We start from the raw sequence: 72,089 nt of genomic DNA, 5'->3' as shown, positions 1-72,089 counted from the left end.
TTGCGTGATTGTTAGTAGCAATGGAAAACGCGCGTTACGTAGACTCTTTGTGTGATGTATTGGATAGGATAACAGTTGCATTATGCAAGAGGTTGTGGGTTCGTATCTCATCAGGTGTAGTAAAATTTCTTTATTTTTAATTCCTTATCGAAATGACTTTGATCATTATTTTTCCAATTAACTGGTTTAAATGTAATTTTTTATTTCTATTTCTTTGCCACATTATTTTAATCATTGTATGAACCTTTTCATTTGTTTCATTTATTCTTTATATCATTCTTTTCCCAATCCGAATTTTTGTGAATATGAATTTAATTATATTTATATATTATAATATTCATTTATTCGAAAATTCAGATCCATCACTTAAAAACAAGAGACCAAATAATCTAGTCATATTTCCTGTCCAGTAGCGTGAAAAACATTTTTTCGTTGCCAGATGTGCATTTTTTTTTCTTGTTAATGAAATCAAGGATCCTTACAATGAGCAGAATAAAGGGTTGTAGTTAACTGTAACATTTGGGTTGCATTCAAAAAGAAATGATATAATCAATCAACCTTAAATAGAATAAGAAGCGAAATATTGCTTAATCGTCATACAAACATTTAAACCATAACCTAAATACCTATTGCACTAGGGACAATATAACGCAGATGAAGATTTAAATGGGCCGGCCAGTGTGGCCACGCGGTTAAAGGCGCTTCAGTCTGGAACCGCGCGACCGCTACGGTCGCAGGTTCGAATCCTGCCTCGGGCATGGATGTGTGTGATGTCCTTAGGTTAGTTAGGTTTAAGTAGTTCTAAGTTCTAGGGGACTGATGACCTCAGATGTTAAGTCCCATAGTGCTCAGAGCCATTTTTTGAAGATTTAAATGAAAGAAGGGTTTAGAAGCATAATGGAATTCAAACAAATGAGAAATATATATAGCGAATGTAATAATGTGGTCAAAAAAAATAGGATGATAAAACAAAAGAAATTAAATCGAAATTAATATATCAAGTTAACTGAAAACGTATGAGTAAAGATTTCATGTTAAAAAATGATGGTAGGAAGAAAAGATGAGAGGAAATGAAGAAGCTGATATCATTATTAAGATGATGTGACAATGGAACGAAAATGAAAAATTACATTTAAATAAATTAATTGAATAAAATAATGATCAAAGTCATTTCGAGAAATGTTTAAAAATAAAAAAGTGAGAGTGAGTGTCACATAAAATTCTGAAATATTTTTCGTCAGTTATTCGCAAATGAGGATCCACCAGATTGAATGGCTGCAGTGTGTGATACCTGGGATCTTAACCTACATAACTGTATACACTCCTGGAAATGGAAAAAAGAACACATTGACACCGGTGTGTCAGACCCACCATACTTGCTCCGGACACTGCGAGAGGGCTGTACAAGCAATGATCACACGCACGGCACAGCGGACACACCAGGAACCGCGGTGTTGGCCGTCGAATGGCGCTAGCTGCGCAGCATTTGTGCACCGCCGCCGTCAGTGTCAGCCAGTTTGCCGTGGCATACGGAGCTCCATCGCAGTCTTTAACACTGGTAGCATACCGCGACAGCGTGGATGTGAACCGTATGTGCAGTTGACGGACTTTGAGCGAGGGCGTATAGTGGGCATGCGGGAGGCCGGGTGGACGTACCGCCGAATTGCTCAACACGTGGGGCGTGAGGTCTCCACAGTACATCGATGTTGTCGCCAGTGGTCGGCGGAAGGTGCACGTGCCCGTCGACCTGGGACCGGACCGCAGCGACGCACGGATGCACGCCAAGACCGTAGGATCCTACGCAGTGCCGTAGGGGACCGCACCGCCACTTCCCAGCAAATTAGGGACACTGTTGCTCCTGGGGTATCGGCGAGGACCATTCGCAACCGTCTCCATGAAGCTGGGCTACGGTCCCGCACACCGTTAGGCCGTCTTCCGCTCACGCCCCAACATCGTGCAGCCCGCCTCCAGTGGTGTCACGACAGGCGTGAATGGAGGGACGAATGGAGACGTGTCGTCTTCAGCGATGAGAGTCGCTTCTGCCTTGGTGCCAATGATGGTCGTATGCGTGTTTGGCGCCGTGCAGGTGGGCGCCACAATCAGGACTGCATACGACCGAGGCACACAGGGCCAACACCCGGCATCATGGTGTGGGGAGCGATCTCCTACACTGGCCGTACACCACTGGTGATCGTCGAGGGGACACTGAATAGTGCACGGTACATCCAAACCGTCATCGAACCCACCGTTCTACCATTCCTAGACCGGCAAGGGAACTTGCTGTTCCAACAGGACAATGCACGTCCGCATGTATCCCGTGCCACCCAACGTGCTCTAGAAGGTGTAAGTCAACTACCCTGGCCAGCAAGATCTCCGGATCTGTCCCCCATTGAGCATGTTTGGGACTGGATGAAGCGTCGTCTCACGCGGTCTGCACGTCCAGCACGAACGCTGGTCCAACTGAGGCGCCAGGTGGAAATGGCATGGCAAGCCGTTCCACAGGACTACATCCAGCATCTCTACGATCGTCTCCATGGGAGAATAGCAGCCTGCATTGCTGCGAAAGGTGGATATACACTGTACTAGTGCCGACATTGTGCATGCTCTGTTGCCTGTGTCTATGTGCCTGTGGTTCTGTCAGTGTGATCATGTGATGTATCTGACCCCAGGAATGTGTCAATAAAGTTTCCCCTTCCTGGGACAATGAATTCACGGTGTTCTTATTTCAATTGCCAGGAGTGTATATGATTTCAAAAAGTCGATCCCAGTGCTGGGGACCTCTCCTAGTAAGTCACCTTGTATCCTCCCACCGCCACTCGACGACGACACCTTCTCTTACACCACAGCATCATCAGCAAAGAGCCACCAACTGCCGTTCACCCTGCCCACCAGATCGCTTATGTACATACAGGTTTAGAGCGCTCCCCTGACACTTCCATGGGCCTTTCCTGGCGATACCCTTGTCTCTGATGAACACTCGCCGTCGAGGACAAAGTCTATTACTTAATAATCTCCGAGTCACTCACGTATCTGGGAACCTATTCCTCATGCTTGCAGATTCGTTAATAGGTTGGAGTGGGGCGCCGTGTCAAACACTTTCCGGAAGTCTAGGAATACAGAATCTGCCTGTTGCCCTTCATCCACGGGTCGCAGGATGCCATGTGAGAAAAAGGCGCGAGTGATACTTGCTAAACTGATGCTAATTTGTGTACAGAAGCTCTTCCATCTCAAGGAAATTTATTACATACGAAATGAGAATGTACACTACTGGCCATTAAAACTGCTACATCACGATGATGACGGGCTACAGACGCGAAATTTAACCTACAGGAAGAAGATGCTGTGATATCCAAATGATTAGCTTTTCAGATCATTCACACAAGGTTGGCGCCGGTGGTGACACAACCTGCTGACATGAGAAAAGTTTCCAACCGATTTCTCATACACAAACAGCAGTTGACCGGCGTTGCGTGGTGAAACGTTGTTGTGATGCCTCGTTTAAAGAGGAGAAATGCATACCATCACGTTTCCGACTTCGATCCCAACGGCCTCGTATCACTAGCGGTCGAGATGACGGGCATCTTATCCGCATGGCTGTAACGGATCGTGCAGCCACGTCTCGATCCCTGAGTCAACAGATGGGGACGTCGCAAGACAACAACCATCTGCACGAACAGTTCGACGACGTTTGGAGCAGCATGGACTATCAGCTAGGAGACCACGGCTGCGGTTACCCTTGACGCTGCATCACAGACAGGAGCGCCGCGGTGGTGTACTCAACGAAGAACCTGGGTGCACGAATGGCAAAACGTCATTTTTTCGGAAGAATCCAGGTTCTGTTACAGCATCATGATGGTCGCATCCGTGTTTGGCGACATAGCGGTGAACGCACATTGGAAGCGTGTATTCGTCATCGCCGTACTGGCGTATCACCCGGCGTGATGGTAGGGGGTGCCATTGGTTAGACGTCTCGGTCACATCTTGTTCGCACTGACGGCACTTTGAACAGTGGACGTTACATTTCAGATGTGTTACGACCCGCGGCTCTACCCTTCATTCGATCCCTGTGAAGCCGCGCGAGATTAGCCGAGCGGTCTGACGCGCTGCAGTCATGGACTGTGCGGCTGGTCCCGGCGGAGATTCGAGTACTCCCTCGGGCAGGGGTGTGTGTGTTTGTCCTTAGGATAATTTAGGTTAAGTAGTGTGTAAGCTTAGGGACTGATGACCTTAGCAGTTATGTCCCATAAGATTTCACACGCATTTGAAAGCCGGCCAGGGTGGCCGTGCGGTTCTAGGCGCTACAATCTGGATCCGAGCGACCACTGCGGTCGCAGGTTCGAATCCTGCCTCGGGCATGGATGTGTGTGATGTCCTTAGGTTAGTTAGGTTTAATTAGTTCTAAGTTCTAGGCGTCGGATGACCTCAGAAGTTAAGTCGCATAGTGCTCAGAACCATTTGATCCCTGTGAAACCCTTCATTTCAGCAGGGTAATGCACGACCGCATGTTGCAGGTCCTGCACGGGCCTTTCTGGATACAGAAAATGTTCGACTGCTGCCCTGACCAGTACATTCTCCAGATCTCTCACCAATTGAAAACGTCTGGTCAATGGGGGCTGAGCAACTGGCTCGTCACAATACGCCAGTCACTACTCTTGATGAACTGTGGTATCGTGTTGAAGTTGCATGGACAGCTGTACCTGCAGACGCCACCCAAGCTCTGTTTGACTCAATGCCGAGGTGTATCAAGCTCGTTATTACGGCCAGAGGTGGTTGTTCTGGGTACTGATTTCTCAGGATCTATGCACCCAAATTGCATGAAAATGTAATCACATGTCAGTTCTAGTATAATATATTTGACCAATTAATACCCGTTTATCATTTGCGTTTCTTCTTGGTGTAGCAATTTTAATGGCCAGTAGTGTACATCCAAAATGAAAATGTATTAAAGAATTCTGCAGCAAACCGATGTTAAGCATATGCGTCTGTAAATCTGTGGGTTCTATAAAGGTCAATGTAGTAGAATCCTCTCTGTAAAACTGAACTGGGATTCAATCAGGAGCTTTGACGTTTTCACGAGGAGAACATGGCAAGTGGCGTTACTCGATTTCCCAGAAACATCGCATGGTGAAAGAAGGGTCAAAATAAGCGAAAAAGTGTGTCGGCTTAAACGTAGACTTAAAGTGCCTCTTAGAGGAAGAATATTTCAGCTGAGGTGTTGACACAGTGCGTAGCATCACGGCTTCGCACTTTGGTGCCCCGTGTTCGAAAACCATTTTTTTTATTTTTCACATTTATACCCATGTCCGTAGAAGATTACGACACTGATGTTTTTCAGTTTGTATTGAAATAACATTGTTCTTATTAGTCTGCTAATTGTATGCCTGGTGAATGAATTATACAAAAGAATGAGAAAATTAATTGAAATTATTTTCTAGAAAGCCCAGTAGTGTATCGTGATTCATAATCAGCGGCAAGCACCAGTTTTCGGTAAAGTTATCCGTTATTCATGATTTGCCGGGAAATTACTGCCATCGTGTGAAATCTTCAGCAATATTAACGACGTTTCTTTCCCGAATGAGATTCATACGAAAAACGTCACAGTGGCAAACCAGACTTCGAGTGACGCTCGCAGTGTTCCTGAACAAGAAACATAAGAATGAAAGATGAGCATTTATATAAGAATTAAATATAAGAAGAAGAGAATTTTAAAAAAATTGTTAACCTTGAAAGTACCATACACATATACAGGGTGATTATGATTAGAGTTAAACTTTCAACCCGCTGTAGAAATAACACCACTGGTCAGAATGACGTCAAATTGCAACGGAATACTATCGGAGAAGGGGAAAAACATATGGCAGAAGAAAAATAGTTACAAAATGCAGCAATATATGGCGCTGTAAGCATCATAATTTAATAGTGGTCGACTACAAATGACAACTGCATCATACAGCACTGCCTAAGGTGTAAGTTTGACGTTAAACAAACTGTACTACTCAGTGAGCAAAGCCGGCCGAAGTGGCCGTGCGGTTAAAGGCGCTGCAGTCTGGAACCGTAAGACCGCTACGGTCGCAGGTTCGAATCCTGCCTCGGGCATGGATGTTTGTGATGTCCTTAGGTTAGTTGGGTTTAACTAGTTCTAAGTTCTAGGGGACTAATGACCTCAGCAGTTGAGTCCCATAGTGCTCAGAGCCATTTGAACCATTTTTGAACTCAGTGAGCAAGGGTGTACAGGTGCAAAACTGTTAGTTATATAAGCCCATAAGGTCATATCACATCGCATAGGAAAAATCGGTTTTTAATTGTACTGAGGCCAGAAACCTCATAAAAGGCAGCCATCACATCGGTTTTTAAATGTCCTGAGGCCAAAAACCTCACAAAAAGCATCAATAACATAGGTTTTTAATTGTACTGAGGCCAAAAACCGCATAAAAAGCGTCAATCACAATCGTATCGGATTATTAAGTTCCGTGTGACTGGTGCGAAACATGTTCAACATGCTGTCCACCCTTTTCTGCAACAAGTTGAAATCGAGAAACGGCATGTTCCACACTAATCGAAGTGTTTCCGGGGTCATGTTCAGATCTTCCAGATAGCCCCACAGCCAGAAGTCACACGGATTAAGGTCAGGTGGTCGAGACCACCAGGCTGTAGGGAAATCGCGGATGATAATTCTAGCATTTCCGAAATGGCGCTTCAGCAGCTGCTTAACTGGATTTGCAATTTGCGGAGGTGCGCTATCTTGCATAAAAATAATGCCATCCACATATCCACGCTGCTGGAGAGGTGGAACGACGTGGTTGAGCAAAAGACACTCATAGCGCTTACCAGTGACGGTACAGGTAACAGGACCGGAAGCACCTGTCTTCGAAAAAATATGGTCCTATGTTAAATGATGCGGTAAACCCGCACCACGCAGTGACCCTTTCAGGATGAAGTGGTACTGGTTGATTTGCGTGCGGATTTGCTGTTGCCCATAGTCGACGTTCTGTGTATTGACATCTCCTGTCAAATGGAAGTGGGCTTCGTCTGTCCACAAAAACTTCCACGTCCAGTCATTGTCCACTTCCATGCGAGCAAGAAATTCTAAAGCAAAAGTCTCTCTTGCTGGCAGGTCAACAGGAAGCAACTCGTGCACATGGGTAATTTTGAATGGATAGCAAAGAAGGATGTTTCGTAGGATTTTACGCACCGTGCTCACGGGTGTGTCCAATGTTCGGGCAATTCTTCGTACACTATACGTTTGCTCACCACCACTCGTCTCCTCCTGCATTGCTGTGGCCACTGCTTCCACTGACGTCGAATCAGTTCGTTTCTTCCCTCTACCAGGTTGCACACCAAAAGAACCCATCTTTTCGAATTTCCGAATCATTTTCTCCAGACCCACGGCAGTCATCGGACCAACGCCTTTTTTCAAACCCTCCAATGTCCGAAACTTCTGCAGAGCGACGTGTGCACAGTCATCATTCTTGTAATACAGCTTTAAAGCAGAGCGCGATCCCGCGAATCTGACACATACAGTGCCATCTATTGATCAATTTTCACACAATTTTAATTTCTTCTGCCATACGTTTTCCCCTTCTCCGATACTATTCTGTTGCAATTTGACCTCATTCTGACCATTGGTGTTATTTTTAGACCGTTTTGAAAGTTTAACTTTAATCACCCTGTATATTATATAATAAAAGTCGAAAGTTATTGTGAAACTCAATTATAATTTTACAATTAATGTAATCCCCCTGTATTCCGCAACTGATAAGAAACATTCGTGATGGATAACTTGCTACGGGCATGAGTAAACAGATGGAAAAGAAACAACAAAATAAAATATCAGTAATCTGGTTTCGAACACGGGGCACAAAGTTAAGAGGCCATGACGTTAACCAATGTGCCACCATTTCAGCTGATGTTATCATGCGACCGGCCGCTGTAAGCGAGCGGTTCTAGGCGCTTCAGTTCGGAACCGCGCGATCACTACGCTCGCAGGTTCGAATCCTGCCTTGGGCATGAATGTGTGTGATGTCCTTAGGTTAGTTAGGTTTAAGTAATTCTAAGTTCCAGGGGACTGATGACCTCAGATGTTAAGTCCCATAGTGCTCAGAGCCATTTGAAACATTTTTGATGTTATCACGCGCCGAAAGCCACATAAAGTACGTCGAGAACGCTGACGGTCGTTTCCTCAGAAAGGGTCGGGTGTCAACAGATAAGCTGGGACACGTGTGCATTTATTTTTATTTCTCTTCCGTTCGGAAACAATCGGGTTGTGGCACTTGCCGTGTTGTCCTCGTCAGTTAGCTCCGCCATTGCCTACTCTACAGTCTTTCACCAGCAGACAGGGCTAACTATTCAAGCGAAAGACTCTAAACGACTAAACAATGATGAGAGATGATTCGAGGTATATGACGTGGCTGAGTTCCACACAGCAGAGCGAAGAATACATCTGTCCTCTCAACTTCTAGTCGCGTGGGGGCGATGAGATTCTGCTTCGCACTGAGTGTGGTCCTCCTGAACTCATCGATTCTGCATTCGCATGACGGTAGAGGAATCCCAGCCAACGATAGCAGCAACGCTGCAGAACGATAAACTGCATTATACATTTATGCTCATAAATTAAGGATAATTGCAGGATGTGGTGCCACACAACGTGGCACTACACAAAACTGGCGCTAATAGCATAGGCACATAGGGGACACACACGACACAGATATGTAAGTCTACAGTATTGGTGATAAGTTGAGAAACCCGTCCCGAAACATGTGTGCTACAAAACGCCACTGTTTCCTGCACATGTACCCCAACATTAATATGGGATATGATCATCATGCATACGTACACACGCCGCACAATGGGTTGGCATACTCTGGATCAGGTGGTCGAGCTGCTGCTGGGGTATAGCCTCCCATTCTTGCATCAGTGCCTGTCGGAGCTCCTGAAGTGCCGTAGGGGTTTGAAGACGTGCAGCGATACGTCGACAGAGATCATCCCAGACGTGCACGATGGGGTTTAGGTCTGGAGAACAGGCTGCCCACTTCATTCGCCTGATATTTTCTGTTTCAAGGTACTCCTCCACGATGGCAGCTCGGTGGGGCCGTGCGTAATCAACCATCAGGAGGAAGGTGGGACCACTGCACCCCTGAAAAGGCGGACACACTGGTGCAAAATGACGTCCCCATACACCTGACCTGTCAAAGACATGCAGGGGTGTACGTGCACCAATCATAATCCCACCCCCCACCATCAAACCACGACCTCCATACAGGTCCCTTTCAAGGACATTAAGGGGTTAGTATCTGGTTCCTGGTTCACGCCAAATGAAAACCCGGCGAGAATCATTGTTCAGACTATACCTGGACTCGTCCGTGAGCATAACCTGGGACCACTGTTCCAATGACCATGTACAGTGTTCTCGACACCAGGCTTTACGGGCTCTCCTGTGACCAGGGGTCAGTGGAATCCACCTTGCAGGTCTCCGGGCGAATAAACCATGTCTGTTCAGTCGTCTGTAGACTGTGTGTGTGGAGACAACTGTTCCTGTGGCTTCGTTAAGGTCCCGAGCAAGGCTACCTGCAGTACTCCGTGGTAGTCTGCGGGCACTGATGGTGATATATCGGTCTTCCTGTGGTGTTGTACACTGTGGACGTCCCGTACTGTATCGCCTGGACACGTTTCCTGTCTGCTGGAATCGTTGCCATAATCTTGAGATCAAACTTAGTGGCACACAGAGGGCCCGTGCTTCGACCTGCTGTGTTTGACCAGCCTCCAGTCGCCCTAGTATTCTACCCCTCATAACGTCATCAATATGTGTTCTTTGAGCCATTTTCAACACTAAGTCACCATTAGGACGTCTTAAAACGTTTGCACACTTACTCGCTGCACCGTAATCTGACAAGCACCAACACACCTCTGCGTATGTGGACTGCTGCCAGCGCCACCGTGCGACGACCGCAGGTCAACTGCACTGCATGGTCATACCCCGAGGTGATTTAAACCCGCAAACCGCCCGCCAGAGCGTTATTCTACCATCTATCAGAATTATCCTTAATTTATGAGTATGCGTGTAGATAGACCGTAATCCTACTGCTGGCGAATTCCGACACGTTTCTCCTCTCATATCAGACGTAACACGATCTTCGCACTAGCAAACAATATCCAAATGCTAGTTATCAAAGAGAAACCAGCTGTATAATCTTCCTTTACGTGCAGAATGTAGACGGCGGCTTTACTCCTGCCTGCTTTCTGCAACTGTGCTGAACTGCTAATCACCTGCATGTCAAGGCATGCAGTAGATTTTATGCCCAGTAGATACTTGAAGGACGAGGCCTTCATGGTATTGCAGTTTTAATGAACAGTAGTGTAATTTACTGAAGCAGTGTTCAGTTTTGTTACTGCTTGCATTATCGGCACAGGGCTTCGTCGGTTCGTGCAGTGGCCGGACATTTACGTGAGCCGACATTTGGAGGGAGGCCCCACCCTGACTATATAGGTCAGCCGGCACCGACACGCCCTGCGGAAGGGCAGCCTGCCCTAACCCAGATGTCGGAAAGGTCCGACATAAATAACGCGAAAAAAAAAGAAAAAAAAAAACATTCGGCGCTGAGCCAGCATCGGAAAGCTGCTTATTCTAACAGAAAGCTCACAAATCGGACGGTACGTCGGTATTTGTGTTAAGCTACGAGGGGAACGGGAGGTGAAGAGTCCCACCTCTCTTTAAAATCGCGCAACGCGACCCAACAGGCCGGGACGATTAGTTCAGTGGGTTTAAATCGAAACGAATGCAGCTTTGAGTAGCAGCACAGTTACGAAAATGTATTCGTCTTTAACGCTTACAGGTTTGTGACTAAGATGAAAAAAGAGGCTGGTTAATCACTGATAATATTTCTTGACGTAGCACAGTTAATAAAATATCTTCATTATTACCTCGATCGTGATTATACCATAATAGTAAAAAAAGAAAACATAGCATCAAACATAATCCACATAGTGCTTCTACTTAGGAAGTATACACATATTTAAGTGATTGAGCATCGCTTTTAATACTAGAGCACTTTTTTGCGTTGACAAAAACAATGCTACCGATGTTGGAAGAGACCTTTGTGTTAATGAATGTGTTGATAAAGGGTTTTTGTGTGTCTTGTGTTGGGTACACGAGAATAGTAAATGATACATGTTCCTTCTTCATCGCTTAAATCACATAATGGAGATTCCTCTAATTCTGTTTGGTGCAGGTGGGTCGGGAATTTGCCAAGACTTAAAGTAATGAGTGTTATCGTTGTTATGAATCGTCTGCTCCTATTCCAATCAGTAAACCAAGGAGATAATACAATTTTAGATAACAGTTGGCCGTGATGTACTCCTTTTGAAGTCTTGTCGAATCTCATTGTGTCTGCCCATCGTTTCTCAGTTTTGCTTTGATTAAGCTCAGCATTTTTTTTTTTTTTTTTAAGAAAGTCTATCATTTAGGATCCATTCGCTGAACTGTCTGCTTTTTCACTATGAAGAATGCTACTGGCCCTGGAATCCACAAGAAACTTATTATTACTGACGCTTGCTTATTTGAAACGACTTCTTTAATAATCATTGGCGACAAAGTTTTGCTTCAGTTTGGTTTTTTACGTCTCTTTAGCACACTTAGGGAATCGGTTAATATCACCGTACTGCTTCGTGTGCAAGATCTGCCGTCCTTTACTGCTTCCCTAACAGTGATAGTTTCCGCGTAATAGATTGTTTCCTCCTTAGGTAGAGAATACAGGGGTTGATAATTATACGAAAATTTGCCTGTTGCACATCCTACTTTGTCGCCAACAATGGTCTCCGATCCATCCGTACAAATCCTCGACTAATTCAGAAAAAAATGCATTCGGCAAAGTGTTCATTTCAGTCTCCAAGTTTGGAGAATCGTTATATTGTACGATATAACGTATCGTAATCCAAGACTGGTCTCACAAGAGTCCTATACAAGTTGAGCAGAACTTCCGGGTGAGCTCTCCACTATGCGCTGGCCACATATCTCGTTGCATTCACCTTAGCTTCTATCTTAGAAGTATGAGGGGCGTGCTGAAAAGTAATGCCTCCAATTTTTTCTGTGAAAACTACTAAAGCTTTTAAAATAAAACAAACGTTATTAACATTCTACATCTTTATTCTTCATGTCTACATATTTATTACGCAACGTAATCACCCTGGCACCGAGTACGTTTCTGCCAACGAGAGACCAGTTTGTTTATATATTATACGGCAGAATATTTTACTTTGTTGACGAAACCACAACCTCACTTTTGCTTGAACCGCTTCATCACTGTTCTTTAAGTTTTGGAAATAGGTGAAAATCGGATATGGCCAATCGGGACAGTATGGAAGATGATCGATGTCAGTGAACCCAAGGCGTTAGATTGTTGCAAAAGTCACAGCGCTCGTGTCTGGTCTGGTATTGTCATGCTGAAGGAGAAGGTGTGTACGACGGTTCGAATTCGAAACTCGATTACAGCACGCTCTTGCTCTCATAACGACGTAGTTACGTTAAACACAGCCATGTTACACGCTACAATTCGGAGTGCTTTAGTGGCAGACGACTGCAAATGTCGTATGTAAATATGAAGAATAAAGGTGTAGAATGTTAATAACGCTTGTTTTATTTAAGAAGCTTTAAAAGTTTTCACAAAAAAATTCAGAGGTATTAATTTTGTGTACGCCCTGCTAAAATCATAATGACCTCCTTCTAGATAGGACATTTAACACTGGTCTTCCTTCCTTCTTTGTGAAAAAAAAAAATACTGGTGATGCTTTCTCTAAACAAAATGAAAACGGGGCGTTACGAAGTGTGTAGTCTCTACCAGACTCATAACTGCGAACACTTTAGAACATCATGTTTAAAATAACCGCACAACGGCATAATATTTTACACTTTGAAACTACTTATTCTTCCTAGAAAACATCAGTGAAATCTAATAATGTTTTTATTACGTGCTATCGCTAAATATTGATATCATATGCAAGTTTAGTTTCTTATTTGCGACATAGTTGTCACAAGTAATTGTCTGTAATATCAGTCACGTACATTACTATCGAAGTCTTCTCGTCGATTTCCGCAATTCATTCATCGGTGGCAGAATTCGCAAATAATAGGCAGTTTCACTCAGGATTTTTCTGTTATTTCATTTTAATTAGCCACCGCACGTTCTTCCTTTCACGATAATCGTCAGTTAAACCTGCAGGAAGAGATCCGTGTGCGCGTTCTGTGGATAGTGTACAGATTTTGTGTGTATGTGCCCTCTTGTCTGTATTGCTTATCGTGCACGTTTCACTTCCACATAACACTACATTTCAGACAAATGCTTCTAGAAAAGTCATTTTACTTTTAAAGTTATATTTGATGTTAATAAATTTCTCTTAATATGACTTTTATTTCAGTATATAGTCTATAGTCGCTTAGTCACATTAGTGAATTATTCAGTCTCGGTACAGCACATACTGTAAAAATGACTGGTTGCTGCATAACTACAATGTATCTGAAGACGTTCTAAAATGAAATGAAACCGTTAATCATTATAAATACAAAGGCTACTACAGACTGAAATTAAAAAAGCATCATAAAAATAGTTGTCGCTGATAAATATCTCGAACTAGATGTCATGTCAAGTTTTCACAAGAAAATTTTTCTTTATCAGAAACGCTTTTCATACTGTTGCCAGTTTGAATTTTGTATCCTCTTTACCTTGACCATCGTCAGTTATTTTTCTGTCTAAGTACCAAACCTCGTTTACTGCTTTTGGTGTCCTGTTTCCTAATCTAATTTCCTCACATCGCCTCGTTTATTTTGATTACACTCAGTCACCCTTGTTTTACTTGTATTGATGTTCATCCTGTAATCTCGTTTCAAATTTGTGCATTCAGGAGATTTTGCAAGCCCTTTGACATTTCTGAAGAAATTACGCTGTCGACAAAACCTTGACAGTTTTATTTCTTTTCCTTTAACTTTATTTTGTCTGCATCTCGTGGTCTAGTAATTAGCGCCGCTGTCTCCTAGATAGCGGGACCCCGCATTCGATTTTCGACGGGATTGCAGATTTGCTTCCCTCAGAGACTGGGTGTTTGTATTGTCCTAATCATTTCGCCTCATTTTCTTCGAAGCGCAAGTCACGGAAATCGATAGAAAGACGACCGAACAATCCTATACATGGTCTTCCGGCCAAAAATGCCGTATGATCATTTCCTCTCTCAGCTTTAATTCCTTTGCAAAGTTTTCCTTCACTACTTACTCTACTAGAGACAATAACATTGGAATTGCAACAATGTCTCACTCCCTTCTCAATTACCGCTCCCTTTCCGTATCCTTCAATTCTTGTTAAGGGAGTATGCAGAAGTCGTTAGATAACTTATAGCTCCCTACGTTTTACCCCTGACAGCTTCAGAATCTGAAAGGGTTTATTCCGGTCAACATTAAAAACTTTTTTCTAAATATGTAAATGCCATGACAGAGTTTTGCCTTTCTTCAACCCATCTTCTGAGATAAGTCATAGATGCATGAAATGTATTCACAGTTGCGAATACGAACAAACATCAGCTGTACCAGGGAATAACGACAGTGAAATTTTTTGTGCCAGACCGGGTGGTCGCCTTAACCGCTTCGGCTAGCCGTGCACGAACTCACGACCAGACAAACTTCCATATTCCGTCGTTCCTGTGTCACAACTTGTACTCGAAGACACATTATGTAATTTCCGTGCGAGGGAGGACATTTTAATTCAAAGTCGCTGCCTGCTATCGTGGTATAAATAACGATATTACAGTGCCTGTATTGTTAACACATGTATAAGGGATAATGAACATTCGAGTTCCTGTCCGGCAGAGATTTCCATTCCCTAATACAGCTGATGGTTGTTCGTATTTGTGACTGCGAATACATTTCATGTGTTTCACAGCGGCTGTAGTCGCCGCAGTGCCTGCCTGCTTTGCATTATTCTTTTTACTGAAACAGGCCATGCAATATCGTGTAGGTCAACGGGTTAGTAGTATTTCGCATATTTCTATTTTTCTCCGGAACCCGCACTGATCTTTCCCCAGGCCAGCATCTATCAGCCTTTCCATTCTTCCGTAGATAATTCGTGTTAATATTTTGCTACCATTACGTACACTGCTCGGCCAAGATATCATGACCACTGCCATCCACGATGTTGAATACCGTCTGGTGGTCTTGCGGGCACGTGACGGGGTAAAAAGAGTATGTAAGCGGAACAGGCGGACACGTTTACTAAAGAACCAACCTTAAAAGAAGAAAAATTTGTACAGAGTCATTACGGAATGAATACACAAAATTGTACTCGAGAAGCACTAAGTGCACGAATTATAAATCAAAAAGAGGAAAACGAACAGAACGTCATGGTTTCACAAAGAGCTTACAGGAATCTGTAAAAAAAGAGGCGTGCCTATTTGACATAACACTCAAAACACAAGAGTCTTAAGAGGTTTACACAAGAACTCGTAATGACACAAAACCACTAGTGAATCGTTTTAAACGGGAACACTGCGAAATCTTTTCTAAAAACTTATTCTGACTGCTGTGAGTTGTAGAAACAAATTTGGAGACAGAGGAAAGAATGAAACGAAATTTTGAACGTGAGCGACACAAATGAGGAATCATGGGTTAAATATTTGAGAGAATTGTATAAAGGCAAAAAAAAAATATTGCCAGGAAAAGAAGAGAGATCAGAGATGAGTACACAAGTAAATGAAGATGTAACAGTTTCACATGCAGAAGTAGAAGAAGCTGTTAGTCCGTTAAAAAATAGGAAGTCTCCAGAGAAAGACGGGATTCTCAATGAATTTCTGAAGTATGGAGGATATCCACTAATTGAACAAGTAACGAAGTTGATCCATAAAATTTCGGGCGTGCAGCCACATAAATTTGACTTCTTGTTCTAATATTTAGGAGAAGAAGTCAAATTTATGCGGCTGCATCTCCGAAATTTTATGGATCAGTGTTTGCGCCGCGAAAATATGAAGATGCACATCAAGTAACGAAGTTGATTAACAATGTTATAGCTGGTAATAAAATTCCAAACGAATGGAGAAATGGTATTAAAATTCTCGTGTATAAAAAAGGAGATAAGAAAGATCCATTCAGCTACAGAGGGATAAATCTAATTAGTTCAGTTCTTAAACTCATAATAAAACAATAAGAAATAAATAGAAAAAACCCTTGCGGAGGAGCAGTATGGTATGCACACATGTAGTATTCATTCTTGCACAAGTTGTAGAGAAGTCCATTGAATGCAACAGGCTAGCTTTGATAGGATTCAGTTAGAGGTTGTATTTAACCTGCTCTTCAGTAGGGGAATGCCTTCCAACTTAATAAAAACAACTGATGACATATGTTCCAAAAACTACATTCAGATGAAAATTGGTTCCAGGTTAACTAGCTGCGTAGCAGTTAATGGCAGTATTAGACAAGGTGACTCTTTGAGCCTGCTACTTTTTACTATAGAAATGGACGAGATGATAAATAAAGTATTGGCTGGTAGTGGTTATAGAATGCGTGACGAAGAAATAAAAATTATTCGTTATGCTTACGATACGGTTCTGCTGACAAACAGTGAATATACCCTGCAGAAACTTTTACATTTCATTAACGAGGCAGACAAGAACCTAAATATGGTCACACCCACTCAAAAAACTAAATATGTGACCACATCTTTGGAACTAATTAGATGCAAACTGAAAGTGGGTGGAAAAATTATTCAACATTTAAAGACATTTAAATATCTTCGTACTGAACTGTCCAGTAGTGGAAATGTCGAAAAGGAAGTTAGAGGACAAGTAGCAAAAGCAAACAAAGAGGCAGGGTGCTTAAATGATACTACTCGGAAAAGCAAGCACTTAGGAAAAGCTGCGAACGCAAGAATATACGAAACAATAGTGAGACCAATAATGACATCCACAGCTAAGACAAGACCGGAAACATCAAAAACAAAAAGACTTTTTGGAAACCACAGAAATGAAAATTGTGTGAAAGATTACAGGGAAGACACTGACAGAGCAAAAGAAGTGAAAGCATTAGAAACAGATGTAATGTTAAATCCGTTAATGAGTGGGTACATATGAGAAAGCACATAGTCAGGATGGATGAACGGAAGATTGTGAAAATCGTAAGAAACAAATCATTAGCTGGTAAAAGAAATATTGGTCGTCAAAAGAAAAGATGGAGCGACATCCTCAGGGTACACTGATGGATACCGAAGGAAATAGGCTCTAACCTAGGAAGAAGAAGACGGTTTCTTTCTTTTATGTAGTTCTTCTTTATATTCCTTCCACCTTTGAAACTTCCCTTCTTCCCTTAATAGTTGCTTGCCATCGGGAGTCTTGATGGAGCTCGTTTCTCCAAAGGTTTCTTTTATTCTGCACCTGCACGTTATTACAACCAATAAGTGTGACCGATTGTGGTATCTTAGTACCTCAACGCTTGTACAGCTTACTGAGATTGGGTTTATTTTTATTTTGTTTTGTTTTGTTTTTTGTAGCTTACAAGAATATGTATTACTCTCTACAACAAAGGGCTCTGTTGTTTATCATGAACTACGTATTGGATCCGCAGTTTTTTCCTTACGAAGAAAACCCTCATTTGCACACCACACTTATTCTGCTAAGCAGCTGTTTCCGTAACCCAGTGCACGCCTGAAAAATTCTTTAACCGACAGTGGACATCAGTAATCTGCACTCAAGATGGTCACAGAAGTGACGGATCTCCTTAGTTTAAGCTTTCCACTAGATTCCGAACGAGCAAGTGAACAAGACCAGACTTTGCAGGCAAACTGCCCCCAATGACGCGCCTGTTTAGCTCTCTTGTCAGCACCAGACAGCAGATCATGAGAGGCTCGTTCAATAAACAATGTTCCAAATTATTTTTACAGTCACCGTCACGTATAGTAAAACGTCCCCTTAGGTGCTTCCAATGTTTCTTCTGCACGTGTGCAAAGTTTCGAACAATTCCGACAGACATCAAAGTCGTAATCAACCATTAAATTGGCGTCCAAGCTAGACACTCGTTACAATCAATGCGCTGTAATTGAATTCCTGATCGCAGAAAAAGAAATCGTGGTGAACTTTCATAAACTTTGATGAGCAGTGTATTGTAATAACGATGTTGATAGTGCTGTTGGATGGGAGGTAAGCGTCAGGAAACGCAGACACCTGAAGTCCATGATCGGCCGCGTTCGGAACGTCCTGTCGCAGCCACTGTTCCCGACGTGATAACTTGACAGTTGCCTCTACAGCTATCGGTCGGTGAACATTGAAAGTGAATGTGCAATGAGTGAGACTTTCGGATATTCAAAGGTGTGGTCAAGATAGGTTCTACGAATACTCACAACAGACCACAAGATTCAAAGGAAGCCATTTTATCTGAATTGTTGGAGTATTTGGGGGCAAATGGAGACGTCTTTCTGTCACGAATCGTTAGAGGTGATGAAATCTGTGTGCCGCAAACAAAAAGGGAGTCACTGGAGTGATCTTGGCTTTACACTCGCCGGTGATACATTCAATGAAGGCTGTATCTGCACATCAGTCGACGGACCAGGCTTTTCAGAAGAAACAGTAACTAATTTGGTTGAGTTCTGGGAATCTGGTATTACTCTTTCTGTTGTATCTGGTGGTGCAAATTCCTCTTCGCCAAGTGCATTTGCATTAAACGGGAAAATATCCGCCTTTTTAAAACCACGGAGGTCATTGTTGCTGTTCTTGTAAATGCAAGTCCGAACAACTGAGCTGTCTGACACTTCGTTGCCACTCTTCCCGGATGGCTGTTAAGCCATGTCTTTAATGTTTTAACCCCGTAAAGCGTCTAATTAGACCATCTCAAATTTAAATATACCTCCTCATGAGGGATAATTAATCAAATTATCAGTAAAAAATAATCTAAAAATTGAAAACAAAATAATTATAAATTACATATTTTGTTATCAAATTGTAGTTATTAAAACGTTTAGCGTGCAACTAAAAGCGTATGATTCTTACATCACGCATACACACACCAAAAAAAGTTTTTCATCACTTGGGTTCGGAGAGTTAAGGAACCTGTACAGGAAATTGGAATAGACATCAACATAAACATCATTCCCGCCCTTTCTATTGCTCATGAAAACCACACATCGCATGTTGTTCCACCATACAGCGAGACATTCAGAAGTGGTGGTCCAGACTGCTGTACACACCGGTACCTCTAATAGCCAGTAGCACGTCCTCTTCATTGATGCATGCCTGTATTCGTCGTGGCATACTATCCACGAGTTCATAAAGGCACTGTTGGTCCAGATTGTCCCACTCCTCAACGGCGATTCGGCGTAGATCCCTCAGAGTGCATTGTGGGTCACGTCATCCATAAACAGCCCTTTTCAGTCTATCCCAGGCATGTTCGATAGGGTTCATGTTTGGAGAACATGCTGGCCACTCTAGTCGAGCGATGTCGTTATCCTGAAGGAACTCATTCACAATATGTGCGTGATGGGGGCGCTAATTGTCGTCCATGAAGACAAATGCCTCGCCAATATGCTGCCGATATGGATGCACTATCGGTCGGAGGATGGCATTCACGTATCGTACAGCCATTCCGGCGCCTTCCATGACCACCAGCTGCGTACGACGGCCCGACATAATGCCACCCCAAAATAGCAGGGAACCTCCACCTTGCTGCACTCACTGAACAGTGTGTCTAAGGCATTCAGCCTGACCGGATTGCCTCCAAACACGTCTCCGACGACTGTCTGGTTGAAAGCATATGCGACACTCATCAGTGAAGAGAACGTGATGCCAATCCTGAGCGTTCCATTCGGCATGTTGCTGGGGCCCATCTATACCGCGCAGCGTGGTGTCGTGGTTGCAAAGATGGACCTCGCCATGGACGTCGGGAGTGAAGTTACGCATGATGCAGACTATTGTGCACAATTTGAGCCGTAGCACGACGTCCTGTTGCTGCACGAAAAGCATTATTCAACATGGTGGCGTTGCTGTCAGGGTTCCTCCGAGCCATAATCCGTAGATAGCTGTCATCCATTGCAGTAGTAGCCCTTGGGCGGCCTGAGCGAGGCATGTCATAGGCAGTTCCTGTCTCTCTGTATCTTCTTCATGTCCGAATAACATCGCTTTGGTTCACTCCGAGACGCCTGAACACTTCCATTGTTTCCGGCCATCCTGATTTAGGTTTTCCGTGATTTCCCTAAATCGCTCCAGGCAAATGCCGGGATGGTTCCTTTGAAAGGGCACGGCCGACTTCCTATCCCGTCCTTCCCTAATCCGATGAGATCGATGACCTCGCTGTCTGGTCTCCTTCCCCAAACAACCCAACCCAACTTCCATTGTTGAGAGCCCTTCCTGGCACAGACTAACAATACGGACGCGATCGAACCGCGGTATTGACCGTCTAGGCATGCTTGAATTACAGACAATACGAGCTGCGTAACTCCTTCCTGGTGGAATGACTGGAACTGATCGGCTGTCGGACCCCCTCCATCCAATAGGCACTGCTCATGCACGGTAGTTTATATCTTTGGGCGGATTTAGTGACATCTCTGAACAGTCAAACGGACTGTGTCTGTGATACAATATCCACAGTCAACGTCTAACTTCAGGAGTTCTGGGAACTGGGGTGATGCAAAACTTTTTTTGATGTGTTTATAAGTTACATGCAACGAAGTCATGGGATAGCATCATGTAGTTCCAGTTTTATCCCGTATCTTCTCCCCGGTTTTATCCCAACTGTACCTTATCTGTAAAATTATTTCTGCATAAGAAAGAAGGTGAAGAGTCGTTTAACATGGCATTTGTTCATAAAGCCGGTAAAATGTATTATTCATTGGGACTCTGCGGCTGGTCCCGGCGGAGGTTCGAGTCCTCCCTTGGGCATGGGTGTGTGTGTTTGTCCTTAGGATAATTTAGGTTAAGTAGTGTGTAAGCTTAGGGACTGATGACCTTAGCAGTTACGTCCCATAAGATTTCACACACATTCGAACATATTATTCATTGTGTTACTAGTTTCAACTTGTAATACGACGGTATTGTTTCCTTATTGAACACAAAATAACACAAAGTAAGATAAACAACCACAAAAGAATAACAAATTATTTTTCTCAACAACAACGCGTCTCACACTACCAAGTCTCGTGGCGGTACTGAAGTTGCCGGCTGTCTTCACAGTCTAACGTTACCAACTCGTAAAGAGAAATATGAGGGTTCCCGGTTTCATCCACTTACTCGATTATACCCTAACTTCCCCCCAAAATATGTTCTAACAAAAAAAAAGTGGACATTATTTACTGAACGACCTTCATATCCCAACTTCCCATAAATATGTTCTGATAAAAAAGTGTGGGCGTTATTTACTGCACGACCATCGCACCTCAAAAGGCGTGCAGAGACTACACGTCGTCCTGTATCCACAATCATCTTTCGCCCACAGACCCACGAATTTGCCACGGTCCATCGTTTAACTGCGGGTGAATATATGAACCGACGTCGTTAAGCACAGCAGTATAAGCAACGGCGTCAGAGATAACAAACGACTCCACTGGCACCTGAGATGTCGCAGTCGCCAAAGAGATACGAGAGCAGCTCTAGGCCACGGCAGCAGATTTTCAACTGTTGTGGACTGCAGCTTCCTGTGCATCCTCTCTTAGTTGCCGCCGGCCGGAGTGGCCGTGTGGTTCTAGGCGCTACGGTCTGGAACCGAGCGACCACTACGGTCGCAAGTTCGAATCTTGCCTCGGGCATGGATGTGTGTGATGTCCTTAGGTTAGTTAGGTTTAATTATTTCTAAGTTCTAGGCGACTGATGACCTCAGAAGTTAAGTCGCATAGTGATCAGAGCCATTTGAACCCTGGCCAGGGTGGCAGCATTGTCGTGTTTACATCCCGGAAACAGGGAGCGCAGATAGTAACAGAGTTTACTCCAGTATTATAATAACTGGAGCGCTGTGCAGATGCTTCACTTCTATGCGTCGAAGCTCAATTAAACACTGACAAGAGCTTATACACTCACGTGCCAGAGAAACTGGTACGGGCACGAGTAATCAAATACAGAGATATGTAAACAGGCAAAATACGGCGCAGCGGTCGGCAACGCCTAAAGAAGTGTCTGGCGCAGTTGTTAGATCGGTTACTGCTGCTGCAATGGCAGGTTGTCAAGATTTAAGTGAGTTTGAACATGGTGTTATAGTTGGCGAACGAGAGATGTGACAATCTCCGAGGTAGGGATGAAGTGGGTATTTTCCCATACGATCATTTCACGAGTGTACCATGAATATCAGGAATCCGATAAAACATCAAATCTCCGACATTGCTGTGGCCGGAAAAAGATCCTCCCAGAATGGGACCAACAACGACTGAAGAGATTCGTTCGGCGCGACAGAGTGCAACCCTTCCGCAAATTGCTGAAGATATCAATGCTGGGTAGTTAACAACTGTCAGCGTTCGAACCATTCAACGAAACATCATCGATATGAGCCGAAGACCCACTCGTGTACCTTTGATGACTTCATCACACAAAGCTTTACACCTCGCTTGGGCCCGTCAACACCGACACTGAATTGTTGATGACTGGAAACATGTTGCCTAGTCGGACTAGTCTCGTTTCAAATTGTATCGAGCAGATGGACTTGTACGGATATGGAGACAACCTTATGAACCCGCGGACCCTGCATGTCAGCAGGTAGGGGACTGTTCAAGCTGGTGGAGGCTCTGTAATGGTGTGGGGCGTGTGCAGTTGGAGCAACATGGGATCCCTCACACGCCTAGATAAGATTCTAACAGGTGACACATACGTAAGCATCCTGTCTGATCACCTGCATCCATTCATGACCATTGTGCATTCCGACGGACTTGGGCAATTCCAGCAGGGCAGTGCGACATCCCATACGTCCAGAATTGCTACCGAGTGTCTCCAGGAATACTCTGCTGAGTTAAAACACTTCTGCTGGCCACTAGACTCCACAGACATGAACATTATTGAGCCCTTCTAGAATACCTTGCAACGTGCTGTTCAGAAGAGACCTTCACCCGCTCGTACTCCTACGGATCCCTGCAAGATTCATGGTGACAGTTCTGACAGTTCCCTCCAATACTACTTCAGACGTCAGTCGAGTCCATGCCACGTCGTGTTGCGGCACTTCTGCGTGCTCGCGAGGGCTCTACACGATATTAGGCAGGTGTACCAGTTTCTTTGGCTCTTAAGTGTATCAAGTAATTTTAATCGGACTATAGGTCTTTTTAGAGCGATGACTTCACGATATGAATGATGCTGCTGGATGGCTGATGAGCCGAACTTTGCGGTCACCGAGCAGGATCTTTTTATTCGAAAGGTACTTAGACGAATTACCGGCCCAATCTATGAAAGAGGAAGATGGAGGAGGAGATACAATCATGAGTTGTATATCATATACAAAGACCAACCTATCAGAAGGATAGTGAAATCATCCACACTGAAGTGGGCGGGACATGTGGCTCGCATGAATGATACAGAAGTACCAAAAAGAATATTACAAGGAAAGCCAGGAGGGCAGAGAAGACGTGGTCGACCAAGAGCCAGATGGGAAGATGGAGTAATCGAAGATCTTAGGAAGATGGGCTATAGAAACTGGAGAGTATTGGCAAAAGACCGAGAGAAATGGAAGGAAATTGTAGGAGAGGCCAAGGCTCATCATGAGCTGTAGAGCCAAGAAAGAAGAAGATAGGTCTTTTGAGAGCGATGACTTCACGATATGAATGAGGCTGCTGGGTGTCTGATGAGCCGAACCCTGCGGTCACCGAGCAGGATCTTTCTACTCGAGTACTGAGTACAGAAAAAGAGCTCAGAGTACCCAGCCGCTGTCGCCACTGCCTTCCGCATTACGCTACAAGGTTTGACTAGATGGGCCATCGTTGCGATTGTCAGTTATGTAGGAAAACGACATTTGCTCACTCTCTTCAGGAGCCAGTTATTCCATTTTAATACTTCCCAGTCAGCTAGTTCACTTTTAATATGCCCTTTGGCAATTTCACCGTTGTTCGATCCTATTTTTTCGTTTTCTTTACTGTAATTTGTTAACCATTCTCACAGTCACTGGTCATATTCGTGTAGTATGACATAAATTTGCATTTATCGTGTCCACCCATCTTTGCTTTAGTTAAAGCCCATCGTTTCAACGCTTTACCCAAGTATTAAATGTTCAGTTGCTTTTCGATAAGAAACCTGATTGTTTTAGTCCACTGGTTCCCTGCCTTTCTTAGAGCACTACCTCTGAGTGCAATCAGATGTCACCTAGTAACCCCTCCCCCCCTTTGAAACTCCCACCCCTCAACAGCTTCCGCCGCCATCATCAGCTTTTCTCTGCCCGGGGACTGCGTGTTTGTGTTGTCCTCATCATTTCATCATCATCATCATCATCGTAATCATTTGTGAGAGTGACTAGATTGGGTTGTGAAAAGAAAATGGACTGTCTAAAAATTGTGAGTTTGTACGGGGTCCGCAGCTCGTGGTCGTGCGATAGCGTTCTCGCTTCCCGCGCCCGGGTTCGATTCCCAGCGGGGTCAGGGATTTTCTCTGCCTCGTGATGACTGGGTGTTGTGTGATGTCCTTAGGTTAGTTAGGTTTAAGTAGTTCTAAGATCTAGGGGACTGATGACCTCCGATGTTAAGTCCCATAGCGCTCAGAGCCATTTGAACCATTTTTTTTTGTACAGGTGCTGATGACCGCGCAGTTAAGCGCCCCACAAACCAGACATCATCAGCCATCATTAACTTTAACGCCCAACTAAACTTTAAAATTAAAAAGAATTTTCTTTGTTTTCGAAGTGATGAGACGCAAATGACGATTAGTTTGCGCGCGCGCTTGTGTGTGTGTGTGTTTGTGTTTGTGTGTGTACTATAATTCAATTCCCGCTGAATAGCGAGTACTACCTATAACTCAGTCACGATAGCGAACTATCCACACTAAGGGTAGACACTTGTTAACATAACGTGCTTTCTCTGAGCTACTCCTCTCCCTAGCGTCATTTGCTTCACCCACACCATGCATCCAGATTTAAAGCCCACCTAGTTAAAATGTGTGCACTATAGTTACTGTTTGTAGATCACTTGACTGTTGGACTCCTCAATTCTGAAATGGCAGACATTGCAAGACTTCAAACTGTTAACCAAAATTATTCAAATGGCTCTGAGCACTATGGGACTTAACATCTGAGGTCATCAGTCCCCTAGAACTTATATCTACTTAAATCTAACTAAGCTAAAGACATCACACACATCAATGCCCGAGGCAGGATTCGAACCTGCGACCGTAGCAGTCGCGTGGTTCCGGACTGAAGCGCCTAGAACCGCTTGGCCACAGCGGCCGGCGACTATTAACTCTTCGTGTCTGACCAATCTCATAACAACTACAATGATAATAATTCTGTGTACAGCACCGTAGTGTTATACTGCCGATTAGTCTATCTATCTGTTTCAGTGTAAGCAACGAAGGAATTTCTGTTCTATTGCAGGAACTATCTACAACTTTCAGACAATATTTTCAGTAAGATATTTAGCATCGTTACGTATGTCTAATTTCATAGACGCACAGTTCAAAGTACAAACCACGTGTGTAATCGGTGGTCTGTATGAGGTACCTGTGTCCTCCAACGCATGGTGTCGTGCTTTATTGCTAGTAGCTGAGGGAAACGTAATTATTGATAACTTATATAATCAATATTAAAGTCTTGCAAATTGTGATAATAGTAATGATGTTTTAAAAGTAATTTAGTGTCATGACTGAAACACAATCACACCCTTTTGGTTTTTTACCACTTAGAAAATCTCATTTTACACCTCAACGGCTAATTACCCCAAGGTTGGGAACCATTGTTTTAGTGGCCACTTGTTTCTGTTATAGATTAGACGATCCCTCTTCTCATTATTATGCTTATGTGCGTGGTGTAGTACACACATTGCCATGTTTCATTGGCCCACCCCTTTAATTACCATCCAGTAGGACTTTTCCGTTGCGGGACATTATTATTTCCAACAGTTGGTTTGCATGACCATATGGGTAGCTTCCCTTCTCTTTAGGTCGCTAGAGAGAGCACTTTAGCGTCTAGAGGTGTGCAAAACCGCATACCGACACCCCATCCTGTTCATATGAACGTCATTTGACGTTGTAAGTGTTGTACTGAATAATAGCAGTAAACTTCTCTGGAAAGTAATCACAAGTTGAACTGATGCATTTTGCAACGTTTCGCAACTGTACGAATGGCTAAATATAGCCTGTATTAAAATGACCCTGGTTCAAATGGCTCTGAGCACTACGGGTTCAAAATGGTTCAAATGGCTCCGAGCACTATGGGACTTAACATCTGTGGTCATCAGTCCCCTAGAACTCAGAACTACTTAAACCTAACTAACGTAAGGACATCACACACATCCATGCCAGAGGTAGGATTGGAACCTGCGACCGTAGCAGTTGCGCGGTTCCGGACTGAAACGCCTAGAACCGCTCGGCCACCGCGGCCGGCAAAATGACTCTGGAGGCGATAACTAAAGGTACTACTGAAATCATTCCAGTACGCTGATATGAACATGCAGCCCTCTTTCTGGAGACTGTACTAAAACGTCAGCCGTGCTGAAATGAAAGCCAGTGAAATGCGTTTCGCTGGTGACCTCGAAATGCCGTGGCGGAAGCCGCCAGTACAACGGCTCTCCATTGATCGCAACACGTGCTGGCTGTTGCACCGTGTACCGTGTCGCTGGTGACGAATGTAAACAGTACCAGTAAGATGTGACGTTTCGGGGAAAGTAGCTCATCTGAGTTTAGTCAGCAAGACGTAGAATCGCCTGTGTTTCAGTAGGATTTGTAATCCAACATCATTTTGACCTAAATTTTCTTCCAGAAGTGACCTTTGTCATACTGACTAGTTTTCCAGCATGCTGCGAGAAGCGACATATTCACTTTCAGGCTCCTGCTTTAGTTATAGTATCTTTTTTTTTTTTTTTTACTTCGTAGGACATCTGCATGTCACAGCATCAAAAGATTAAAATGAAATGCAATCAACAAATATTTTTCGTAATGACATTATTAACAATCGGTTTTACAATGAGCATTTTGTTTGTATTTCCCCCGATTCTCTCCAGCAACTCAAAGTGCCAAACGACTGGAAAAAAGCGCAGATGACTCCTGTATATAAGCAGGATAAAAGAACGGACCCGCAAAATTACAGACCAATATCCTTGACATCGGTATGCTGCAGAATTTGAGAGCATATTCCGCATTCGAATATAACAAATTTCCTAGAAACCGGAATGCTCATGTCCACGAATCAGCACGGCCTTAAAAAGTATTATTGTTCGTGCGAAACCCAGCTTGCACTTTTCTCACATGATACACTGCAAACTATCCATGAAGGGTAACAGGCAATTTCCATATTTCTAGATTTCCGAAAAGCATTCGACCCGTTACCCCACTGCCGACTGTTAAAGGTACGAGCATACAGAATAGGCTCCAAGATGTATGACTGGCTCGAAGACTTCTTAAGTAGACTAACGGCCATTAAAATTGCTACACCACGAAGATGACGGGCTACAGACGCGAAATTTAACCGATAGGAAGAAGAAGCTGTGATATGCAAATGATTAGCTTTTCACAACATTCACACAAGGTTGGCTCCGGTGGCGACACCTACAACGTGCTGACATGAGGAAAGTTTCCAACCGATTTCTCATACACAAACAGCAGTAGACCGGCGTTGCCTGGTGAAACGAATGCACACCATCACGTTTCCGACTTTGTTAAAAGTCGGATTGTAGCCTATCGCGATTGCGGTTTATCGTATCGCGACATTGCTGCTCGCGTTGGTCGAGATCCTATGACTGTTAGCAGAATATGGAATCGGTGGGTTCAGGAGGGTAACACGGAACGCCGTGCTGGATCCCAACGGCCTCGAATCACTAGCAGTCGAGATGACAGGCATCTTATCCGCATGGCTGTAACGGATCGTGCAGCTACGTCTCGATCCCTGAGTCAACAGATGGGGACGTTTGCAAGACAACAACCATCTGCACGAACAGTTCGACGACGTTTGCAGCAGCATGGACTATAACCTCGGAGGCCATGGCTGCGGTTACCCATGACGCTGCATCACAGACAGAAGCGCCTGCGATGGTGCACTCAACTACGAACCTGGGTGCACGAATGGCAAAACGTCATTTTTTTTTCGGATGAATCCAGGTTCTGTTTACAGCATCACGATGGTCGCGTCCGTGTTTGGCGACATCGCGGTGAACGTACATTGCAAGCGTGCATTCGTCATCGCCATACTGGCATATCACCCGGCGTGATGGTATTGGGTGCCATTGGTTACACGTCTCGGTCACCTCTTGTTCGCATTGACGGCACTTTGAACAGTGGACGCCGGTCAACTGCTGTTTGTGAATGAGAAATCGGTTGGAAACTTTCCTCATGTCAGCACGTTGTAGGTGTCGTCACCGGTGCCAACCTTGTGTGAATGCTGTGAAAAGCTAATCATTTGCATACCACAGAATCTTATTCCTGTCGGTTAAATTTCGCGTCTGTAGCACTTCATTCCGTGGTGTAGCAATTTTAATGGCCAGTAGTGTAGCTGACTGCGGACAGAGGATATAGTTTTAAAAATAAATCTAGCCGTATAAATAACTGTCTGACAGTATATCGTGTGTAGTATATACAAAATTTCTGTAGTACCACCAAGCACTGTCATACAGGAATTGTTGTCAGGGTAGAAAGTGTTCTTTTTCGTTCTATGTTATGCTCTTTAAACACTTTTCATTAGCAAAATTTTGTACATGGCTGCACGTTCAGAGACCGTGAATAGTTACAATTGAAAGAAAACAGCCCTCGGTCACTATTTTTAACGAATTAACCGGGTTTCAACACTTTGATTTAAATTCTGAGGAAGGCACTCCTAGCAGTGAGTCTCAACACTTTGATTTAAATTCTGAGGAAGACACTCCTAGCAGTGTTGAAACCCGGTTAATTCGTTAAAAATAGTGACCGTGGGCTGTTTTCTTTCAATTGTAACTTTTCATTAGTGATTGAACAGTACACGAGTGTACTGTTCGGTTACCAATACACAGGGAGAAACTGAAGATTCACAGGTTTCATGAGTGCTTACTATGATCTGGCAGCGAAATAACTTTTTCGTTTGATGCAATTTCATGATACTGATTGGCTGAAATTATTTCTACGTGTTACATAAGAGGTAAAGGAAAGCCTACATTCAGGTATTTCAGTAATTTGTTAAATCAGATGACGGATCTTATCTTTCATTCGTACACAATCAGATACATGTGAAGAGCTCCGAGCAGCCTCTGATATATTCCAAACTTGTTTCGCCCATACGTACACATTTCGGAAGCTACCAATAAGCATATTTCATAGTATAGACTATTCATATAGCATTAAATGTCGAAAATTTAGATTTGGCGTTATCATGACCTACTGATATCAGTTGAAACTACAAGTTTATTGTTCCTGGTATCAGTCGCAGTTTCTTTTATTTTATTTCCATTACGTGTTTCACAGATTTAAACTTCCATCATCAGGTGGGTTTATGTGAACTAATAACATACGTATCTCTTGTGTTTATAACTTTCAAATGACCTGTAACACTGTCTCCAGTAGTCACAGGTTCCTATCCGGCGTGTTTACACCATATAGTTATGTCATCACATACACGTTGTAAACAGTTATCCTCTGGTACACAACACATACAGCCGGTTTACATGGGGCTCCCAAAACTGGATTTCGTAAATCGATTTCCCAATGCCGCTTGTGGGTGCTCACTTAAAGACTTCAAAATCGATTCTGGAAATCCGATTCTGGTTGCCGGGTGCCGGGTTTCCGGTTCCGCAATCGAATTTCGCTCCCAGGTAAACGCAAGCGGTTTTGAAACGTGCTTAGGCTTACAGGTTTCGTCTTGTTTTTACAAATTTTCAGCTAAAATGGACCGAGTGGCTTCATGACTGAAGCTGTTCACACCTCGTCTAATTGAAGAGAAATAGCGATTATGCTGACTAAATCATAAACTGTATCAGCTGTTTTGCAGGCGCCATATTTAACTGGGCTAAAAAATCCTTTTCAGACATTAACATGTGAACACGACAGCGGAAAACGGTTTCCGAAATTCGGTTTTCGTCTTTCTGAAAATCAGTCACAGTGACATACAGATGTTATTGATTCACGTAAATTCAACTAATGATAAGCAGGTTAACACTAATGATCTAGATCACAACACTTTTTGTTCCCATTTCTTACTTAAAAAAAAAATTCTATTTAACAGTGACAGAATATGTCTTAAAATGACATACATACCTAAAAACTAAGATGATGATTTTTTTGAAAGTGATGTTTATTTGCAAGATTACATTTTCAGACAAGACCAATGAATGCTTTTTATGCACACTGTTATTTAATATGATAATCGGTATTTATTTACTGATGTTTTTGATAATAAACCAAGACATAAGTAGAATGTGTACTGATTAAGCCTCTTCTCGAACAAATCGTTGATGGCATATTTGTGCTCATTCACGTTTCCTCAGTGTCGTCTAATTAGTTTAGTTAATTTCATTAAATCTAACGACTATGTCCCACCTAGTTAACCGGATTCTATTTCTGAATCTATGGCGGAAACGTGATTCTTGTCATTCGGAGTGGATAAAGGGTTGAAGAAAAGCTGCGAGACGAGATGGTCACCCGGAACGGTAACCCATAGTTACACGAGTCGGTAGCTGTTCTGTTGTGTTTACTGTTTAATAAAACCCTTTTGTTCGGTCTTAGTTCGAGAACATAACGTCTTGACAACTATATCATTTTGCTGATTTAAAACTAAAGTGACGCCAACATTTCATGAATCGAAGAAATATGTACCGTAATGTACATAAACTAAGTCTAATTTTACTTCTGAGTTTAGTCGCCAATACTGTATACCTCTAATCGAGTAGCCGATTCTTGTATATGAAAAGCTTCCTGAAATTCAAACATATTTTTTGTGTTTATCGAGTAGCCGATTCTTGTATATGAAAAGCTTCCTGAAATTCAAACATATTTTTTGTGTTTGAGAAACTATGTCATAGCCTTTCGCGTTGGTTAATGTCAGAGGAAAAAATTCATTCGAACTGACCGGCACTTCCTCCTCACTTTACGCACTACCAATAACAAAATTTCTCAATGTGTACAGAGTCCGTGAAACATCACAGTACGTCAAATTTTATTTTTGATAAGTAACACAACAACAAAGCCAGGAGACATGTCGATACATCTCATGCTGCAGTACTTGGATCCTTAACCGGTTTGAGTCGGTTTTGTCCGGCATGAACTTCACTAGGAAGTGGTGGCAGCACAGTCGACGTGAGTAGCGAACCCCTTTCCATTTAGTCGTCTGCCTGCTTTCGCAGAGCAAGAAGAACTTTGGTGGTGATAACATTTGTGTGTGGAACTTCCTCAGTCGTCGGCCTCTACTGTGAGTTTTAATTATAGTGTTTATAAACACATTTTCCGTAGATAATAAATCGTATATTGCGACAAATTATACCGTAATTTATAATTGATTGCGGAAAGAAATATGTGAGTCTCTGGATGCGCCTTACGCGTACGCTGCCAGCAACGCCGTGTAATGTTCATTCTATGGCGGGGATCTTTGCAGTTCACTTTTGTGCTTGTTTGAAAACAAAGCGATGTGATGCGTGCTGGTAGTTGTATGTTTGTAAACATTATGTCGACATTCTGTGGAAGGTACAATATCACCATTTACAGTAGTTTTTGATTAATATTTTTGAACATATTTCTTTAGGAAAAATATGCTTTACCATAGGAGCTACAGTGCTGTGTAGACCGGCCTCCTTCGACATAAATTGCCAATTCTGTCGGGTTATGAAATTTTTTGTATTGATCGTAGTTTTAAAACACTAAGAACTGTTTTCGTGTGTTTTAATAGCTGTTTCAGTAATAGATGTTTATGTGCATTTTTCCGCATGTGAGAGCCTAGAAATGTTCTGTTGGTGCGTACCGGTAACTTAGCTGAATTATAAACTCCAAATGATAATTACTGTGAGCATGGGAGGCATAGAATACCCGGATAGATATTTGTATTATTTATGTACAGAAACGAAAATGTCCCTTTAGTGAATAGAGATTTGTTGATGAATTTGCTCCACGTAGTTTTTATTAATTTGTTAGTGATTGATGTTTTTGCTTTTTTGTGTCAGGTTCATCTATACGCACAAACACCGTATGGTGGCGTCTGCTGCCTTTGGTTACTGTAACCCAAGGAGACAACTTCTCTCCTTGATGAGTGCCCTGCCACACACAACTCGTGAGAGCAACAGTGTGACAAGCTTGCTACAGGGTTGGCCTAGACGTTGGACAAAGACTGTTCGTGAGATTCCTTTAGATTGAGCAGTGTGCCTTCTCAGTCAACTAAGTAATTCATTGGAAGGAAATTGTTGCATGGAGCCTATTGCAGGCAGTAGAGGTTTTTAGTAGATAGTATCTACATAGCAGTTTTTGCTTTGTTGTACCTGAATATTGTGTGCCTGTAGTTACCGCGCCTTTGTAACTTTAAAGGTTCTTTTTTAAATTTGTGCCATTTGACTTTTCAATCATGGTACCACCTCCTGTGTTTGATGGCACCTCAGAGTTGCTATCGACTGATGTACCACAGGCAGCTGAATCAGATAACCAAACAGCAAGTTCCTCCCCACTTTCGAAGTATGCTACCCCAAGATCATGCATAAGCCAGTCTGAATCTGACGAGACACCAACCCCATCAACTGCTCTCCAAACACCAGAAGAGACATCTCCAGAAGATGAGAAAAATGTAGTAATAAATTCACGGTCTCCAAAGAAGTCACAGGAGAGACATTGTCCTGAGTCATCACCTCTTTTGGCCCATGATACAAAGTCACACACTCCACCTCCTGCTTGGTCACCTCTACAAACACCACCACTAACATCCTCGGAAGAGAAGAATGGCTCAGTGGTGGTCACGGAAAACCCAGCATATGGCTTGGGAAATGGTGGTGTGAAGTTTGAGGAAGGTACAAAGGAACCAGATAGTGATGATGACCGTGACAGCATATGTAGCAGCAGCCATTCAAGCAAAGAAGAACCAGCTAAACCAAAAATTCCAGATGGTGGTTGGGGCTGGGTGGTGGTGGCCTCATCCCTTGTCATCAGTATGATAGCTGATGGCATCAGCTTCTCTTTTGGTCTGCTGTATATAGAATTTCTCAAGCACTTTGGTGAAAGTAAGAGCAAGACAGCATGGATTGGAAGTCTTTTCATGGCAGTACCTTTGTTGTCAGGGCCTATTGGAAGTGCACTTGTTGACAGGTGAGTGCCACAGTGAAATTTGCATTGTTTTAAATCCATAGATCTTATATTTGTGTTTTGTCTGTTGATTTCAATTTCATGCCTTAATGAATTGTGTCTGTTATAAACTGTGCACTAATGGGCTTATGGCTAAGTTTTAAAAATGACTAGAACTAGGTGAAAACATGAATCATATTGTGCTGAGAAAACTTAAGATATCCTACTACATCAGTCATAATAAAGTGTATGAGTTCTTAAATGTTTCATAAAAATTGTGCAAAAAATTGTGCGGCTGGTGATTTATTGATGTTGTCAGATAGCTGGGCTTTATTGCCTTTGGATCGAACAATGCTGTGGTTGAGACACTAGTCACATATTCAGAATTTGTGCGTGTGGCCAGCCAGCATTAGATTTGCTGTTGTTTGTCTAAATCATTACAGGAAAATTCTGAGTGAGAGTTCCTTTAATAAGACCGTAGCCCACCTCCTGCGTCTTTTGGTAACAACTCCACGCGAACAATATCACCATCAAGACACAATGTTAAGATATTATTTTATTACCTGTTTTCTAACATTGGAAACTATAACAACATTTTTGTGGTGAACATGATGTTCATCGTAGTTTCATGCAACCAATTTGGAAGGAAATTGAAGCTGTTAATCACTGAATGTATGAAGCAAATTTTACCTTTAGTTTCGAGCTGTGTGTTGTTTGATAAAGTAACTCAGCATTTGGCATTCTTGATGATTGGGAATTTCAATTCTTACACAGGCGATGTTGGCAGTCCTTAGTCCATCAGAATTAACTTAAATGCTCCATATGTTTTTGTTCTCACCTGTTCTTCTATTCTTATGAAAACTTAACAGCATAATCATTAGAGACGTAGCACCAGCTCCATTTTGAGAAGAACTGTGAACACCGACAGTTGGGGTTCTCTTGAACTATTTTGGCATCCACTGAAATGAAAATTGAGAAATGTAAATTTATATATTGAACACAGGTTCCGCTCTATGGCATTTAATACTGCAAAACACAATACACGCAATATCTAGGTTGAAATCACTCTGAATGTAAATCAGGTACGAAGTTTATGATGTATCTGTCTCCTATTGTGACTGATATTATAATGGTTCGATAGTTGTAACAGACAAGCACATAGGAAAGGGTGGCAGTCTCCTAAGTTTTTAAATAAAAGACCATGATTAGAGTTAAGAACTACAAAGCTCCACATAATATTATCACCTGTAAATTTAGCAGTCTTATGATCCTGGTGTTTGTGCCTGTCTTCTTCTCAATGCTTCTGCTATCTTCATATCCTATCCTGGGTTTTCTGTTGATTAATAATATCTACTGTAATGTTTGTGATGATGTAACTAAAGTTTCACTGTAATTATTATCACAGGTATGGCTGTCGCTGGATGACAATAACTGGTGGCCTCGTTTCAGGCCTTGGATTTACTCTGAGTGCTTTTTGCAACACCATTGAGATGATGTACTTGACGTTTGGTGTGATAGCAGGCCTAGGTCTGGGACTGTGCTATGTGACTGCAGTTGTAAGTATTGCGTACTGGTTTGACAAGAAGCGGACTTTGGCAACTGGTCTGGGTGCCTGTGGGACTGGTGCTGGAACATTCGTTTATGCTCCAATGACAACTTACTTCATTGAGACATATGGTTGGAGGGGAACGACTCTGCTTCTGGCAGGAACTTTCTTCAACATGTGTGTCTGTGGTGCAGTGATGCGTGACCCAGAGTGGTGGACACTGGAACAGCAGAAACAGTCTGCACTGTCAAAGTCAGCACGCACCTCATCCAGTTGTGGGTCAATTTCAGCCAGGTCAGAAGCCAATGACTTTCCTGGTGTTGAGGAAATTCGTAAACTGTTAAAAAGTGGCCAAACACCAGAATACATACTAACAACACTAGCCACTTATATAACATCAGATGGTCCAGAGTTGGAAACTGGCACCAAAGATAAATCTGAAGATGGCTTGAAGACTCCAGTATACAGCTCTGTTGTCAACTTGCCAACATTTGTCCGACAGAGCGAAACGGTTAGTTTTCAGTGTCCTTACTGTTTTGCTTCCAGTCTGTGATGCATGTTATTTAGTATCTATTGTACTATGATGTGACCACTTTAATTTCTGCATTGTTTCCCTCATGGTTGGGCATTCAATTATTTATATATATTCCTGGTATAATTTTCTTGAAAGAATTGTTGTCTTTTAATAACCATCTCTGCGTTATGTGAATTGTGCCCTGTGTCTGTTTCTGCTTCTGTCAATTTTCATGAAACATGTTCTGAAATGGAGTTGAACTGTCAGTAAGCTTTTTGTTATTATGTACAGTTAATCTTCGACTTTGCTATAATAATAATTTCATCTGTCACAAAATTTGATGTTCTCTCTCTCTCTCTCTCTCTCTCTCTCTCTCTCTCTCTCTCTCTCTCTCTCTCTCTCTCTGTGTGTGTGTGTGTGTGTGTGTGTGTGTGTGTGTGTGTGTGTTCTCTCTCTCTCTCTCTCTCTCTCTCTCTCTCTGTGTGTGTGTGTGTGTGTGTGTGTGTGTGTGTTTTAAGCACTTTAAATTTGATTTATTTCACGTTCAGTACATATGGTCCCAACATTTATTACTGCAATCATATACAACTGGCATGGTGATTGTATTTAGATTGTAAATTTTGTCATATTGTGTGCAAATATTGAAGCAATAAAGGGGGGGGGGGGATGGTATCTCAGCCATAGACATGTTTCTCTCGTTAAGCTGTCATTTAGATGGATTATGAACCCTATAATTCCACTATGTCAACTTAAAATTCAGATTACTTGATCCAACAGCTTCAACCATATATTAAGTGTATAAAAATTGTTTGGTTGGAATCTGCCCTGTATCAGGTCTGCACTGATTGGCATGAACTTACTTGTTACTCAGTATTCTTTCCTGTTGTCAGTTAGTTTTTTACACATTGCCAGTTATTCTGTTTTACAGATTATTTGGTGGCGGGGGGGGGGGGGGGGGTGTAGAGATCACCACTTTTATTGTTGGATAAATAATGGGCAGCCGACTTAGGAGTGTGTGTAGGGAAAGGAACATTAACCCAGAATAACCCTGTTGATTATATAAACTTGTTACATCATTTTATATCCCTTTCAAATTTTATGAGCTTTTTTCATACAATATTGCCAAATCAGTGACTGGCATTATTTTGACTGCAGAATTGTTGCATAATCATTGGGTAGACACTCTACTTACTGGATGCATGTGCAAGTAACTTAATACATGCCATAGAGTATCTAAGAATCCAGTTGAAGAACTTTAATAAATTCCACACTGTCAGCAGTGTTTATAGGCATATAACTCTAAAATGAAATAGGACACTTAAATTGGTAATAATTGATGCATTTGATGGTGCTTCACCAATTCACAACTAATCCATCACCTTTCAACGTAACCTAGACCTTGGGCTGTGCTACAGGTTAATATGTCACTATATCTAAAATTTCATATGCACATCCATTGCCCACGCCAACTAACAACCAATCACCTCCCAATCTAACCTAGACCGATGGCTGTGCTACAGATCAATCTTTCACCATGACCTTAATTCCCAAAACTAATACTTACACAAAGGAACATTGTTGATGATGTTCTGTTTTCTTTCAGTTTGTGCATTATCATTAGGTTACAGGCCGAAGTCAGTATTCACTATCAGTATGTTCAGGGAACTCATTATTTCTTTGCTGATATTTGGTGGTGATATTGCATTATTGCTTTATTTTGGGAAATATAAGTGTGCACTCACTCTATGTTGCTGTATTGAAACTTTTATACACTCCTGGAAATGCAAAAAAGAACACATTGACACCGGTGTGTCAGACCCACCATACTTGCTCCGGACACTGCGAGAGGGTTGTACAAGCAATGATCACACGCACGGCACAGCGGACACACCAGGAACCGCGGTGTTGGCCGTCGAATGGCGCTAGCTGCGCAGCATTTGTGCACCGCCGCAGTCAGTGTCAGCCAGTTTGCCGTGGCATACGGAGCTCCATCGCAGTCTTTAACACTGGTAGCATACCGCGACAGCGTGGACGTGAACCGTATGTGCAGTTGACGGACTTTGAGCGAGGGCGTATAGTGGGCATGCGGGAGGCCGGGTGGACGTACCGCCGAATTGCTCAACACTTGGGGCGTGAGGTCTCCACAGTACATCGATGTTGTCGCCAGTGGTCGGCGGAAGGTGCATGTGCCCGTCGACCTGGGACCGGACCGCAGCGACACACGGATGCACGCCAAGACCGTAGGGGACCGCACCGCCACTTCCCAGCAAATTAGGGACACTGTTGCTCCTGGGATATCGGCGAGGACCATTCGCAACTGTCTCCATGAAGCTGAGCTACGGTCCTGCACACCGTTAGGCCGTCTTCCGCTCACGCCCCCAACATCGTGCAGCCCGCGTCCAGTGGTGTCGCGACAGGCGTGAATGGAGGGACGAATGGAGACGTGTCGTCTTCAGCGATGAGAGTCGCTTCTGCCTTGGTGCCAATGATGGTCGTATGCGTGTTTGGCGCCGTGCAGGTGAGCGCCACAATCAGGACTGCATACGACCGAGGCACACACGGCCAACACCCGGCATCATGGTGTGGGGAGCGATCTCCTACACTGGCCGTACACCACTGGTGATCGTCGAGGGGACACTGAATAGTGCAAGGTACATCCAAACCGTCATCGAACCCATTGTTCTACCATTCCTAGACCGGCAAGGGAACTTGCTGTTCCAACAGGACAATGCACGTCCGCATGTATCCCGTGCCACCCAACGTGCTCTAGAAGGTGTAAGTCAACTACCCTGGCCAGCAAGATCTCCGGATCTGTCCCCCATTGAGCATGTTTGGGACTGGATGAAGCGTCGTCTCACGCGGTCTGCACGTCCAGCACGAACGCTGGTCCAACTGAGGCGCCAGGTGGAAATGGCATGGCAAGCCGTTCCACAGGACTACATCCAGCATCTGTACGATCGTCTCCATGGGAGAATAGCAGCCTGCATTGCTGCGAAAGGTGGATATACACTCTACTAGTGCCGACATTGTGCATGCTCTGTTGCCTGTGTCTATGTGCCTGTGGTTCTGTCAGTGTGATCATGTGATGTATCTGACCCCAGGAATGTGTCAATAAAGTTTCCCCTTCCTGGGACAATGAATTCACGGTGTTCTTATTTCAATTTCCAGGAGTGTATATGGAAACTTACAGGGTAGCAGCAAGCAAATAAGAATACTTTCATTGGTAGCAGGATCTAAGATAATCTGCCCATAAAAAAAAAAGGTGACAGAGGGCAAAAGTGTTTTTAAATGTTGGTTACATGTGTTCCTTCCTAACAACTCCTTCTGTGTCATACAGAAATTCTAGAATTTTGAAAGATATAGTCAATTACAAATGCTCTCTCCTCTCTCTCATCCTCCCCCCCCCCCCCCCCCTCCCTCCTCCCTAGAACACACATGCTTAAACAATTTAGTGCCGCTGACCATTCCAAGTCATATAGGTCTTTAGTGTGTCGTCGTTTGAGGTTGCATCCTTTGCGAGCTGTAATATTTAGTTAAGTAATACTGTATCTTGGTAGACTTTGTATCACTGCCATATATACTATGATTAATAATTACTGGCAGGAACTGAATTAATGTTCTGTTTCCACTACTGTGCAAAATATAATCATCACTTATATGTCAAGGTGATTTGCATACAGAAATGTCTCAGATTACATTTTCATTATTTCATAAGGCTAATGGGACACACTAGAATCGATCCCAACGCTCTCCACTTTCCATACCTCCATCATCTTGTGGATTTATTTAACTGTACTTAGTGTTAATGGTTTCTACGTAAGATTTTCTGGGCAGTTTGTCATGTTGTCTCACAACAGAAGATGAAAGGCTGATTTAATGCAAGGCTCTGAAACTTTGTAGCTGTATGACTGATAAGTACACTTTGTGGATGATCGGAAACTGAACATGTGTTCAGTACTTTACCATAATTTGTAACCTCCATATATCTGCATTGTTTTCAGATAATTTGAATCGCGTGTAGCTAATTATTTCATCGAAAGTATTGGGGGTCTGTTCATAACTTCATTGTTACTCTGATTCTGTGTTTGTATAGTGTGCATCTTTCTGTATTAGGTGCCATTGGAAGTTCTGGAATCATTAAGTGCCAACAAACGCATTTTTAATGTGATACTGGAAAACTATCCAAGCCTGCTCACATGCCGAAGCATTTCAGACAAAGGTTTAAACCGCTTACCAGCACAAGATATGGTGGCACCTGATGCCCGTGTTCCTGTCACAATGTCCATGCGTATTAAGAGGCAGAAAAAGGAGAAAGAAGCACCTCATGTGGAAAGTCAAGACCCGTCTGCTGCACCATTACTAAATTCAGCTGCAGCTTCTCATGCTGTTGTTGTTAAAACACAAAGTAATCCAGTTCCAGCTATCCGTGATACCCAGCAAAACTTCAAGAAGCAGATTTGTACTGCACCTACAGCCCCACATACCAACTATCTGAGAGGGATTCGTGTCCACAGGTTAGAATTATTATTACATTTTGTCTCTTTATGTTAATGGTTATTTTATTTTCCATTTTTACTCAACATTCAGTCATGCAGATTACGTCAGGAACCAAATGCATTTGTATTTGAAGACATAGAACAAAATGTATCAGTTTTATGAAATAACCATGTTTTAACAGTGCATAGGTTTTGGAATGTGATGTGAAGGCGCTAGTATAGATTGTCTGTCTCACAGAAAGTGATTTTTTTTTTTTCCATCATTCGCATTTCTCCGTGGTGTTGAAGCCTTATAATTAATTTACTTCCAGTTTACCATGTTTTTATATACTAAGTACAAGCAGAGTCTAAATAATTTAGCAGTAAAGGAGACTACTCACTGAATAGCAGAAACACTGAGTCATTGACAGGCACACACAGAAGAGAATGAAAACTTTGCTAGCTTTAGTGAGTCATCAGCAGTCCATCAGGCTTTTTTTCTGGTTATATGCTCCATTCACACAGGATAATTCCACATGTCCCTAGATAAATATTTTTTATTGTACCAAAATTGTATGAATGGATACTACAACAACATAGAATATGAATCAAAAATTTTAAACTGTGGTCACTCGCTCTGAAGGTAAATGTGTATGAGGACAGCTTTGCAAGTTTTTACAAAAATAGTGAAAGAAAGACATTTTTTGATACAAGTAATTTTATTCTCTCTCAACATATTTGTCTGCAAAATTTATATACGTTTCCATGCATTAGAATCAGTTGTGGAAACACGTTGCTATCTCAAAAACTTGGTTTAGGAAGGATTGAATAGCTTTTTAAGCTGATTAAAATCTCTGTCCACACTTTTTCTGTAGTATTATGACAGCAAAATTAAATTGTTAAATGATATATCTGATGAAAATAGGCAATTAGACAATAATTTGATGATTTCCCAATCAGTTACTTGATGTGCTTTGTGACTGCAGGCATTGTGTTGATGAATAATGATGTGACATTTCTGGTTGTTTTTCATGACTTCATCAAAGGCTTGTGGCAAGCAAATGGTTGTATAGCATTAAGCATTTACTGTTCTTTGATCTCCTAAAGCAGTGGTCTGACCTGTCCAGTGCAACCAAAGAAACAAGTGACTGTTTTCTTGGAAGTGCCTCACGAGCAAACTGCTTTTGTTGGTTTTGGTTCCCCTTTGAACACCCAAACAGTTGAGTGCTACATTGGTTCCTGATCATATGAACATATCCAGTTTTCATCTCTTGATGGTCACATTTTTTAGGTATTTCCTAATGTAAGTTGACACTAGCTTGTTTTTGAGCTTTGGCCAATAGCTTGGAATCCATTGGGAGCAGATCTTTTTCACAGACAAACTCAAATGTACTGGAGGCTTTGAATGCCTAAGGAAAACTCTGTCTCACACTAAGTCACGTGCCTGATCCTTTTTGCTTGTGGGATGCACAGCATTGACTTGTTCTGGAACAGCTGATGCTTGGTTGACTTTCATGAAATTCTTTACTAGTGGAAGCACGGCCTTAGATATATTCTCCAAACTTATTGTAAACATCCCTGTAGACCAGAAGTCTTTTTTGGGCTCTGCGATTACATTTGGCACTAATGAATTGTTCTTGCCTAGTTGCCAAAAATTTTCCTTCCTTTTCACTGCTCATGATGTGTTTTGGTACGGCCATCATCAGATCTTACATTGATGCACAGTATCTTGTCATTTATAAACATTCCAATCATACCATCAGTGCCTAAACAATTGCAAATAGTCTTTTGTGAAAATAATTCATTATCAAAATTTGAACAAGGCGATAAGAAACATTTTTATTGAATTACCTGTTTGTGAAAATGTTAAAAAAAATCATCAGTGAAAACCTTAAAGTGGAATTTCCTTCTTTTCACAAGGCTGTTTCTTTAAATGTTCACTGTAAACACACAACTTGGCCAATTTCTAAACTGCTGAGATTTTAACAGTAACAAATGGAAAATTGTAAAACAAAAGTTCTGTCATATCACATTATCTGAAATATGTTAATGAAGTTTGTGGAACTGATTATTTCTTCCATACCAGTGATCATTTGGTAAAATCTTAAATGGTGACCCTCTAATACAGATTCATTTATCTTTCTTTTCACACTTTTATTAAAATATTTGAATGAAGATATCTTCTACATTAGGCTGTAGACACATTTATTTATGTTTGTGATTGGACAGTTTTAACCTTTAGGTCATTCTCGAGCAAAAATATATATGTAATATAAATATATTATTTGAAACAATCCCATGCAGTCGCCATGCTTTCCCTGCTGTTGAGTGTCTATCAATTATGTATAGTGGCTTAATAGTATTTACAATGTTTTGCTTATGGATGACCTAACAATTGAAATTGCCAATCGTATATGTAAAGGAATTTACAATACAGAGCAGAAAATGGGTTCATTCAAGTAAACATTTGTAATGGGTGAAAACTTTGTCAGACTGGGATTTGAATATGTTTCTCTTTACCTTTCTGTGTGTACTTTTGAAGTATACTTCACCCATGATTTTAAAACTTATCAAATGTTTATATTTGTGTGGGGACATAAATCAGTTGGTAGAGCAGCACTTTGAAGAGTTCAGAGCTGTAATTCCAGCTTGGCGCATATGGACCACATTCTACAAAAAAGAACAAACATTCCTTATGCTGAATCTGAGAAAAAAATTAAAAGTTTGAAGAAAATATTGTTTATGAATGTAGTGAAATATTAATAGCTCAAACGATATTAATAGTAATATACATAAAGGGCAATGTCCCAACTGATTGACTCACTGACTCTTCATCGCACGGCCGAAACCACTGAGGATAGAAACTCGAAGTTTGCAAAGGATGTGGATCTTACACTGTAAGCATTGTTTAAGAAGGGATTATATTAAAATTCCACTTCTAAGGAGGTGGAATAGGGGATAAAAGGCTTTTTGAAAATATGTCACTATTAAGGCAATTTTGAAGCTAGAAGTACGAAAATTGGAAATCATTATTAAAAAACTGCTAAAGTATTTTTAAAGCTACCTCAGTGAAAACTGGTATTTGATTCTCGCTTAGAAATTTAAAAAAAAACAATGTGTGTTTCATTGTTTTTGGAAATTCAACACCCTAAGGGACTGAAACGGGGGATGAAAAGTTTTGTGAAATTATTTCATTATGAAACCATTTTCACAGGTAAATTGATGAAAATTTATATTTGCTTCTCAGTTAGAAATAAAAAAATACTTGTTTCACTGTTTTTAGAAATTGTATCCTTTAAGGTGTGACATGGAGGCTGAAAATTCTTAAGAAAATATTTCATTATATTAAAAGACTCTAAAGCTAAATCTATGAAAAATGTGAATTCATTTCTCTGTTACGTATAAAGAAATATATGTTAGGGGATGAAAGTTTTTATGGAAATATCCCCACAAGAACACAAGTGAAGGTATGATTTTAAAAAATCTTGGACTCCGGCTGCCAGAATTGCTTTTTGGTCAGTTGTACGTTTGGAAAAGACAAGACCTCACTTCTGGCCACAATTGGCTTGAATAACATAAAAATTCAATTGAAGGGGGGAAAAAAAAAATATGTGCAGACCATACAGCGTATGCGAGTGAAGTCGAGGGTGCTAAGCTGGTTAATAATACATCAGAAGAAAATATATAGTCTTAGACTTCATTAAGTTTTAATGTATTACATTTTTCTGTGTGTGGGTTAATTTTTTATTTTGCCTGAAATAGCCAAAGTAGAGAAGATATTGAATACAGAGTGGCAACGGCTAGAAAAGCAATTCTGAAGAAGAGAAATTTGTTAACACTGAATATAGATTTAAGTGTTAGGAAGTCTTTTCTGAAACTACGTGTATCGAGAGCAGCCATAGGTGGAAGTAAAACATAGACGATAAGCAATTTAAACAAGAAGAGAATAGAAGCTTTTAAAATGTGGTGCTAGGGGAGAATGCTGAAGATTAGTTGGGTAGATCATGTAACTAATGAGGAGGTACTGAATAGGAATGGGGAGGAAAGAAATTTGTGGCACAACCTGACTAGAAGAAGGGATAGGTTGATAGGACACATGCTGAGGCATCTATTTAGTATTGGAGGGAAGTGTGGGGGGGTAAAAAGTGTAGAGTGACATCAAGAGGTGAATACAGTAAGCAGGTTCAAAAGACTGTAGATTGCAGTAGTTATTCAGAGATGAAGAGGCTTATACAGGATAGATTAGTATGGAGGGCTGCAGGATAACAGTCTTCAGACTGAACACGAAGACAACAACAACAACAACAACAACATCGAAAACATTGTGTCAATGGAGTTTGTGGAACTGGTTATTACTTCCACGTCAATTGCATTTCACTTTTGTGTAACAATGTGGTAACACAATAAAGTTATTACTTTTAATACAAGTAATGTATTGATTTCCAAGATAATGTACATTTAGGAAACCATCAGCAGTATCCAAACCTTTGAACTTCATCTCATCACTCTAAATAGATGCAAGTTTCTCCCAGTAACTAATATGTGGCAATCCAAGTTGTGTGTGATTGTAGGCTTCTTCAGCCATTGCCATCTTCAATAAAACTTCTTTTTTGTGTGAGACTGTATCATCATGTTGTTCTGCAGACCAACATTTTGGTCGCTGTTGCAAATGACTGTCATTGTGGTCATGTATTTACTACCCAAAACTTGTCATTTCTTGATATCATTTTCCAAAAGCTCACCTCCAGATGATTTGTAGAGGGTCATGGAGAATGTTTATTATTATAATTATTTTTTTTTTCAAACATTATGTATGGTACAAATTTGTATGTATGCTGTCCATTTCTACGATTCAGCAGCTGTATATATAGAATGAAATAGAAATTCACAGATCACAGCTGCATATGGGCATTGCATTAAATGCAACGGCATTATGTGAAAGTTTGTGCTCGACAAGGACTCAAAAACAGGTGCTCCGCCTCTCTAGATTGGTTGCCTTAACCGCCTTGGCCATCCGAGCATGCCTCCCATCCAGCTCAAATTCTCACATGCTGCATACTGCAGATGTAGTGTCCTCTGTCCATTATCCCCTGTTTGCTCACAGTTATTCAGCTGAGTCCCGCAAGGGTTCAGACGAGTGAGTGCGTACCCACAGAAGATATCATTTCGCCATCAAGACACATATATGTACATATTTATATGTTTGTGTCTTTTCTTTCAGACGTTAGCAATTTAAGAATGCAGTTCTTGATTATATTTTGGTTTTTGTTAATCTGTAAGTCCTATATAGTATATATATACTTGGTAAATTCATAGAGACAGCTCCAAATTTCATGCTGTGAGGTATACATAGTTTCATTTTACAAAATGTGATTTAATTTATCTGAAAGTTTACATATAAACAAAAAATACAAGTTACTCACAACTTTGCATAAATATGGATGAGTGTGATGCTATAGTGAAAATGAATAAGACATACCTGTATTTGCCACATTTTCCAACATGCACAACATTCTGTAACTTTCCATTCATTCATTAGCTGTAAAAAGAGGAAGAAATCATGTTCACAGTGTGTTACTCATCTTTTCATTTTGTGCTTGATTTGCAGTTACTACATTTAATAGCCTAACTCTGTCACAGTCCAAAACTGTTATGTGCATAATGTAAACATAACTTATTTTTCATAATGTCTTTCTGTTGTGTACCATATTCAAAATAGTTTTTTGTCAAGTTGTGCTTGTGACAAAACAACTATATTTACATCAAGGAGATTTAAAAGCACTGAGATTTATGAATGTATAAATATGTAATGAATTTCACCTGCTGGATAGACAGTACAGAGAACATAAAAGAGAGCAGGTGACAGCTATGTCGAGTGAGGCCTTGAAGCACATTTGTGTGGTTTAGTTGGCATAGGTATTGTTTCCACAAGACAAAGGTCCAGGTTGACTTTCCAGGTCATAACATTGTATGTTCTTGACTTCAACTGTAAGAAAGTAAATTGGAGTGTTTTGTATTTCTCTTGTAAATCTTGAGAAATGGATGATATATGAGAAGTAGAACTACCTGCTTACTTGTCACTTAAACAGGATGATACTGATATCAGTATTTTAAAATTCATTGTGTTGATGTTAGTTAATACCATAAATATCTCCTTCACAGTATGGTTTTTATAGTTGTGTGTCGTGACTCTGCAGTCTGAGGTCTAATGTTCTGACGACTTAAAGTGTGGATCTGGGTTATATCGGCTTATTCCCCCAAACCACCTTCCACTTTTTTACGAGATGACTTACTTGGTATTTGCAGCCACTCTTCTTTACCGAATAGCTGGCTGCTGGAAACACTCTTGACTTTTCTCCGTCAAATAACGCTAGGTACAGGAATTTTTAGACTCGTTCTACTTATGAAATAAGTAGACGTACAAACTTTACTTTTCGTCAACTAATGATGTATTTGACCTCCATACACAATAAAATTCCCCTTTCCACATTAATCTGTAACTTCCTGCAAGTATCTTGTACAGTCGGACGACAGAAACAAATTGAGTTACAGTTAAAAGGAAGTTGGCTTGGATACCATGACCTTTCTTAACATGAATCATAAAATGAGTCATGCCTTAACAAGGTTGTGTCAAGAGTCAACAAGAGTACTTTTAAAACTGTTCTTGTTTTACTAACAATAGTCAGTGACACAATAAGCACAGAGCTGCATATAAACTCGATCTTTCTTCCTTACCCACTCACTAAAACATCTAGGGATTGCCCGACAGGTACTTGTCGGTGCCATCTGACTGCCGCGTTTACTTTCTTCCTGCGACAGATTTTACACCTGCACACACAAACGTGTGATGTGCAGTAGGTAGGATTCTACAATCTCACATTCATATCCATAATATTGTGTGTTCGAGACGGTAGAAGGCTGAGTGGTTCTAGAATTTACACAGAAATTCTCAAATCACTACAGAGGTTAAACTAGCTGTTTCTTAGATTCAGGACTTAAAATAAATAACAAATATCATATAATTAGTACATGTAATTGATATGACAGATTGACTAAGATACTTAACTTGCATTTCAGAAAAGTAGTGTCAAAACTATTACCAACAATCTAGATTAAAATTTTGGATGGTTTCCATAAATCACTTATGGCAAATGACAGATTCGTTTGAAAAATATTTGTATTCTGAGGAGCAAGCTGGTCATTCGGTGTGCATCAAATTACCATAGTTTTTTTGAAGCTTTCCAAAATCCAAAAGGGGAGAGGGGTCACACACCTCCCAAATGTTGATTAATACTTAACGCTCGTGAACATTATTGACATATGTTTCGTTTATTCCAGGAATTCTGTCATGTATCGAGGAGCTACTCTCAACACCAATAAATATAGGTTGCGTGCATCATCCTGCCCGGACATTTATCGGAATTCCATGACAACGATAGCAAAGGAAACAGAAGAGGTTAGTGTATTCACATCAAGTGACTAGCGTACATTTCCATTCAGTTGCAAAGTTTTAAATAAGTTCTTACTTTTGTAAAGTTTTCATAATTTGGAGAGTACTTTACCAACCAGTAAACAGTGGTTGTGTAGGAGAAACATACTTCCACTTTGCCTGTAGAAAGTTTTTATAATACTAAAGCAACATCACGCATTAAAATAGTGGAAATGATGGTTTTTGTATTTTCTTGTGCATGAGAGAGTGTTTTGAGCTGCCACATGTTTATTGAAATCAAATACTCCTTTTGCCAGTTATGTGGTAGTTTATTCACCCACCTTTTTTGCCTCACAATGGGAGGCCATGACACTGGGATCACAGGTTTACTTCAGACTTTGTACATCTTTAGTAGGCCATTAAAACAACATAATATGCAAGTAGTGAGGTGCACTACTCTGGCATTCCTTGAAAATCACAAGAGAAGCTTTACCATCTGTTATGTCTCTGTCCATAGCTGCCAAACGTTCATGGTGGTCAAGTAATTAGCACTCAAGCATTGTAAGACGAATGTGTACGAAGTGACAGCTTGATTCCCACTCAAACTTAATTATTAATCTATTTTCTTCATCACTGCTCATATTATTTAATTTTCAAAATGTCAGCGAGGTGTGTTTTCCCTTAGAAACTGTGAACATCCTTGTAAATGCGGCAAAACTGCATTCATTCGATGTAGTAGACGCCATTTCAATTTACGTCTTCCCTGTCTGTATGACAAATACCATCCTGCAACGCGTGATGTTGAACGCTTATCTGACGAGCAATTGTACATTATTCTTGTGGTTGGCACAGTGTGACTTACTGTATTACTGATTGTGAATAATGTCATTCACATCATTAATTATCAAGGTTTGACTTGGAGTTTCCAATCCTGTCCCTCATCCTTGAAATTTTAATTAAAAATAGTAAATAGTCAAATAACATATGAAATTCACTACAGCTTCATGAAAATGCACATTTTTATGTTACTTCTCAAATGTCATATAAATTAAGTAATGTGTTGGCAGGATTTGAACTGTCGCCTCGTCCACTACTCTCTTGCAACGCTTGAAAGCTAACCACTTGACCTCAATGACCTCTAACTGCCAGTACCTTGCACAGATAAATCACTTACATAGTTGACACATAAAACTTCTCTTGTAGTTTTCTCTGAGTTGCCAGAGTAGTGCACCTTACTACTTACACATTATGTTGTTTTAATGGCCTACTAAAGATGTACAAAGTCTGAAGTAAATCAGTGATCCCTATGGCATTGCCTCGCCTTGTCAGTTAAGAGTTAGTATAACAATATGAAAAGGATAGATTGCTACTCACCATGATTTGTGTGTGTGTGTGTGTGTGTGTGTGTGTGTGTGTGTGTGTGGGCACACTTTGTTTTGTTATAATGAAGGACATATGATGAAAGACTTATATAGATAATAGTGTCTAGCAGCCTTTTATTCAATGTGCCTGTCTGCTGTTCAATGCCTTCTCTATGTGGTCAGAAGCAGTGTAGCCTTTTCATATTGTTGTCATTACATTCCAGATTTTTCATTGTATGACAAGTCAGTAAAACTCATTTTGAAGTGTATTAAGTATTTAAGCAATATAAACAGAATGAAAAATGCTCCTACTGTAGCACAAAAAAGCAAATATGTCCTTGGCAGAGTTAGGGACGTAAAAGAAGGGAACTAGCTTTTTGACTTATTTGGCAACTTCAGACATTTCATTCAAAACATCTTGACATATTCACATTTTTTTACTCAGTAGTTTTAGTATCCATGTCATTTAATATAATGCATCATATTACGTGAAGTATTGGGATACATGATGTCATGTCATGTAACATGAGACATGCCATCATGTCATCAAGCATGGCATTTGTCATGTCCTGCAGTATGACATATTGTGTCATGAAAATTTAGGATGCATCTATCCCCACTCTCGGATACTTCATATAGTGCAAGGGGCATTCAATAAGTAATGCAATACTTTTTTTTATTTTTTGACAGTTTCAGTTGAAAAAAATGTGGAATTTTGTGGGACATCATAGAATATTCCTGCTTCAGACCCCTACAGTTTTGTGATTCCAGTAGGTGGAGGCACTCTACATACCCTTCAAAGTGGCTTCTGTAATGGAGGTGTGTTCCAAGCAGTCAGCTGTCAGTGGATTTGTTTTCACAGAAAACCATGTCATCACATATATTCATAGGCACTTTTGTAATGTCTATAGAGACCTGTCACTAAATAAAAGCATGGTGAGTCGTTAGGTGAGAGATCTATCATCATTGCAACGAGATTATGCAAACCTGTCCAATCTCCCGCGTGCCAGCTGGCTGCACACTTCTGTAACTCCTGCAGTGCTGGAACATGTGGACATTCTGATTCAAGACAGTCAGTGGATCACAGTCAAATACCTTCCTGCTCAGCTGGATGTCTTTGATGCTAATGCTGTCACAATCGTCCACCAGTTGACGTATTCAAAGGTGTCTGCCCACTGTGTTCCTCACCACCTAACAGAATACCATAAAGAATTAAGGGGGATGCACTCTGTGGGATGCAGTACGTGGATGATTGGGGAGGTTATTTATGCAGCAAGACATAGGCTCTGATATCGACCAGTAGAGTGGTACAGTTCGGGCATACGTGTTCTCCTAGTAAAGTCGCGTAAGGCCATCACCATGAACCGAGATTATGTTGAAAAATAAGGTTTTGTAGCCAAAAGAGTGGGAAATAATATGGTGTGTTGGAATCATGAATAAAACCAACCTGTCTTCGTAGATTTTCCCGGCGAATGAGATGCTTGAAGGTCTCTCGGGCATGCAGCTGGGTTGACTGGTGGTTGTAGAACGTTGTACAACGACCTGTCAACCCGGCTGCATGCCCGAGAGACCTTCAAGCAAAACCAACCTGCTTTCAGAAAAAAATGTGTTGCATTAGTTATTGAATACCCTTTGTAGATACATGCCACTCTCTAGAAACACACAGATTGGTGTCTGTCTGTTCTTCAACCCCTCACCATATAACAAGAGGTGTGTTTGGTGGAGAAATGGCCCTCTTGGGGGAAAACTCAGCCCCCACCACCCAGAAATAAAAAAGAATAGTTTTAGAATCCCCCAAGGAACAAATACACCCCCAGAAATTTTATGCCCGCCAGAAAACTTTTTTTAGCAATTACATGTAAACTCATGAGCTATATAATATTATAGATTGCTAGTGAATCTTTTGGATTTTGGGCACAAGATCAGATACTTTAGCCTATAAATTGCAAGATGCTGGCATGCCAACATCTTGCAGTTAACAGAGCACACTGTGCTGGAGAAGTAAGGTTAATTCGTAAAAAAGTGCGAATATGTCAAGATGTTTTGATTTACTTGTCTTTGAAGCTGCTAGGTAAGTCAAACAGCTACTTTCTTTCTTTAACATCTCTGACTTTGCCTAGGACATTTTTGTGCTATGATAGGAGCCTTTTCCATTCTGTTCTCAACATTTGCTCTACCATAATTTTGACAGTAAACCACCATAGCTTCACAGCTGAAGTAGATTTTTGTACAAGGAAGCATATCAAAGATTTTTAACTTTTGAGAACTTGCCTAAACAAAAGTAATCCAGGACACAATACCTTTTCTGTGTTGATTGATGAACTATGCATACCAATAACACTTGATTATTCTCGGTTGTTAAATACAGTTACATAGAAAATTTTGTCCATGTGTACAGTATGAGTGCATTTACTTACAGAAATTATCTAACTGCTAGGGAGTGCTGTATTTTGAAAATAATTACAAATTAATAACTCAAATTGTTAACATACTAACAGTAGTACTGTTTATTTTCAGAAATGGTATTCGGATATTCTTGAAATGATGAAAGTCATGGGAGATTTCTCAATGTTTCTAGAATGGCACTTTTTCCTAATGTCTTGGTCAACTATTATTCTGTTCACTTGGTTTATTGTGCCATACTTCTACTTAGCTGATTATGTGCGAATATACAACTACTCGGAATCAGAATCATCTAGTCTGCTTAGTATAATTGGTGTGACTAACTGTGCTGGAATGGTAAGTGTTTTAGGACACTTGATAAGATACATTAATGATATTTAAATTTTTTGTGTAATTTACTAATTTGTTATGATCACTTGGGAATATGATAGCTGTGTTGTTTTTGTTTGTGGATTATAATATTGAACAAAGTATTATGTTTCATTCAAAAACCAGAGAGTGATTTCTGTACAGGCTGTTATTACCCAAACATCTTTCAACAACCAACCACATTGTGTTTTTCTGTATAAAGTGTGTCTTCTTTGAACATTTGAAATAATTTTGGAAAACTGAACTCAGAAGGTTGGCCTTCTATGTGTGTAATTCATTTTGATGCCAGTATGATCACAGAATGGCTGCAGAGATGACCTTGTTTCATTAACTGACTATTTAACATCAAACATTCTTTGTATTTGTGTCAGATCTATAGATAAAGGTTCATTTTTGAATGCACTGGACACTACCTGCATTACTGTCCTCACAATTACTTTAGCGTCATTCACTTTTTGAAGTCCAACAAGACTTTGAATTTGTTTGACTCTGTGATTAATCTTTGTTTGTAAAACAACTTTCCAAGCTATTCAAACACAGCTGGTTTATTTCATCATTCATACATAGTGTTGTTTGACATAGATAAGTCTAATTTTGATTGCTCAATTAATGTGCAATCTGGTTCTTCTCTCATTAACTAAGCAGAAATATGTTCATACATTTTATAATATTCCTTGTAAGGCCTGTAGTAATTAATGTCATAATAACCTTATGATTGCTGATTCTATCCCCCATTTTGGGGAAATGAAAAAGTTGTGTTTTGTTTTCCACTCGGAGTTCAAAGATGTTGCCCTCATATTTACTTTTATAACTAACTGCACTAGGTAATTAGTCTAGCAGTGTAGAAGGCCATTCATCAAATAGCAGAAGGTTTGATTTGTCAATAGGCACACCAAAAAATAATGAAAACTTTCTAGCTTTTGGGCTAAACTTTAATGTGTTAGAGAACACACGCATGCACACCCCTGCCCACACCCCCTCCCCCCCTGACCCCACCTGTGCAGTTACAGTGTAAGTGTAATGTGTGTGCATGGACGGTGGGGGGCGCTCTCTAGATCATTGGTGAGTATGAAAGCTGTCAAGTTGTCCTCCTTTTTTGTGTGTGTGTCAATGACTCAAGGCTTCCTCTATTTGGTGAGTAGTCTTCTTTACTCCCCGATTATTTATGTTCTGCAAGAACTTTCCTTGCTGAATTTATGAACAATATAATTTTCAGATAAGATGTTTAGAGCAGTTGCATATGAATCCATGTCCTTGGCACTTGTTTTAATTATCTTGCTTGCCAGTCCATAGATGACAAGTTGGAATCACTGCTTGTTAATACAGCATAGTTATGAAATTTAAGTACAATGTTTTTAAGTATTTTAAGAAGTATTCTGTCATTATAGCTACTGAGAAAGATGGTCTGTAAAATTATCTAATTACCATATTTGACCCACCTTTGATGCTTACCTTACCCACATTATTGTGAATACAAACTCTGCAATGACCTCGCTATGCTAACGTTCTCTGCCATCAAAGTAGTTACTTCCTGTGTAGTTTATGTCTGACCCATGTACACATAACCTGCATTCCGAAATACGTAAAGCAGTGATATCTTTGACAAGTCAGTATTGTGTAAAAATTTGTGTTCTCAGTGTTAACCGCAAATGTGTGTATGTTGTGGTTGTTGCGTATTCTCCACCCAACAAACATTCCATAGTGTGAAAAACCACGAATGTATCATAAGAACTTTTTAAATACAGTGAAAATACATCTCAAGCTTAATAGATACTCATCAGTTACATTATGCCTGGAAATGAGGATTCTGCTGCTTTCAAAAAAGCTGTCCTTGAATTGAGATTGTTACGATTCTCATCATTCAAGCAGTTTCCATAGGCACAGACCATAAAGAGAGAGAGAGAGAGAGAGAGAGTGTGTGTGTGTGTGTGTGTGTGTGTGTGTTTCATATTCATCTTGGGAGTATAATTTCATGAGATTGTTACAATTCTCATCATTCAAGCAGTTTCCATAGGCACAGACCATAAAGAGAGTGTGTGTGTGTGTGTGTGTGTGTGTGTGTGTGTGTGTGTGTGTGTGTTTCATATTCATCTTGGGAGTATAATTTCATGAGATTGTTACAATTCTCATCATTCAAGCAGTTTCCATAGGCACAGACCATAAAGAGTGTGTGTGTGTGTGTGTGTGTGTGTGTGTGTGTTTTCATATTCATCTTGGGAGTATAATTTCAGTTTGAGTTCCGTAGAACTGTAGGGACATGTGAGGCACTACTGACATGTAACATTTGTAGATTTAGAGAAAGCTTTTGACAAAATGTTGAAGGATCCAGAAATAAAGTACAAAGAGTGAAGGGTTATTTTCAACTTGCACAGAAACCACACTGTAATTATAAGACTCGAAGAACATGAAAAAGAAGCAGTAGTTGAGGAGGGAGTGAGACTGGGTTGTAGCCACCCCTCATTTTATTCTAACAGTACATTGGGCAGACAGTTAAAAGAAACTATTGAGAAATTTAGAAAAGGAATTAAAGTTGAGGAAGAAGAAATAAAAGCTTTGAGATTTGTCGATGACATTGGAATTTCTGTTAGAGATGGCAATATACTTGAAGAGCTATTTAGCAGAATGGATGTGTCTTGAAAAGAGATTATATGGTTAATATAAACAAAGGTAATGTAATGTAGTCAAATTATATCAGACAGTGCTGAGGGAATTGGGGAATTAGGAAATGAGATACTACAAGTTATAGACAAGTTTTGCTATGTTGACAACAAAATAACTGATGGGCGAAGTAGAGAGGATATATAAAACAGTCAGGTAATAGCAAGAAAAGCATTCCTGAAAAAGAATAATTTGTTAAGATCTAATGTAAATTTATGTGTCAAGAAGTCTTTCCTGAAGGTATTTGATAGAATGTAGCCTTGTATGAGAGACAAACATGGACAATAACTGGTTTGGATAAGAAGAGAATAGTTTCACGTGAGCTCCTGAGGCCCACCGCATGACGTCCATGGAGACGAGGCGCACACCAGAGCTTAAGTCAAGTCTTGGTGTTGACTTAGTACTTATGTACCGCATTTTTGAAATATGACTTCGCCTATTCAGGCTGTTTTAGTTTCATTTCTAGACCATGCCCTCTTAGACAGATTATAGATTCAGGCATATCTTCTGAAGAAGGCTCAATTATTTGGGCTGAAACCTAGGTAAAGGATGCCACAGATGCCACTGGTGGCTGTGTGCCATGTTGTGTGGGTGCTCGTATTATTTTGTCCAGGTTTTCTTTTCTGGTATTGAATATCATCTAAAATGTAATTGTGGTGCTTTTAAAAGGTTTTCTTGAGTTTGTTTCCTTGCAAACTTTTGCTGTACTCTTAACTCCATACTTGCATAAAGGGTGTTCAGCTACGGACTGTTTAATTGCCTTCTCCTCTCATCATGCTTGACTAAAGATAGTGGGCCCTCTGGCCATTGTTCATAAAATCTTTTGAACATGTGATTTGTACTTTATGATTTTGAGTACTGTAACTGCGTCACACAGGGGAACTCATATAATCATTGCAAATGGTTAATCAATTCCTATTTAATGCATAATAATTAAATAAGAGCTCTGCTGTTTAAACATCTTGAGCACTTCTACAAAAGCAGCAGTTAAAACATTAAACTTGCATGTGAATGGAACAAGGTTCAGTTTCTGACACACAGTTCCATCACTGTTTAGCATATAAGACATAGATATTCTGGATATGATTTCATTACCAAGACTCTTTGTATGAGAGACACTAGTACTTCAACCAGTTGTGGTGCACATGTTATATGCGGGATCTCCTGCATGGAGGAAACTGCCTCTGTTTCAGTCTCTCAGAATTGCTAAATAGTGTAATACATGAGCCTTTTTTGAAATGTCAAACTTCCAAAGCATGTTGCAAGTATTGTCAGTTGACTTACATATCATAGGCAGTATTATGAAACTTCACATGTTTGATAGGTGTAATTTGAACTGATCCATCATGAGCACTGCAACAGAAATCTCACAACAACTAGTTAAGTCTACATATCTGTAAGCAACAGAGATTAAGTTTTAAAAGGACAACTTGTTAAAAAAAATAATAATTCTGCTGGCTATGATAGCGTTTTTATCAGAGTATTAAAATCCTATGCTGACCTCATAGGATTACCCCTAAGCTATCTTTTTAATCAATCAATGACTCACATCTTGTTATCGACGTATTAGCTATAGTAACACCCCTCTATAAAACTGAATGTAAGCAAAGCACTTCTTAATACATATCTGGTCCACTCCTTCCAGTCTTTTCAAAACATCTGAGAAATTGATTTAAGATAGAGCACTGAGTAATTTAACTGAAGAGGACTTGTTAATTTTGTCTCTATTTTAGCTTCCACAAAAGATTCTCAACATGGACAACAATACAAAGCCTCGCAAATGAATTCCTGGTGAAGGTAAACAAGTATCATTATTATTTTTAGACCCTGCCAGTTTGTTTCTTGTGCAGATCCCAAAAGTCTATACGGCAATGGCAGTAATGGCTCCCTCATGCACGGGTGGAGTCCTTCCGGAGTCCTCACTCCATTACAGAAAGCATAAATCTCATTCACAGGCTGTGTCATCGTGAAACTAACCACACAATGGGGGAATATTACATGTGGAGACCCCCAAGGAGTGGTACTAGGCCCACTCTTATTCTTAAGCTATGCAAGATAACTTTAAAGGATGATCCGAAAACAGTCAAGTTCACTGATGGCAGAAGCATACTAGTAAAAGTTCTATTATCAACATAATGAGGCACAGCTGTGATAATAACTGAAGAGACTTAGAACTGGTACACAACAAACATTCACAATATTATCTTGTACAACTCATGTTAAACAATTTAAAACTAGGAAAATGACTTGATAGCTTGTGAGGTAGACATTAATGGTCATATACAGAATGAAACTGTATGTGTAAAATTCCTTGGCATCCAGCAGAATAAGTTGGAAAATGAAGAAAACACAGATAAACTACTTGAATTGCTCCATTCAATGTATGTTTTGAGCCATTGATCAGCATATACAAAAGAAAAAGAAAAATTGTCAGCTTGCATAATAAATCCTTTGTCATGCTAGAGTATAAATTTGTACTCACAAAATTCACATAAACATATGCGTGTCCCCTCCCTCAGTCTCTCTCTCTCTCTCTCTCTCTCTCTCTCTCTCTCTCTCTCTCTCTCTCTCTCACACACACACACACACACACACACACACACAACCACAACTGTGCCTCTACATTGCATGCTGGTTGGGTGCACAACCAGAACTTTCTTAGTCACCCAGTATATCTTGTTCTTCGAATATCTCTCATTCCTTTGACCCACTGACTATTTTACTTATTTTGCACTTCCTATTGTTTTATATAATTATTTTATAGGGCAGTACATCTAAAGTAAATAAAGTATTTCTCAATAGGAGCAAGCAGATGTAGTATTGTGTAAAGCAGGACATTGTGCATCTTGCGTATTATCTATATCTAGATTCGGGGACTGAAACGTTCTGTTAGTTTCATGTTGATTACCAGTTTTCGTTGTGAAGCTGTGTGGCAGATAGTAATGTGCTATAAACAGGACTCCGTATCTAACGCAATCAAATAAATGTTAAGCTACCAGTAATATATAAGCAAGGGCTATTTGGTATTACTGAGGGGGCAGTAGTTTTTTTCTTCAAAGTAGCAGCTTTCTTTCTAATTTACATGATTAGATTTAGCTGCTATGAGGGTGAATTATGTTTCTTCTATTTACTTGTCTCTTGTTAATGTACACATTGACTCATTCCAAATCCCTGAATGTTTCCATACTTGATAGCATCTACAGATCACAATGAATAAGTGAAGAAAAACCTTGTAGCGTATAAAGTTGTGCCAGTGTGTGTAGGGACAACTTGTGTTTATGTACCATACAAGTGGGCTTGTCTCATCCATATACACAACTTGGTACTTTTACACACATCTTTTTACTCTAGCAGTAGGACTAAAAATTATGGGGCATTGAGACATGCAAATTTCAGTATGCTACATTTTCATGTAGCACTTTTTATTTTTTGCTGAGTAGATACTCATAAATTTATCTAGAGGCCTGCACTCTGTTTTAGCTGGTGGTTGGATTAAGTTTACTGCTAATTTTAAATAATTTGATGTGTTTTGTTAGATCTTTTTTCTCACTTTTGTTAGGAGAAACTTTCAATTTATTGCTCTGTGACTGGCCCATTCACTTTTATTCTAATGATTAGTGGCCCAATAGATGAATTTTTAGGTATGAAGTAGTAACTGTAAAAAAAAAAAAAAAAAAACCCTTATGTTAAACTGACACATTCCACATCATTACAAAATGTGTTCATGATCCATGGAACAAGTATCAGTATAATGTAATGTAAATGTAATCATCGTCCAGCTATTATACAGTTCATAACAGCAATTTGGAAAGTAATCTCCATGCAATTTTAAAGAAAAGGTCTGCTCATGTAAGGACATTTTAAATGTGTTCATATTAAACCTACAAGTTTTAGTTTCCTGTCAGCATAATTTCCTGTGATTTTAAGACTGTTATTCTAGTGTCGTGTGATGTTCTGTGTGCCTTTTCCATTGACTTCTGTCTCTGGCAACCTTAAGTATGATCCTACAATATCTTGAAGCTTCTTTTTTGTGGGCATAACACTGGGAAAAATAGCTTTTTTTATTGTGGCAGGTATGGTAATCATTGTGTACCAAATGTGGGCTGTATGAGAATCCTCAGATGATCCCCAATTGAAACTCATCAAGAGCTCTTCGGTTTTTGTGGTAGGGTGAACACAACCATTATCATGCAGCAGATTGAAGTCTCATATAAAAATGCCTTGCCATTTATTTTGATGGCTCTTCATATTTTTATGCAGTGGCAGTAAACTCCTATAAAATATAAGTCTGTTGGCATTTTGTAAGTGAATTGGTGGAGCTTTCTCTTTAGGAAACAGGTTTTCTTTTGACATTTACATGTGCAACCCATTTCTGCTCATTTTTATGACTGTGATAGAGGTAGGAAATACTTCCAGCTAAATACATAGAGAAAGTTGAGAGCTAAAGTCGTTCTGTAAATCTTATGGCTGTCAACAACAGATTATGGCATCCAATGGGTACAAAACTTTTGCAGTGTAACTTTTCAGTTAATACTTTGTATGTATCTGTTCATGTTAATAATTCTGTAAATGTTAATGGCACTTTGATGCACTCTTTGTGCAAATTCATCTGTGACTGCACTCAGTCATCCATTCTTTTGCCTAATCTTTTGCACCAGTTTATTGGTCCCTCAAACATACAGCACTACTGACTAACAGCAGTGTTTATCATAGCAATTCTTTCAGAAACTGCACACATTTTACAGCAAATGTCAATGAGTATTATCTTTTTTGTCCACAGATATTGAAAAAGATGTGCAATTACAGTGGGCATTGCTAACATTCATCACACTTGGCTCAATATTGCAGCAGCCTTGCCTCCTGCACTGCTATATGCATGCTGGCTAATGTTCTATATTGGTATACAGTGGGTTATCACCATATATTCTCTATCCTTTGCACAAGGATTCTACTTGTTGATTTTTGTGTGTGTGTGTGTGTGTGTGTGTGTGTGTGTGTGTGTGTGTGTGTGTGGTGAGGGGGCTACGGAGAGGGGCGGAGGGGGGAGGGGGGAGGAGGAAGAAATGAGGGATAACTTCTTCATAGAGTGCATTTCAAATTTTAGAGAGACACTTTTAATCTGGATTGCAGACCTTTAACCATGTCCATCACTAAAATATTTAATGCTAGTATTAGAGATCATGTTGTTATGTGCATTAAAGCTATAGTCATCCTATAATTGCTTATATCTAAAATAATTTACCCTATAATTCTATAGTTTATTTCTTTTTTCAGATTATCTTGGGTTGGGCAGGTGATCAACCATGGATGAATGTACAAAAGTCATACTCTGTGTGCCTGTTTTTATGTGGCACGGTAACAATGTTGATGCCTCTTGTGATTCAGTACTACTGGCCAGTTGCTATATTGTCAGCCCTCTTTGGTTGGTTTTTTGCCTCCATGTTCTCTTTTACACCAGTCATTGTTGTGCAACTGATTCCATTAGAACGCTTCACACCGGCATATGGGCTTATTTTGCTGTGTCAGGGTATTGGAAATCTCATTGGACCTCCAATTGCAGGTATGTCACATTATTTACTGTTAAGTTTACTGGTCACATTTTATGTTCTGCATTTTGTTTCTAAGTTTTGTAACAGTGGGAAGTAGTTCACATTCAATAAAACTTATTTTTTTGTTGAGTGTTGATATTATTTTCTCTCTCAAACATTTTTGTTTGACTAAATCTATTTTTGATAGTGCTGTGCAATTAGTCTGTCTGTAACTGAATGTCAACTATGCATTTGGCAGCAGACAGTGAATTTCCATTGGTAATTTTCATCTCTCCTGATTTTGGATTCTTGGTGGCTTTCTTGCCTGTTGTTAACAGGTGCTAGTTCCTTTTCCCTATCTGACCAACATCCACATGACCAGAATGTTAAAAACTTTGTCGTTGTTTTGTAGAACTGTTGCACCTGGTTATTAGTTTTTCTACAAGGGCCAAGTGAAAAAATTTCAGCTTGACAATAGAAGATCAAATAATGACAGAGTTCTCTTTTAGCTCAATGCTCTTTTTTAATGTGATTTTTTTTTAATGGAGATTTTATTTTTAAAGTATTATTTTGTAATGTCAGCAAAATACCCTCATGCTCGCTGCCTCAACCTCTCAACTTGTTCATGTGACTAAAAATATTATCAAGTCACCTCTTTTTCTTTTTCCCCTCTCCAGTAAACACTGTCCATAATCTTTCCAGCAAATTTACATTTTTCGTACCGGAGCTACAAACATTCAGCCACATCTTTGCTGTTCTTTTTATGGAATAAAATGGTTGGCCCTTATGTCATTTCCAGTAACTTATCACTGCTCACAAAAAACTGGATTCTTTTTAAAAATCGAACTATTATAAAATATACTACACTCTTTCTTCTGATGATATCAACAATTCCCTTGGTTATAATCATCAATTATTCAGAGAGATATTTTACACTTTGCCAACATTTTCATCTGTAGTTGCATATTTAGGGTGTGCTGTACACTAATCTTCAAGACACCCATTTTATAACTGTTAAAAATGAAGGAACTGACTCCTCATAAACGTTCACCAACTTTTGATGAATCTCCTTTGGTGATGAACTGTCCAAAGTAAAAAATCTTATGGCAACAAAGTATTCCTGTTTATCCATTTGAACAAAACTCAGACAACATATTACTTTATAAAGCAACATAAACAAAACTATTCTGAATATCAAGTTGACACCTTACTTATGTTATTGTGCCAATCGTACGCTGTGTACTGACACATGAGGAACAAAAGTTCATGTAAATAAATCCAATTTCCCATACTGAGAAAATTTGTGCTTTTTCTTAGTGCCTTTATTTGGTTCTAATCTCCTTTTTGGCCATTCTCCTCAACTTAAAATGTTTACTACATTTGATAATCTTTTATTTTATCCGTTGTCATTTATCTGTGAGTGAGGGCAATAAATGAATCAGTCAGTTGTATACTTGAAAAAAAAGTTTCTTGTTACCAAATATTATTTGTAAATACAAAAAACATTAGTGTCATCCCAGAACTCTCTATACTGCTTCATGGAGCCAGGATATGTGACACTGTTGATGATGGTTTGTCCATTGAGTAAGGGTGTAAAGGCTGGCTGCCCCATTGATGTTATTCCAGGTTTCATACTCTCCTTTCTGTCTTAACATCAACAACATATAACACTTTCATCACAGTCACCCATCCCAAAGAAATTCAGTTCACAAAGGAGAGATACCATTGTACACAAAGAAATAAAACCTTTCCGTTATTCAGGTAAACCTTCCCCTTGGTGTTTCAGTCAACAATGCACCAAAACTTGACATTTCTTAATTAGTCCGAAAAAGAATGTCGGTGGAAATATTATAACAACATGGATTATTTGTAGGTTAAAATTTAAGTTTTAAAACCAAGATGTTAATGTTTGCATTTCTTTTTGCAGGAGGTTTATTTGATATAACTGGTGTCTGGGACTATTCATTCTACATGGCTGGAGTCTGGATCATTTTCTCAGGTGCCCTAATTGCATTAATACCTATGACTAAAAACCGTGTTATGTGTTGTGGTGGAGTACTGTCTATGGAGCGTGACCGTGGGGACTCCGTCAGTATGGCATAGGTGTACTTAAAGACAGTCTGTAAATAGAATGGATGGATGTTGCTCTTACAGTGTGTAAGTCGAATGACATTAACAGTATGTCACTGTATGCGTAAAGTCTCTATAAGGAAAAAAGTCAGTATCTTGTATTATTATTATTACTGTACTTAAATTTTTCCCACATTGGAGAAATTTTTTTGGGATAATCTTACATTTAAATTTTTACTTGTAGTGTGAATGTGTGGCTTTCAGCTGCATCACGGGATGGTAAATGAACATTGTTAATGAGTAACAATGAAATAAGACTTCCTGTACAATGGAAATTTGTTTGGCACCACATTGCTGAAGTGCATTAAATGCATGAAAACATATTGATCTGGAAGTTACGTAAATTATTTTGTTGTCATAATTGCAAACAATTTTTTCATGTGTTTTTGTGGGCTTCCTGTCATAACTTCTACCATATAAGAGAACCGAGGTGACATGGAGGTAGATACACAAATTCTTGTACGCTTATTGATTAATTAGATGACACATCCTATGAATAGGTGCTGTACACTAAGTTTCATTTTGAAGTCCTGCTGTTATGTTGCCAGTATAGTATTGTATTTCCAGTCCACAATGGCAGTGCATGACAAGTAGATGTAGAACACATTCATTACAGTGGTAAGAATATGGGTGCGTCCTACTACTTGGCAGGATGACACATCTCTTCCCATAAAATCTTGTTGCCCTTCTCTCATTACCTACTTTGAAAACCACGGATTTATATTGTAACGTCTGTCATTTCAGTGTTATACTGTAATGATTGTTTAAAATATCATATTCTTGCATATAATACATTTTGTAAACGCATATATAGTACCTGTAATCGCTCTATAGTATAATCAGATTTCAGTCAACATTTTAGCTCCCATAATATGTTACACATTCATTGCCATTGTGACCTGAAAATTGAGAAAAGAGCTATAATCACTCTGGGTGCTTCAAAATATGCTAAAAAAGTGTTGAATGTCAGTGGATGTATAAGAGATTCATCTGTTTTTGTGTACTTAAACAATTAGTGTGATTTATATGATCAGTGTAGTTCTATTCAGAATCGCATTGTTACAGTTTATTGTCAAAACTACTACTCATTTTGTTGTCTTCATTTTATTTTACACACACAATTGTAATAATCAGAAATATTTAATTTTATATGAGCTGGGAACAGGAATACACCAAAGATAAATGGACTGAGCATTATCTTCAATTGCTGCTTAATGATTGTGTGTAGCTGTAAGTACATACATGGACAGAGGAAGATGCTTTATGTACTTGTTGTGTGTTTCTGGAAACAAAATTGTGATGTGAAAGAAGACTTTATCATCCATAAATGTTAACAATTATATACTAACTATTTTTCAGATATGACAAAATTTCATTGTCTGTACTTAATTAGTTTCAGGTATAACTACAAAGACTGTGAATTTTGCATCAGAATTATTAAGAAATTTGTTTATTTTTTTACTTTTTATGTAAGAAGAATCCAATATATGTCATGATGAAAGGTTCAGAGATGTTGTATTCCTCTTAAACAACAGTGCCTTGTAACATGGAATGTTGTCCATGATTTACATGACAAGACAATTTTTAATATAGGCCTTTTCATCATGTATTACATACTAGTGACCCACCCTGGTTTTGCATGTGTAGTACTACGTATCTATGTCCAAACAACTTGTTGCGGCATAGCGCCAATTTTGTTTATGGGTCATTATGTAACGTTATGATTAAAATTCAGATGTTAGTGTTAGTGCCCGGCTCCTGCATCTGTCTAGTACGAGCTACCTTTTGTGTGTGAACTTTTTCCAAAATTTCCTTGCACACCCCTTAAACATTAATTCTATACAAAGAAATCTGTTCTTACCAGCTTAATGTCTGATATGTTCTGCATCACAGGTTATTTAGCAAGTCAGAAGTAGCTCATGCTGGCCTCCCAGCAGTGATAGCTTGCATTGGCCTGGTGCTGCAGTCAGGCAGCCTTATACATTTCTCCTGTACCCGTATACCTTCCTCGTGAAGCAGTCTGTCTGTCAGTGAGCTACAGCAGGGGTCTTAACTTTATATATGTGCAGAAGATTTGGTATTAACCGCCTGATGAAATTCAACAACAGTGTTTACTTTTCTTTTAAATCATAGTACTTTTAGGCATGCGCCTGTTTTACAGGCACAAGAATTGATAGCAACCTGTATGAATGAAATTCAGAATTAATTTGTGAATCTGAAGTTACATGTGCACAGGCTCTTCCATTAACTTTTTTTTCTCCATCTTTTGCATGTAAATTAATTTTTACACACATTAATACTGCTCATCCAAGACTGTTGTAGAACTGACATTTCACATAGTCTGTGGAAGTTTGAATACGTCGGTTTTACATTGCATGATTTTATTCATAGATTTATGTGTAAGTGAAATGATCTATTTCATTGCTGCCTCAACCAGTGTTATTCTGTATGTGTGGAAAATTGTTTGTACTGGAAAACTTGAAATAGTTTATGGCTAGCACAGGTGGAATTTTCGGAAAATATGTTATAAATCTAGGTGTTTGTCAATTTTCCAGTGGAGTATGAGAAATTAGATGAAAGAAAAACTTTTATGTAAGTTCATTCTCTCCTTTTGGAGATGTAGCTTACATCCAACATATTAAGGTTTTATGTGTGTGGTAGGAAATTATTTAGTGTGACTAATAAGTGTAGAAAACCTGTAATCAACAAATTAGGAAAAATGGTAGGATGTCTAAGAAGTTTCATGCAGTATGAGTTACAGATATTCACTTTTGTTCAGAAAGGAAGTAGAAACACAGAGTTCTTCTTGTAAGAATTCAGCAGATTGTACATTTATAGTGTATTCTTCTGGGACTCTCAGTACCATGCACTTAATGATGATCTTTTTTATATATATATTTTGGTAGCCCAATTACTTCAAGAAATGAGGAGTAATTAATTAAAAGAAATAAATGAAGATTCAAGTATGAAATGTATTTTGTTGAATGGAGTAGCTTGCTTTTTCAACTTTTCAAATATGTCATTTTTGTGACTGTCAGACAGTATGAATTACTTAATTAGTTTGGAGATGATTGGAAGCAGAGATGAAGGTTCGCTAGCTCAGATGCTACTCTCATTGCATCCTGTTAACTATTTTTTCTTATGCATGTATACAAAATTAATAATTATTATTTGTTGATTTTGTCAGAGAAATGTCATTGCAGAATGTGTGAAAAAAAATGTAACATTGGAAGAAATCTGAAACTGGTACTTAAAAGCAAGTGATTTGTTGTTCATCGTGAGATATTGATGGTGAAGAATGATTATATCTAGAGTGCTTAGTGTTATAGTACCACATTGTTTTTTGTGTTATGTTGTCATTTGTCTGCGTATGTGTGATTTGAAGAAGTATTACTTTCAGATTTGTGAAATATTGTGATGTAAGAAATGATATAAAATGAAACTTATTTTTTAATGACCAGTATTTTGTTTTGTACCAAGAGTTTGTGTTAATTCTTTTTCTGTACTGTATGTGTACTGTTTTGTAAAAGAAAAACGATATAACATTTAGCTATTTTTTATAGCTTGTTTAATGCATGTTCACTTGATTTCACAACTGTCATATCTCATGTAGGCAAGTACATAATTTTACAAAGTGATGTGTAACTAGTCATTCAACTGACTTCATGCTTGGTCAGATGTAAAAAGTGAGGTATTTAATACAAACCTTTTTACCAGTGTACAAATATTTCATTAAAGAAAGTAGTGTACATTCTTTGTTGACGATTAAACAATTTCATTATTTTATATTTGTGTGTTTCAGTAAAACCATTTTCCTTTCCTATTATAATTTTAGATCTGAGTCAGATAATAAAGGGGTACTTCAGCAGATTACGTCATAAGATTAAGACTATTCTGAATTCATAAATAACCAAATGTGATACCACTTAGTATTCAGTACTTTGTCTCCTACCATTCTTAACAAACATAAATGTTATCTAAAAGATGTTGAATTGTGTTTCAAGAAGTGTACTGTGCATTGAAGCTGCAAAATAGTGATTGTGACCTCTAACTCACATGTATCACTCCCCTGTAAGATAACAGCTGAGAAGACTAAGATTCTTTTAAGTGCTGTTCTACAAAACATAGTGTTGAGATCTGCACAAGAACATGGGCAAAGAGATATGAGAATCATTAGATGTAATTCTAAGGGAATTTTGTGATTAGATTAACTGTAAAATGCTTAATCATAAAAATGGTACACAAATAATAATTATGTAGCCACTACTGTTATGTAATGTTCCTGCGAAAATAATTGTAACTTGTGAAGAAAAGTGGAAATACTCAGCAATATGAGCAAGAAAGGAATGAAGGAGTGCAAATGCCAGTTGTCATTCTTGTAATACATAGAAAATAAATGTGTTTCAACCAGTAACTATAAATCAACATCACCATGCATTAGACATCCATTGGTGGCTGTATGCCATCTCAAGAATTGTCCAGTTTGTTTGGGTCTTCATCTGTATGCAGTAACCATAAATGTCGTCACAGAAATAAAATCAATGTGAATTCAACAGAGGGAAATGGCTCTTTGAAGCAAGAAACTCTTGTGGGCATTTACCTGGTACCAGTACCGAGTCATTAATGTGACACACTAGCAAATATGGCAGTGCTTCACAATTGCCAAATATGTATGGGAATTAGATATACATCCTTATCTCCTTTCCCCGTCTCCATCCCCCCCCTTCTCTTTTTCCAACTCCTCTTCCTCCCCCTCTTTCCGTCCACCTCCTCCTCCCACCTCTTTGTCCATCTCCTCTTCCCTCTCTCTGATCTTGAGCCATGTTTATTGTTATTGCCAATGAATCCCTGATTGGGAATTGAAGTTGCTTAAAGTGAATGGGCAAATTGTTTGGGATCATTGAAATATGAGGTATGAGTGGCCTCACCTGGTGATGGGTCTGTGATATAGCAGCTTCACTGACAGTATTTTGCAACGTTTTAATCTGCAAATGGGTAGGATTATAAAGTTTTGTTTGATTCAGATTCCGTAGTAGTATTCTAGTCATGAGCCATAAATACAACATTGCTATTTTCTGTGAAAAATGACTGCGGGGAAGAAAACACTACCAGGACTCCAACCAGTCTGGTTGCAACACCTGAAGAAGACAGCTGGGTCAGTCATCAAAATAGTCTGCATTAAATGGCAACAACTCAGCACAACATCCGAAAGCACACTGTTAGTGGGGACATGTAGCACGTCATAAAAAGTGGATTGTTTAATGAAATATATTGTATAACAAAATTCTAAACAATGATTTAGCTGCAGTATACAAAGAAATAATTGCAGGATAACAGTGGGGTAGGGGATATGGACTGTATCATGTAGATAAATAATTTGGTTTCCTATTAAACATGTTCCTGCAACAGTCTTAATTTGGTTTCCCCAAAAGATGAGGATAAATATCAAAAGAAAAGGGATAGTTGAGATATAGGATCAAGGTACAGTGAACCATGCAGGAAGAAATCAGTCTTAATTCAGGATACATATAGTTTCAATAAAATATGCTGTATCACAAGGAAAACTTCGTAAACCAACCATTATGTAATCATACCAACAACAACTGTACTGTAAAAAAATGAAGAAAGAGAAGAAACAATCAATAATGGTAGAGCAACTTATTAAATAAGCCAAAAAAATAGTTGAAAAGATTAGACTCAGTTTAATAGTGTGAAATTGGTTGTTGCTGTTGGGGTTGCTGTTATTGTTCTTGGTAGTGGTGGTCTTCAATCCGGAGCCTGCTTTAATACAGATTTCCATGCTAGTCTTATCTTGTGTAAGCTTCCTCATATTTGCATAGCTTTCATAACCTACATCCTTCCAAACCTTCTTAATGCAGTCCTCCACAATTTAATTTAGTGTTTCATTATATATCCAACCTACCCATCTACTCTACAGCACTTTTCTGTACCTTGTCATTTAAGAACTTCTTTTGTCTTCTTATCTGAGCTGCTTATTGTCTATTTTTCACTTCCACACAGGGTTACACTCCAGAAAAAATATTTATTAGGTGTTAAAATACCTCTCTTTTTCAGGAAAGGTTTTATTGCTATTGCAAGTCTTCATTTTATATCCATTCACTATCTTCATTTATTCTGCTCCCAAAAATGTCAAAACTTGCCCACTGCTTTCAGTGTCTCATCTGCAAATCTGACTATCTCAGCATCATCTCATTTAATATGACTATGTTCTCTTACTCATTTTTTACTAGTGTTGGTTTTCATCATATAACCTCTTTTCAAGGCACTATCTCTTCTGTTTAACTGATCTTACAATCCCTTTGCTGTGTCTAGCATTGTGCACTGCAAAGGTGTGATTCTGCCTAGCCTGTGTCTCTTAGCTTGCTTTGCATGGGCCAGAGGCTGGCCCATCAGGTTGACAAGCTGATGGGCCACAGGCTGGCTCATCAGGTTGGCGAGCTGAGTGCAGCTCACTGCTCCACAGTCAGTGGGCTTTCAGGCCAGTCTGTTGACTCACCTGCCGCTGTGCACTCTGCTTATGGTGTTCGACATTCCAACTTGTTGACTGCGCTGTGATGTGCCTTGAATCTGTTTGTAAAGACTTTACACCAAGGGGGAAGGAATGCTCATTGTATTACGTGTTATGAGATTCCTATCATTTGCTACTGGTTTCTTGTTCTGTGATATCACTGATTCAGATCTTCAAGAATGCTGTGCCCATAAGCCCATCAATGTACATCTGATTTGTGAGGTATAATTATAAGAATCTATCCTGAGTAAATGCATTCTGTAATTCTTATTCACGCCACATACACTTTTTGAATCGTAAAATATATATATAAAAGAGGGAAACATTCCACGTGGGAAAAATATATCTAAAAACAAAGATGATGTGACTTGCCGAACGAAAGCGCTGGCAGGTCGATAGACACACAAACAAACACAAACATACACACAAAATTCTAGCTTTCGCAACAAACAGTTGCTTCGTTAGGAAAGAGGGAAGGAGAGGGAAAGACGAAAGGAAGTGGGTTTTAAGGGAGAGGGTAAGGAGTCATTCCAATCCCGGGAGCGGAAAGACTTACCTTAAGGGGAAAAAAGGACGGGTATACACTCGCGCACACACACACATATCCATCCAAACATATACAGACACAAGCAGACATATTTAAAGATAAATATGTCTGCTTTGTTGTGACTTACCGAATGAAAGTGCTGGCAGGTCGATAGACACACAAACAAACACAAACTTCAAGCTTTCGCAACAAACTGTTGCCTCATCAGGAAAGAGGGAAGGAGAGGGAAAGACGAAAGGATGTGGGTTTTAAGGTAGAGGGTAAGGAGTCATTCCAATCCCGGGAGCGGAAAGACTTACCTTAAGGGGAAAAAAGGACAGGTATACACTCGCGCGCGCACACACACACACACACACACACACACACACACACACACACACACACACACACACACATATCCATCCGCACATACACAGACACATGTCTGCTTGTGGCTGTATATGTGTGGATGGATATGTGTGTGTGTGCGAGTGTATACCCGTCCTTTTTTTCCCCCTAAGGTAAGTCTTTCCGCTCCCGGGATTGGAATGACTCCTTACCCTCTCCCTTAAAACCCAAATCCTTTCATCTTTCCCTCTCCTTCCCTCTTTCCTGACGAGGCAACCGTTGGTTGCGAAAGCTAGAATTTTGTGTGTATGTTTGTGTTTGTTTGTGTGTCTATCGACGTGCCAGCGCTTTCGTTTGGTAAGTCACATCATCTTTGTGTTTAGATATATTTTTTTTCCCCACGTGGAATGTTTCCTTCTATTTTTGGCTGCAAGTGAATAGGCTGTAAGGGAAGTAAGTGTGGAATTTTCTTTGTTTTTATAAAATTTATTTTCGTGGTCAGGTGGGAAAATTTTTCACAGTTGTAAAATGAAAACATAAAATACTGTAGCTCAAGACATTAGCTAATTAAATGGACTGTCATTGACAATTCTGATACTTAACACATTGATGTAGCAAGAATAAAATGGAATTGTGAATTTAGACCCTTATTTTAATATTCAGAAGATTGGATTCTTCCCCCTGAAACAAAGGCTGAGATTTACATCAGCATTTTTAGAAAAATGTACTTCCTGTATTTTCAGTTTCAGATTAATTTAACACGTTCGCTGCCATCGGCCCACCAGCGCGCCCGGCCGACACTGGTGCACATGCCGTGGACGCGCCTGCGCGGAGGGAGACTCAGCTGTTGTGAGGCACCACGGTTTAGTCGGCACAGCCATTCGGTGTGGTCTATTGCCCAGGCACTCTAAGAACGTATTGTTTTCAATTTTTACGGGTGCGGTTCGCGTTTTTCCCTCAGTTTTTCTCTGTTGTGGGACTGAAAATGGAAAACAATCGTGACACGGCGGGCCCTTCAGAACCTAAGAAACGTAAAATACGGGACACAATAAACGTACAAAAACTAACGGATGCGGAATTATTACGAATATTAGAAGAAAGCGATTCGGAAACAGAATTGGCCAGTGGGGAGGACAGGTGGGGAACCAATGTAGAGTCTGACGGAGCCGAGTTTGCTTTAGATGAGACTGTAGAAATGGCTTGAATCCAAGCGACAGGGAAAGGGCAGAAGGAGCGGTAGCAAGTGGTAACGCAGCTGATACAAGTGTTGCATGGGAATGCGAGCCAGTTGGAATGGTAAATTGCCCGTTTATAAAAAATGAGGGACGGCTAATTCAACCAACGGGAAACACTCCCTTAGATTATTTTCATCTTTTGCTGACGGACGAATTTCTATTGAAAGTTGTAGAAGGAACAAATCGAAACGTAATTGAATTATTCCTTCCTGTGGGAACCAAAGAACTATTACGAATAAATTGTTGGAAAGATGGACGGTTGGCGAATTGTTAGTGTTCTTGGGAGTTTTCCTGCATAAAAAAATATAAAAAAAATAAAAAAAAGGCTCAAAATGGCTCTGAGCACTATGGAACTTAACATCTGAGGTCATCAGTCAAAAAAGGTTCAAATGGCTCTGAGCACTATGGGACTTAACAGCTGTGGTCATCAGTCCCCTAGAACTCAGAAGTACTTAAACCTAACTAACCTAAGGACATCACACACATCCATGCCCGAGGCAGGATTCGAACCTGCGCCATAGCAGTCGCACGGTTCCGGACTGCGCGCCAAGAACCGCGAGACCACCGCAGCCGGCGGTCATCAGTCCCCTAGAACTTAGAACTACTTAAACATAACTAACCTACGTACATCACACACATCCATGCCCGAGGCAGGATTCGAACCTGAGACTGTACCGGTCGCGCGGTTCCGGACTGAAGCGCCTAGAACCGCTCGGCCAGTTTTCTTGCACATGGGAAATGTAAGGATGAGGAAGTTGCAGGACTATTGAAAAAGGACCCTTTATTTCACGTGAAAGGAATTGCCGACTGTATTTCACGAAATCGTTTTCTTCTAATACTTATTTGTTTGAGTGTAGTCGGTAAAGTTCTTGATTGTATCTTCTCTGAGATTTGATATACATTTTATTTCAGGAGTTTCTTCAAGATCTTGTGTTTGTTTTTGAATGCTGTTTCAACTATATTTTTGTTCAATAAATAAGTCGTTTGTCAGTAGGATTTTTCGTTTTATTTATGAATATAAAATAAAAATGTAGTACTCTAAACTGCCACAATTTTCGGGAAAAATAAACGAGACGCACTAGCGCGTCCATGGCCACATGCTACAGAATACGGCCTGATATGCCACTGACGCCTTAATGCGCCTAAAAAAAAAATTGATTCGCGAGAGTAAATTTTATCTTTTACTTATATAATAAATACATTTTATATTACTTTTAGCAATACAGTTTGAGATTCTATTAAAATAATAATTGGTTACGTGGCAACGCAAGGCCAATTACAGTGGCAGCGAACGTGTTAAGTTGAATCCCTGTCATGAATTATGCTGACAGATCAATTTGTGAACATCAGTTTGCTAGACTGTAAAATAATTGTCAATAATTTAATACAGAACTTTTTTCTCTGGGGAAATGAAAAAGAATAAAACAGTAAGTACCACAATATCTATGGAAATTGTGAACGGCATTCTTTAAATAAAGCATACCTGAAAATTGCAGAATTTATGCAAAATAAATCTTATAAAAAGTATTTCTGCAATCAAAGAGATGCCAATCAGTGGCCATGTCATCCTCTGCCAGTTGGTATAATTTGGATGTGGTTTGGAAGTGCATGGGGTCAATACATTGCTTTCCAGACTGCCATTTCTTGTTCTTGTATCTTCTCATTTAATCTTACTGGGCTGAACTAATCCTCCTACCAAGCCCCCGGC

At 40.1% G+C, this 72,089-nt stretch overlaps 1 protein-coding gene across 1 annotated transcript; it reads left to right on the top strand.

Annotated features, from left to right (window-relative positions):
* Nucleotides 1-31,360: 31,360 nt before the first annotated feature.
* Nucleotides 31,361-65,529, top strand: LOC124777905. Its single transcript, XM_047253452.1, has 8 exons — nt 31,361-31,483; nt 32,229-33,354; nt 34,736-35,387; nt 39,504-39,904; nt 47,204-47,321; nt 51,173-51,394; nt 59,360-59,645; nt 61,541-65,529. Exons 2-8 carry the CDS (start codon nt 32,624-32,626, stop codon nt 61,714-61,716), a joined length of 2,586 nt encoding a protein of 861 aa, XP_047109408.1. The 5' UTR covers nt 31,361-31,483; nt 32,229-32,623; the 3' UTR covers nt 61,717-65,529.
* The last annotated feature ends 6,560 nt before the right edge of the window (nt 65,530-72,089 follow it).

This window comes from Schistocerca piceifrons, chromosome 2 (assembly GCF_021461385.2).
Source record: "Schistocerca piceifrons isolate TAMUIC-IGC-003096 chromosome 2, iqSchPice1.1, whole genome shotgun sequence".
NCBI lineage: Eukaryota > Metazoa > Arthropoda > Insecta > Orthoptera > Acrididae > Schistocerca > Schistocerca piceifrons.
This window is presented reverse-complemented; position numbering and strand designations above follow the sequence as displayed.

What these genes read in the sequence shown, in the direction of transcription:
- LOC124777905 (XM_047253452.1), top strand. Translation starts at nt 32,624, where the DNA reads ATGGTACCACCTCCTGTGTTTGATGGCACCTCAGAGTTGCTATCGACT. An exon ending in AGAGGGATTCGTGTCCACAG is followed by an intron (nt 39,905 to 47,203) that starts GTTAGAATTATT and finishes CGTTTATTCCAG; the next exon opens with GAATTCTGTCATGTATCGAG. An exon ending in TAGCAAAGGAAACAGAAGAG is followed by an intron (nt 47,322 to 51,172) that starts GTTAGTGTATTC and finishes GTTTATTTTCAG; the next exon opens with AAATGGTATTCGGATATTCT.